The sequence below is a fragment of the Gossypium raimondii genome, chromosome 9 (assembly GCF_025698545.1).
Source record: "Gossypium raimondii isolate GPD5lz chromosome 9, ASM2569854v1, whole genome shotgun sequence".
Classification (NCBI taxonomy): Eukaryota; Viridiplantae; Streptophyta; class Magnoliopsida; order Malvales; family Malvaceae; genus Gossypium; species Gossypium raimondii.
This window is the reverse complement of record NC_068573.1, coordinates 41,326,698-41,398,786: the sequence shown is the minus strand read 5'-3', so window position 1 is coordinate 41,398,786 and position 72,089 is coordinate 41,326,698. Positions and strand designations below refer to the sequence as shown.

General features: G+C 30.7%; 6 protein-coding genes across 15 annotated transcripts; 5 read left to right on the top strand and 1 right to left on the bottom strand.

Annotated features, from left to right (window-relative positions):
• Window positions 1-11,597: 11,597 nt before the first annotated feature.
• LOC105799772 (serine/threonine-protein kinase PCRK1) lies at window positions 11,598-15,439 on the top strand. 2 transcript variants are annotated; one of them, XM_012630495.2, is made up of 6 exons: window positions 11,598-11,904; window positions 12,410-12,888; window positions 13,470-13,730; window positions 13,858-13,980; window positions 14,398-14,898; window positions 15,092-15,439. In XM_012630495.2, exons 2-5 carry the CDS (start codon window positions 12,508-12,510, stop codon window positions 14,890-14,892), a joined length of 1,260 nt encoding a protein of 419 aa, XP_012485949.1. In that variant the 5' UTR covers window positions 11,598-11,904; window positions 12,410-12,507; the 3' UTR covers window positions 14,893-14,898; window positions 15,092-15,439. The 2 variants fall into 2 exon arrangements, with proteins under 2 accessions (XP_012485949.1, XP_012485948.1); XM_012630494.2 differs by having other exon boundaries at window positions 11,599-11,904; window positions 14,398-15,439.
• Window positions 15,440-16,562: 1,123 nt separating this feature from the next.
• Window positions 16,563-20,827, top strand: LOC105799771 (OVARIAN TUMOR DOMAIN-containing deubiquitinating enzyme 12). Of its 6 annotated transcripts, none has more exons than XM_052621512.1 (11): window positions 16,564-16,740; window positions 17,831-17,914; window positions 18,022-18,398; window positions 18,488-18,654; window positions 18,825-18,898; window positions 19,084-19,138; window positions 19,217-19,291; window positions 19,408-19,481; window positions 19,560-19,608; window positions 19,858-19,942; window positions 20,185-20,827. In XM_052621512.1, the coding sequence occupies exons 3-11, from the start codon at window positions 18,068-18,070 to the stop codon at window positions 20,379-20,381; spliced, it is 1,107 nt and encodes a 368-aa protein (XP_052477472.1). In that variant the 5' UTR covers window positions 16,564-16,740; window positions 17,831-17,914; window positions 18,022-18,067; the 3' UTR covers window positions 20,382-20,827. The 6 variants fall into 6 exon arrangements, with proteins under 6 accessions (XP_052477474.1, XP_052477472.1, XP_052477473.1 ...); XM_052621515.1 differs by lacking the exon at window positions 17,831-17,914 and having other exon boundaries at window positions 16,566-16,740; window positions 20,185-20,241; window positions 20,420-20,827; XM_012630488.2 differs by lacking the exon at window positions 17,831-17,914 and having other exon boundaries at window positions 16,567-16,740; window positions 20,185-20,241; window positions 20,583-20,827.
• Window positions 20,828-22,367: 1,540 nt separating this feature from the next.
• Window positions 22,368-23,265, bottom strand: LOC105799770 (transcription factor TCP11). The gene has a single exon (XM_012630486.2). The coding sequence runs from the start codon at window positions 23,186-23,188 to the stop codon at window positions 22,571-22,573; it is 618 nt and encodes a 205-aa protein (XP_012485940.1). The 5' UTR covers window positions 23,189-23,265; the 3' UTR covers window positions 22,368-22,570.
• Window positions 23,266-34,004: 10,739 nt separating this feature from the next.
• LOC105799769 (RNA polymerase sigma factor sigF, chloroplastic) lies at window positions 34,005-37,306 on the top strand. Of its 4 annotated transcripts, none has more exons than XM_012630484.2 (8): window positions 34,005-34,250; window positions 34,641-34,801; window positions 34,934-35,034; window positions 35,152-35,349; window positions 35,435-35,708; window positions 35,811-36,182; window positions 36,415-36,615; window positions 36,817-37,306. In XM_012630484.2, exons 1-8 carry the CDS (start codon window positions 34,157-34,159, stop codon window positions 37,102-37,104), a joined length of 1,689 nt encoding a protein of 562 aa, XP_012485938.1. In that variant the 5' UTR covers window positions 34,005-34,156; the 3' UTR covers window positions 37,105-37,306. The 4 variants fall into 4 exon arrangements, with proteins under 4 accessions (XP_012485938.1, XP_012485937.1, XP_052477468.1 ...); XM_012630483.2 differs by having other exon boundaries at window positions 34,934-35,040; XM_052621508.1 differs by lacking the exon at window positions 34,641-34,801 and having other exon boundaries at window positions 34,010-34,250; window positions 34,934-35,040.
• A 5,155-nt stretch (window positions 37,307-42,461) lies between these two features.
• Window positions 42,462-45,477, top strand: LOC105799767 (pentatricopeptide repeat-containing protein At2g32630). Its single transcript, XM_012630481.2, has one exon. The coding sequence runs from the start codon at window positions 42,462-42,464 to the stop codon at window positions 44,301-44,303; it is 1,842 nt and encodes a 613-aa protein (XP_012485935.1). The 3' UTR covers window positions 44,304-45,477.
• Window positions 45,478-46,392: 915 nt separating this feature from the next.
• LOC105799768 (high affinity nitrate transporter 2.4) lies at window positions 46,393-48,532 on the top strand. The gene is made up of 3 exons (XM_012630482.2): window positions 46,393-47,436; window positions 47,529-47,644; window positions 47,729-48,532. The coding sequence occupies exons 1-3, from the start codon at window positions 46,627-46,629 to the stop codon at window positions 48,393-48,395; spliced, it is 1,593 nt and encodes a 530-aa protein (XP_012485936.1). The 5' UTR covers window positions 46,393-46,626; the 3' UTR covers window positions 48,396-48,532.
• Window positions 48,533-72,089: the final 23,557 nt, after the last annotated feature.

Genomic DNA, 72,089 nt, shown 5'->3' with positions numbered 1-72,089 from the left:
ATGCATGTAATGGGCTAATCTATTCCTGCAAGCTAAGGATGGAGTGAAACAACTTAGATTGCTGTCTTCGGCAATAGATAAAAAATTAGAAAGAAAGAACAAAGAGAATGAGAAAGTCGTTTTTATCGAATCTTACAAATCATCTATCCTTCCCAACGGTTGATAGTTAGGAACATTCCATATACTTATGTCTTCAGCTCCATATCTTACCCAGAAAACCGATAGTTTATTCCCTCTTTACATTAATGTATCCAAAGTTTTATTTTTAATACATCACATGAATCCCACAATTTTTAGCACGATAAAAGAATATAAAAAAAGGGAAATATGGGTCGTTAGATTGATAAAAGACAAAGTGAAGATAACTACAGTTTCCAGGCTCTTTTAATTTTAGGGTTTATTTGTTGAAGATATAGCTGATGACAGAGATGACTGAAAAGCCAGCACAGGGTTCATCCCCTAAAGACAACATGTGTTGTACTCAGTTATGAAAAAAGAGCCTCTCATTTTTACACATCATTGGACTAGAAGCTGCCAACAGTTTTGAAGACATGGTGAGAGAGAAGGCAAATGGAGTTAATTATGATACGAGCAGTTTCCATTTTCCTTTTTCTTTTTTTCTTTTTTTTTGATGGAATTGTGGAAGTGATATTTGGAAAACATTGCATTGACAGACAGCTAATTTGGGTTGTCAAAACATGCATCGCCAATTGACTTTATCCCAACAGGTTTTACATTTTAAATATTACCCATTATATTAATGAAGAAGATATTCCTTCAATGGAATTTCATTAAGAAAAAAATGGAACAAGTTCATGTTATAAATGCATTTGTGATGGTGATAGTACCAGGGATAAATGGCCTAATCACTCCTCGTGTTTTTTTTTTTTCTTGGCAGGCAATTCTAATATAACATAATTTTTGAACAACTTTGTAAGTTAGTAACTGTGTGATTGTTTTTGTACTGTGAGTTAACAGTAATTTGCTTGGAGACAAAATTGATAATAAAATAAATGAATTGATATGATTTCGAGTATTTTTTTGTAAATTAAAAATAATTGTCTATCATGCAATTGTTTTTAAACAACCCTCCCATTAATTTTATAAATATTACAAAAATAATAATTTTAGAGTTGGTGGTGCTCAAAAGGTTGAAGTTTGACCTATACATAAGTTATTTATTTTGGTTTAAATAAACAAAATATCCTCCTAGTATTTGTTATTTTTTTAGATTAAGTTGATTTTCAATAATTATATAAAATATAGATTTTTCTTTTACATATTGGGTGGGTGATCCTCAATCTATAATATCCAAATTTTCAACAAGAATTTTGTTAATTTCAGTAGATTAAGTTGTCTAGAATTATTGTTTGATAATGATTTTTAATTTATTTTGTAAAATGGTAAAATGAAATGCATAGTGAAAAAACTAGTTAAGGATCATTATAATGAATATTAGAAAAGTATAAAAATATGGATTTGTGAAATCTTAAGAATTTTAAATTCATTATTAAATAGATATCTAATACATCCATGTATTTAAGAAATTATTATGAATGTTATATTTATTAATAGTTTAGTACTCAATTTACCTAAATTATTTAATTTAAATAAAAATTAAAAAAATGACTAAGAACTATACTCCTCAATCCTTAAAGTGAAAAATATTAGATATTCAAGTGCATTCAATTAATATTCTTTAAGTTGCTCCAATAACGATAATACCAATTGAGTTAAAATATAATAAATATTTTTTACGTATTTAAATGTATATATATTAGTATTTTCTATATTCAATATATACTTTAAATATGTATTTTTCAAGAAATATATTCACTTTAGAAACATGTAAACTGTATATCAAATGCTCAATCCAAAGATCCTAACTAATATTGTACTTAATGGGTTTTTCTAAACAAGGGATAGAGAAGGGGTTGCCTAATTTTGGACTCGGGACTTCGAATCATTAACCAAGGGCGTAGCCTTTACCCCTTTGGTTGATAGTACAATTACAATCTTAGGCACTCTCAAAATATTAATACCTTTCAACTTCTTCGATAAATGAAAACTTCTCATTTTTGGCCCTCAAAAGTTTTCTAACTTTATTTCCATTTCATTAGAAAATTCCTAGCTTCTCTCCTAATAAGGACTTAATTAATAGTGAATGTATCTGAGAGGTCCCTTTATTATAGGAATCTAATCAAGTTAGTTCGTCTATTATTAACTAGACCAATTTAATCCATATACTATTAAAAGGAATCAAATAAGAACAAATTGGAATAAAGCTAAAATTTATTGTTTAACATGGTTAATATTTTTAAAATTTTTATGATTTTGTAAATAAAATTTTTAAAATTTTTATGGTTTTGTAAATACAATTTATTGTTTGAATTGAATTTTAGTTGAAATTTATTAATTTTCAAGATAATTTTTATGTAATAAATATCAACTCTATTACAATTTGAATTGCAAAATTCAAGTATTTTTTAAACATTAGGTTTGGATAATTTACAATTGAATGAGGGTTCAAAACAAAATTATATAACAAATATATTTAAAAAATAATATAAATATTAAACAAAAATTTGGTTGAATTTTTAATATTTTTATACAATCTTTAGAACTATCAATAACCTTATCCCAACAAGTGGCGGAACGAAGGGGCTGGCGTGACCTCGACCTCCCTTAAATAGAAAAATTTTCATTAGGCTATTTATAATTTATAAAATTTTAAATTAGTAATACCAAAATTTCACTTTGACCCCTAAAATAATAAAAATTTGATTTAATCTTTTAAAAATTATAAAAATATAAACTATTAAAATAATAAAATTTTACTTTTTTTACCATCATAAAACATACAATTTAATTTCAGTAAAAAAAAAATTCTAACTCCACCACTAATCTCAACCCTTAAATAAGATAATCAAGACGTTGAAGCATGCTTGAACCCACTTAATCTTATACTAATAATTTTTTTTACGTGAATATATTTTTTATATAAAAAATAAAATAATAAAAATACTCTCAAAATAATATAAATTTTTTTTATTTCATTGGTATCCTATTAACGAAGTAAATTAACAACTTTTATCAAGTATAGATATAGATGAGTTAAAAATCCCTGGGGAAAGGCGTGGGTGCACATGATGGTGGGGCCACTACCCACAAGTCAATAAAAAGGGGGCTCATTGGCACAGTGGCTCCGGTGAGCATAGTATTTGGAAGAGACACCCAAAAAGCAAAAACACAGGGTTGGGTTGGTGAATGGTGACACATGAAGCAACGCTTATCTATGCCTCGAGCTGGCTAAGGAGAGACCATGTCTCCCCAATTATTTTGATTGGACTTTCCCTTCCCTCTCACTTCCATTTTACTTCCCCAGCACGTGTATTCTTCTGTTTCTCTTAGCTGTACTGTCTCACGCCTTCCCCTTTTTCTTTTCTATTATTATTTATTCCCTAAAGCATCGTTTTAATAGTTAATTAATTAAGTTATTAGTTTTCTTTATCCATTATATAATTTATTAAAAATAAAAATATTATTTATCCAGTTCAATTAATTTTTTAATTCACACTAATTTGACTTAAAATTTCTTTCAGTCAAATTGAATTTTAAACTGATTCGATTCAATTTTAAAAATAATGGTTTGAAGTGATTTAACTACTTTCCCATTGCCCATTACCCATTTTCTTTTATAAGAAAAGAAACATGCAGTGTAGCTACACTATTGCAACTCGTTGCCAAGCTGCTACTTGCTCATCCTGCTCTAACAGATGCAATACCCCGGCAGGTGGCTCATAACCTTCTCAACGGTTGTTCAGTCGACAACGCAGCCATTTCATCAGCAACACGATTACCTTCACGGTACACGTGTACCACTCGTACCTCCCATGACCTGTCCAACAAATTCAGTATGATGGATATATGGGGTTCATCTCTATAGCAACTTAACCATTTATAACATTCCTTAATCTCATATTTAAAGCTTGATAAATAGGGATGAGTGAATTTTTTTGAATTAGTTGAGCTGAAAAGTTTTATTTTATTATCTTAGTTCGATTTTTTAAAAATTAAATTCGAAATAATTGAGTAAAATTGTTCAAATTAAAATTTTAAAAATAAAACATGTCAAATTAAAATTTTATTATAGTATAATTAATTACATGTTTAGTAATTATTTCAAAGGAAAATAAGAGAAAAAACAAGATACTTTTATATGATAACCTTGAATTGGTAATTTACTTGTTTAGGTTCTCAAAATAATTATTTTGAAAATTTTACACTTTTTACATATCCTTTATAATTTTTAGTTTTTTATAATTTTTAAATATAAAATTTGGGATTTTTATAAAATTTTATTTTTTTAATTTTTGTTAGAGAGATTAATTTGTTCGTTTACAAAATATACAAAAATCAAAAGAGTAGTTACACCAACTTATTATGAAAGTTATTCAATTGTAAAATTTAATTTACTCCAAATTTAGAAAAATTTACTTATTCAAATTAACTAAAAAAATTAAATAACTTAATTTGAAATTAAAAAAGTAATTTTTTACGAGTCGACAAATCCATCATAAACCCTTCATAAGTCTGCTTCGATGACCGAGCACCGTCCAAACTGTTTGGAAAATCCCACCACCCATTTGCCACGACCATCTCTACGACGCCCCGGGAAGAGGCCATTCCCTCCTCTTTACCTCTTAAACTCCCTATTTAAATATTAATTCCTTGATTTACTCCCCATAAACATTAAGTTAAGAGATAGTTTGTATATAAATATTTTCTCTTCGAGGGATATTATTAGGTTTGATTTAAAGAGATTACGTTGAGTCTATAATATTAATATAAGATATAATTTCAATTTTATTTTTAAAATTTTGATTATTTAAAAAATCATAATGAAAGAAGAATAGAAACTAATGAAACACCCAAGTATTTTACTCGGTTGGCATAAAATTTATTGCAAATTATTAAAGATTACAACTCCTCACGTGGGTATAATAGCCAGGGATTTGAGCATTTTGAGTAGACTATGAAATGTATATTAGAGTTACATCGAAAATTAAAATTATATATCAGAACAAAGTTAAATACAGAAACATACATAGATCTATTCTTGGAATTTGCTTACAAGATTTTGATCTCTCAAGAAAATAGTTTTTCTTTATATAACTCTTTGATGTGGATAAAAAGAAATACGAGATAATCTTATTTTTGGGACCACTACCTCTTTAAATAATTGATTATTAAATAAATTTTGGGTATTTATAATTTGATGACCCTCATCAAATTATAAATACAACTTCGATATCTACATATTATTTCCATGACACTTTAATACCTATGACACTTATAACATAATTAGTCATTTAATTTTGTATCATACTTTATAGTAATATTATACATTATACATATATATATATCCAAAATTGAAGATTTTAATCCAATAATGCATGCATATGAAATTTTTTTTGGTTTTTTTATATATTCTTATTTTATTTATTATTATAATTGGGTTTTGTTTATTATTATTAAAGTTTACGAAACTTAACATGCTATTGCTTTGCTTTAATTTTTACTTTATTTTTAGGGATAATGTTGAGTATGTAATATTATATATGAACTTTGGTTTTTTATAATTTCATATATGATATTTTGATTTGGTTTGGTTCGATTTTCATAAACAATTAATATCATTATTGATATAACATCATTTTATGTTTATACATTATATATACAAATTATTATACTTATCCAATATAAAAGTAATTTGATGTATTCATTTCTTTAATGTCTACATTTGAACCAAACTTAAAGTTTAATGTGTATAATTGCACAAAATCAAACCTCATGGATCAAATTGCACATTGGGTCAAAGTTCATGTATAAATTTGATATTTATCCCTTATTTTTATAATGACCGTATAATGCCAAATTTAGCATTCGATGTTTACATCTTTTATCAAATTGGCATTTCTTCTTCTTCTTCTTCTTTTGAGTTAAATTTCTCTCTTAACCTTTTGAAAAGAGTCAAATTTGACCATCAATCTTTCAAAATAGTTGAATTGTTACTTTTTAATGAAAATACTAATTAAAACGTTAAATTTTTAAACATGGCACTGCATGTTAATCCATGTGTACTTCATGTTATTTTTGTATGATTTTAGATTTTAAGTATTTTCATAATTTTTAAATTACTTATTGATGTAACATATAAGACAAATAGTACTATATTAGTATGAAGTACTCACGGACTACCACAAGAATTGTCGTGCCAACATCGTTTAAAAGTTGATGTTTTATTCAGATTTTCATTAAAAACGATTTAACTATTTTTGAAAGGTTAATAATCAATTTTAGCTCATTAAAAACTAATGGCCAAATTGAAAAAGATGTAAATATTTGATATTATGCCATATATAATACATTATCACAAGTCATATTGTATTTGTACACGTGTAACACAATAAATAATATTTAAATTATTTTGTTTTTTGAAAATATCATGTATACATTTATTCCATAAATTTTGAATATTAATATTAAATTTTATCTTATCTTAAAAGTAAAATTTATTCCAATTTATGTATTAAAACATTCTTAAATAATATTTTTATTTTGTTATAATAAAGGAATACAATTCAATAAATATTTACAACAGATGCACAGGATAAAACTAGTATGGACTACAAAAATGCAGCCCAAGCCTTCACTTCTTAAGCTCAAGCCTTAAAGAGAAGATGGGCTTTCTTAGGCTCAACTACAAGCTTATAGTAACCTTCAACTTCTTCAATAATTACTGACAAATTTGTTCACAGGAACAGATAAAGATTAAAAAAATGCTCACCATTTTCTCCCATTTTGATTGTGTGTTTGTAGGGAATTTAATGCATGGACTCTACAGATATGTATGCATGTGCACCAAGAAAAATATCTCACCCAAAACAATAAAGAGTACAACTTGGCTCGACCAACTATAAATGTTTTCCATCATTAAATTATTACAAAATAATTATTTATGGTTTTTTTTTCTTTGCTTTATTTTTAATAAATGACTAATATGACCGTCAATTTATATACAGAGTTTTTTTCCACATCAAAATAATGAGATTTATTTTGATCCCTTATATACTATTTTTTTATTTAAATGTTCTGTTAATATAATTTTAATTAATTAATTAAAATTGAATTAAGTGGTTTTGATTTACACGAAGCTTTAAGTGATTGGGTTCATTTCTGTCTGATCCATTTGATTTCCAAAGAACACTTGCGAGAAATTTCTAAGTTTGGGTTGAGTGAACTTTCAACTATTGTCACAAAATTTAACAATGGTGGATTCATTTATTTGTTACTATGGTAAACTTATTTGTTTGTTTGAAGGTTTTTGGAGATAATGGTTTTGCTAAAATTTTTGCAATAGTGGGTTTATTAAAATTTGTTTCGTTGTGATAGAAATTGTTATGTGTGCACTTCATTGGAGGTTTAATATGAGGCTTCTATATATTTAAAGGACAGTCAAGCATTTGCTATGTTTGTTTGATTGATTTTCGATTGATATTGGGTTCACTAAAATTTTAGCAATAATGGTTCACTGAAATTTTTTCATTGCCGTAGAATTTATCAAGTGTGCACTTCATTGATGGGGTTTACTATATGAAACATATAAAGCCTAGTAGAGGTGGCAAGTGAAGTGGAGATACATGATGTCAACAAGCTTGCGAGGTTTTGCCTGGAGAAATTTCACTACCAAATCTCAAGATATAAGCAATAATTTAAACTCAATCTCTCTTAACCCCTAAGCAATTGTTGTCTCATCTAGGTCTTAAGTACATGTAGTATTAACTCTCTCTAATAAAAACAACCCTTTATATTGAAAGTAAAAAATAAATCACTCAAAACACTCCTTAATGGACAAAAATTATACTATTACAATCTTGTGAAATAAACTGCCATGTATAGGCTCTGAACATTGGCTTCTCTTACTCAGTTTAATCTCCTTTTATCATGGGATAAGTTGATTAAATAAGATGTTAACATCATATATCAAAACTCTATCACCAAGATAGCTTAAAGCCAATCTTCAAGACTCCTTCTTGGACCAAAACTTTTCTAAGCCTGTCAAATTGCTTCTTTTAAGATAGTGAAGAATGATTTTCGATCTTTAACTCTTCAAAAACGTGCAACATCCTTAGCTGATATGCAGAAGCAACTTCATGTTTAACTCAAACATCAATCTCCTATTGACCTTCATAACTAACTTAAGGTTGTATTTTTCTCAACCATACTTTCTTATAAGATCTAGTTGTTGCTTGTCTTGTGGGAACTTTGCATGCAACAATTGTATTTTGTTGCCATCTTAAATGATTAAGGAGCTTGAAACTTTGAGCTACGATGTGACCAACTTTACCACAAAATAATTGTAACACCCTTTAACCGGATCAATGACCTATTCCCAATAAGTGATATTACATCTGATACACGAAGGAAATTGCTTCTCACCCTCGTGTGAATCGAGATTATAAAGGAGAAAATTATATTAATAGTATTTTATATAGTGGTGACTAGCATTGTATTGATGTAATAAGGATGAGACTAATTGCCTTTTTTAATTTGTGTGATATTCTTAGTAGGAATAATTTGTTTCAATAAACTAAATTGGTGAATATTAGGGAATGTAAGGTTTCGAGTGATTGGATCTAGATATTATAGATCAATTGAGACAATTCACCATTATTAGGGTTGTATTGAGAGCTATTTTGAAATTGTATAAACTAGTTATTAGATTACCTGATGAGTCAACTCCTAGTGAAATCAGAAACAATCCAAGGTTTTATCCTTATTTTAAAGATTGTATTGGAGAATTAGATGGAACTCATGTTCGTGCATACGTTCCACTTAGCATTCAAGGAAGATTTCATAGCCGTAAAAGGGGGACGACACAAAATGTATTGGCTGCCATTACATTTGATTTGAAATTTTCCTATGTTCTAGCTGGTTGAGAAGGTAGTGCACATGATTCTCGTATTTTAAGTGATGCACTTTTACGCCCAAGGGGATTAAGAATTCCGAAAGGTAAGAATGAACATTAAATACCAAATAGTTCAAGTAAGCTCATAATTTATTAGTAATAATTATGTTTTGTAAAATTGTAGGTAAATATTATCTTGCTGATGCTGGATATGACATCCGAAATGGATATATTACCTCATATCGTGGTGTCCGATATCATTTAAAAGAGTTTAGTGCTCAGGGGCCAAAAAATGCAAATGAACTCTTTAATCTTCGTCATTCATCATTGCGAATCATTATTGAACATGTTTTTGGGATTTTGAAGAAACATTTTTGTGTATTAGATGCTGAACCGTTTTGGAATTTTCAAACTCAAGTAGATATAGTTTTGACTTGTTGTATCATTCATAATCATATAATGGGAGCTGATCCTAGTGATTTACTTAATCAAGGATTATACGAGGAACCTGAGTATAATTTGATAATACCATCTCTTATGGGGCGAGAAGAAAGAGAATAAGCAAGAGAATGGTCTGTTAAGAGAGAGGAAATTGCATAAACTATGTGGATTGGTTATATGGCTAGAAATATTAGGTAGGTTTAGGGCTTAGGGTTATTGTTTTTATATTATGTATGTTTTAGTATTAAAATTATTATTTTTTAATGTTGGTTGGATAATGATATTGAAAAATTAGTTTGTTGGTTTTGAAATTATTATGTCTTAAATTTGTTAGATATTGAATTTATTATGTTTTAAGCTTGTTGGATATTGAAATGATTGACAATGACAATTATTAATGTAGAATGGGTAAGGACAACAAAGAAGAGACATTTTTTTATTGAAATTCTAGCAGAGGAGGCCCAGAAAGGAAATAAGCCTTCTAACACTTTTAAAGCAGTTTCTATTAATCGAGTTGCCTTAGCTATTTCTAAAAGATTTCAAGTCCAATGCGATGCAAAGCATGTGGAAAATCATTTGAGGACTATAAAAAACCAGTGGCAGATTATATACACAATTGGGGTTGAAAATGGTTTTGGATGAGATGATAACATGAAAATGATCACATGTGATAGAGTGACATATGATGCAGCAGTGATGGTAATGTATATATATATATGTTAAGTATATTTCAATTGTTTTTTACTTGTTATTCTAATTGTGTATAATATCCAACAGGCACACAAGAAGTATGAGCCATTTTTGAATAAAAGCATTGATCATTATGATGAAATGACTTTGGTTGTTGGCAAAGATATGGCAACTGGGAGTTTTGCCAAAACATTTGTTGACAGATTTGGATGATGATAACCAAGATTCAGTGCCTATAGGCTGCGACAATAAAGAGATTGGGGAGGTAAGAACAAAAGTATCTCCATCTAGCACATCTAAACGTAAAAGAAAAAATGTTTAAGAAAGTGTTGTTGATGAACAAATTAAATTTGTGGGTGAACAACTTGACAAAATTGTTAATGCTTTGGAAAAATTTACTGCGGATAAGACACCACATCTTTATGAAGAAGTGATGTTGATGGAGGTAGAAGGATTTGATGATAACTTCCTTTGTAATGTGTTTGATTATCTTGTGGGTCATGAATCCGAGGCCAAAACTTTTTTAGTTAAAAGTAAGAAGCATAGAAAAATTTAGCTTCAAAAATTTTCTCAAGGTTGAAGATATTGATACTTTAATGTGGTGTAATAATAGTTATGCACTTGGACAATGTTGTTGTTATTATGTGGTGTACTAATTATGCATTTGGATAATATTATTAATTTCTAGTATTAATTGTGGTTTGGAAGCTAATTTATAATTATTCAATTTTTGTTTTTTATTTTTTATAACACAATTAAAAATAATTTATTTACTTTGATTGTTTTCAATTTATGACGGTTAATATTCTAGCTTAATAATTGAGTATTATTATATATTTAATTTGATTTATTTATTCATAAATAAATTATTGTAATATATATATAAATAATTTTAAATATAAATTTATTAATATAAAAATAAACTCAATTAAATAATAAAAAGATAATAAATTCTCAAATATATATTTATTTAATTTAAAACAGCTTTTATAAAATATTTTCAATAAATCTGATATAGAAAAAATATTTTAGCGGCAAGGTAACGAAATGTCGGTAGAGAGAGAGAATATGTAAAATTCAGATTGATTAGCATTTTTGTTCACTTCTTCCCCTACACTCGGTAGTCAATACAAGAGACGACTATTAAAGTATGTTTTTTGAAGAGTTGACGTATAATATAATTGGTTAAAAATAGAAACAAATGATAAAAGAGATGCTGGAAATTTGATTTTAGGATATGTTTTTGAGATTTAAATCAAGGGTGGGAAAAATATTTTAAAGGTTTACCTCACGTCAATGGCAGTGGAATTCGACGGGATATAGGTATGTATCATGTATGCATGTATTCAATGAAATGATTACAAAAGTTGGTAATTTAAAGACCACGTTGACTTGGATGACCATCGTAAGCATCACGGTTCACGGAAGCAAGAATTTTCTTGGCTCCTTCCTTTTTAAACGCTAAAATAAAACCAGCCCTCTTATTTTTAGGCCCCTCATTTTCAAGCTACTCGTTCACACTTTACTACTTGTTTCTCTTCAAATAATTGGGTTATTTTCTCTTTTTTTCGTGATTTTCTTTTTAATAAATTTTGGTTGGTCATATGACTTGTTACCTGAGCTGCCGTGTTCGGACTTCTTTTATAGAATTCGACACCGTTCTTTCATAAATTTCAAGCATTTTCCAGGTCTTTTTGGGGGCGTTGGAATAAAATAATGGGTTTTCCTTCAAATCCTTAAATTTCGATGCTTGTTCAAGTTCAATAGCCAATTTTCTGTCTTTCCAAACAAGATAATTGAAGGTGAGATTACAGTTTAATTTCATCCATTTTTGTCTTATTAATTATGTAGTCTTAATAAAGATCTGTTCCGAAATTAAGAAGCATAATTTCCGATTTTTTTTTTCTTTTGGCTTTTATTTTTCTTGACTGTTGATTATGATCCATAAAGGTAGTTTTGGTAGCTTATGTGATGATATCTCTAAGGCTTAGGAGGTGGGATTCCTTGGAATCATTACAATTTATACCTTGTCTTTTCGTTTATAAAATTTAGAAACTTTCGTGCTTTTACTTGCCTTCTCAATATGTATTATGTGAATATGCTTAATCTAGTTAGCTATAAGCTCGTGCGTTTTTTAGCAGTTTGCCATGGATCTTTGACTGAAAATGTGAATTTGAGTTTTCCTTGGAATTTGTTATTCATGGTGTGTTCTTCATTTTATTGGCATGCCAAGCCATTAACTTTGGGTCTAGTTTTTCGTCTGTAGACAAAAAACTTTCTTCTTATGATTAGCTCTTGACTTTGCAGGTTGTGTTGGTAATCTTTGATTTGCTTGATCATATCTATCTCTTATCTGCATCCGGGTTCCCACTGTGGAATTTGTTGTGTTTAATCATTTGAGAGCTATGAAGTGTTTTACATTCCCCAATTGGTATAAAAAAGATGAACCAAAGACCCCCAGATCACTTTCAAACCGGTCTCTGAACTCCTTGTGCACTGATCGCGAAATAGCAAGGTCTGGATCTGAATTGAACTCTCAGAATGTCTCAGGCGTCAGCAGTGAGTCAATGGGGCGGTCCTATTTTCCTAGCATGTCTCAAAGACCTAGCAATCTCAGAGTGTTCACAGTTTCTGAGCTTAAATCTGCAACCAAGAACTTTAGCCGCTCTTTCATGCTCGGAGAGGGTGGATTTGGCTGTGTTTACAAGGGTTCTCTCAAGAGTCCTGAAGATCCGTCTGAAAAGATCGAAGTAGCAGTGAAACAGCTTGGTAAAAGGGGTTTGCAGGCAAGGCTTCTTGACTTACAACATATTGAAAGTTTCTCTTCTGGATTAATTTGCCTTCTAGTATTTATCTTTTGAAATTCCATAGGTACAATTGTTGATATTTTGAGTCGTTATAGTGGAGAGTTTTGATGTCATATGCATATTCATGTATCTCAGTTCTATCGAAAACAGGTTCCATCCTGGTTTTTCTTTGTATTCTGAGTGACCTTCCTTGTTGAAAAGAGTCTGCCTGGTTTGTCTAGACCCCTTTGAACTCAATTTGATGGCTTGGAACATAATTATGTGACCAGTAATAACTTAGCCAAAATAAATTCTATAATAAATAAAAGGTAGAGCTGGATTTTTCAACCACTGAATGAATTTGACTATCTACTAGTCAAAATTGATGCCTTAGTACGGTGCCTCACAAATTGTACTCAGAGATGAGGAAAAGTGTACATTTTTCCAGAAAATATCGATGCATTGGTGCTACTGCATGATGCATGCAAGATACTGACTGTAAAAATAAATTGCCTCTTGTGATTTTGAGCTGAGAGTTAATAACTTTTATAAACTTAACAATCCCATGTTTTAATTGGCAGGGCCACAAGGAGTGGGTGACCGAAGTAAATGTCCTTGGTGTGGTTGAGCATCCGAATCTTGTGAAGCTAGTTGGTTACTGTGCTGAAGACGATGAAAGAGGAATCCAACGGCTTTTGATATATGAATATATGCCTAATAGAAGTGTGGAAAACCATTTATCTGTGCGGTCAGAAACAACTCTTTCCTGGGCAATGAGATTGAAAATAGCCCAAGATGCTGCTCGTGGGTTAGCATACCTACATGAAGGAATGGACTTCCAGGTATAATGTTTTTAAGTTTCCAGTATAGATATTACTGGTATTGCGTTGTACCTATTGCATTGAAAATAGTCTCTGGACTATATCTTATGATACTAATATAGGTTTTCTTTATCAAATTTCACTACAGATCATCTTCAGGGATTTTAAATCATCTAATATCCTTCTAGATGAGCAATGGAATGCAAAGCTCTCTGACTTTGGATTAGCCAGGTTGGGCCCTTCTGAAGGATTAACTCATATCTCAACGGCGGTATGTTCAAGCAAATTGACCTACTTGAAGTGTATCCCTTCAGTCTCTGTTCATTTTGAGTACTCAAATTTTCTTATCATCTCTAGTAGGTGTCTTAATGGTGTAAACCTCCAAAAGTTTCTAATTTTCATGAAGAAAATTTTCTTTAATAAGTTTAGATGATGTTGTATTTGCCTTAAGAGCATATCTGAAACAAATGGATGGTTTCATTCTTTTTAAGATAAAAGAAAGGTGCCCTTCGATAATGAAAACACAACCAGGTTAATCTCTAATTACATGAGGAAAAAATTGGTTTCTGTTTTTGGTTAGGTGTTAAATGTTCAGTTTATGCAGTCAAAATTGCTTGGTAGAATGATGGTAATATTTCAATATCTATTCATTAATCCTTCCACGAATCAAACTGATGATCTTTGGCAGGTTGTTGGAACAATGGGATATGCGGCTCCTGAATACATCCAAACAGGACGTTTAACATCCAAGATTGATGTGTGGAGCTATGGGGTCTTCCTCTATGAACTCATTACTGGCAGGCGCCCCTTAGACAAAAACCGTCCCAAGAATGAGCAAAGGCTATTGGAATGGGTGAAGCCGTACCTATCTGATAGGAAATTCCAGTTGATATTGGACCCTAGACTGAAAGGGAAATACCAACTCAAGTCTGCTCAAAGGCTTGCGGTTGTGGCCAACCGATGCTTAGTCAGAAACCCAAAGTCACGCCCTAAGATGAGTGAGGTCTTAGAAATGGTGAATCGGATTGTGGAAGCATCATCAGCAGGACCCAGAACTCCTGAACCACCATTGAATGATGTCTCTCTGGAAACTGCTAGGGAACGTAAAAGAAGGATTATAGATTTTAGAAGCGGTGAAAAGTTTGTTTGGTCATGGACTCCAAAGCTCATAAGAACATGCTAACAACAGGTAATTTCAAGGTTTTAAGCAAACCAGGCCTAGAGCATTTTCAGTTGGTTAGATATAGGACTTTACTGCGCAATGCAATCAAACTTCATGTACAAATATACATATGCATAAGCAATATTCTCTTCTTTTTTCATATGTATGGAAGTGCTCTCAGAATATAGATGTGAAAAAGCTTCTTTGCAACTTCTTATAGGAACCCATTGAACATTCTCGTTTTGGTTTAAGTGGCTGGTAATGGTGCTTAAAGAAGTAGAATTTGAACCCAGAATTTAGCTTTGTTAGTTCTAATCTCAACATCTGCAATCCATTCTCCGATTCTCGCACTGAGGTCTGTTTTGTACCAAAAAGAAAGATCAGAATTTGGGTGTTGGGTCTGAATTCATATGAGCACTTGAGAGAAAACCTTTTATTTTTTTGCTTGGAAACCTTAATAGCGTGTAACAAGAAGCCTTGTAATTTGTTCACATCACTACCAGTCTTGTATTTGCTAACAGCATTATATCTTTTTCAAGAAATGGGTGCTTCATATTTTATCTTGTAATATGCTCACTTCTTTTATTATTATTTTCAAAAGTTGATCACCATCCAATGCAAGCTTACTAAAAATTAACATATGCTTCATAGTTTATATATATGATAAAAAAGAATTGGATTTTTGGTTTTTTTTCCTACTTTGTTGACACTTGACAGGATTCAGTTGTGCCCTTTCATAACATGTTGAAGGCTCTCATATCATCCTTTAAAAAACTAGATTAATCTTTTTGTCCTTTAATTCATGTTAAAAATGATAATGAGACAGACGACATCATCGTCAGACCACAAATAATGAAACATAATTTGATATTAATTAAAAGTAATATAGAAGTTTTGAAAAATAACAAAAATTTGGAGTGTCAATAAATATCAACTGCCACTTGCTGTCCTGCCCTAGGACAACCATCAACTTCAACACCAAATTAAATATTTTAGTAGAAATTTAAATTATTAATTATATTATGGCGGCAATATTTAATTTTATTCTTTTAATTTAAAATATAAATATGTTTAACTTTTTCCTCCTTTGCATATTTGACTCTATTTTCTAAAACTTATTTTTTTATCTTTCAATTTTAAAATTCAAATTCAATAGCTTTTTTTTAAATTTTGTAATAGTTTTAAATAACAAAATATTTATTTAATAGTCATGTAATAAAATAGAAAAATTGTTCAATGAATTTGAATTTAGCAAGAATAATTTTAATGGTGTTATTAATTAAACTTATATTTTAAAATATGAAAATAAATAAATTCCAGAGGAAATTCTAAATATATATAAAAATGCAACTGTTAAAATAATTAAACTAAATTATCCATTAATCAAATGGTAAGGCGGTTGTGGGATTTTTTTTTGGACCATTTTGGACGTTAAATTGAATTCAAATAAAAGGTCAGAAGTGTCATTTTTGGAGCACCTTAATCAGGACTAAAATCACACAATCGCAGCCGTGGATCAGGTAACATCTCCCATCTCAAACACTAGATTTTGCATACTTAAATTTTTTAAAATAAAAATTACTAATGGGTAAAAAAGGCCGTCCGTATGCAATCGGGTCGGATTGACGCGTGCTTGTCGTTTTAATTAACATCCGCGGGAAACAGTTTATTTATAAGTACGTGAAATAAGATTGCCATATTTGGTTTAATTCTTCTTTTTTTCCTGAGGTTTTCAATAAAATTTCAAACGTTTTGATCGTTATCTTTTTTGTCACTTGTGTACTCCATTAATACAACAACAGTTCATTGTTTTCTTTTTCTTCCTTGTTTTTTTCTCTTTAAACCAAGGTTTCAAGCTTTCTGGGTTTGGTGAGTGCTTATAGATTCCATTTCTGTGGCTCTTCTTTTGATTGAATTGGGACTTGGGAATGATCATATGTTTCTGGGTTTTCATTGGTACTGTTTTTTAGTGTTTCTGAATTCTGGGTGTTCTTTTTTCTTTTTTCATTTCTGAGATTGCTTAACGTTAAAGCTTGGATTTTGATGGAATCTTCGTATGCGTTTCTATGGTTGATTCGACATATAAGTTTTTTTTTTTGAATTGATGTGTTGTATTTTTTTTTCCTGATTTCTGATTCCATGGTTATGTATTTTTTTTTAATTGCTACGAAAATAATGTTGGAGAAATGCAAGTTATGTCTAGGCATGGACAAGAGAGATTTTTTAGAATTAGTAAAACTTTTAGCCATTAGATTTTCATTATTTTATTGGGAATGAAATTTCTATGTGGAAAAGTATATTACAATAGAATGAGAATCTAGATCAAAAGGGTAAATAAAGAACTCGATTTTATCTAATTTGACTGTTTCCAATTAAGGGTTTTTTGTTCTTTTTGAACTTTTAGGATATATTAAAATTGATTCCTGAAGTAAATTTAGACGGCTAACGCGATCTTATTGTATGGTATGATGGAAATCCATTAAAACAAACCCTTTTTTTAATCTAATATTGGTTTTGGCTTTTGATAAAGTTGATTCCAATTTAGGGTTTAGCCTGAAAAGATAGTACTATCTTTTTTATTTTTCTTTTTGGGCTTCTTTTTAGACAAGATTACCTGGATTCTTAAGTCATAAGGAATGGTGCTAACTTTTGTAATGGTATATACAGGAACAAGTATCCTTAGATTGAAGAAAACAAACTGATAAACTCATTATTTAGAGATTTTAATTTCTTTGCCTACTAAATTTAATCAGTTGTTACTATATTTATTTTTCTAAGGTTTTATTTTGATAAACTTCCACAAAGTAGCACTAATAACAATAGTTCTGTGAAGAACTTGGTGCTGTATAAATTACTGATTTTGAAATAGTTATAATAACCTCAAACAATATATATATATCAACTTGATCATTTGCTCGATTTCAGTGAAGAATAAGTTGCTTTTGTCATTGTTTCCTAGGATTGTAATCTAACCTGCCATAATGAGTATATTTCTGGAGCATCTTATTTTGATTCTTGAAGCAGAGCCTTCGATTTTTTCAGGGTAATTCCATTTTTATCAGTTGTTTCTTCATGCATGGAGTATGTAAGATGGATATCCAATTGGTTTTTCATTGTGAACAAAAGTCTAACTGAGAATTGTTTGTTCAGGTGGTGATCAAGTAATCTTTTTAGGTGGAAAATTCACTTGAAGTTGATGACTATGTATCAGCAAGATTCAGATTTTGTGCATTGGGTTCTGGGTGGTGACCCTTTTTACAATTATGTATATAATAATGACATGGTGCAGCAAGATGCTGGTGACATCTATCATCATACACACTATTTTAGAGGTCATAGTCATACTGATACACAAAGCAGCCTGATAGAGAATGATGAGGTCATTGCTCGTACCCTTCAGGAAGAATTCTCGCATCTTGCTGTGGCAGAAGCTTCCGAATTTTCTCATGCTGGGGAAGAGCAGTCGCAAGCATCCTGTGAACCTCATGATTGGCTTACTCCTTCAACAACAGACTACTGTTATTCAGGTGGCTGGAAAGTTTTCCTGCATATTTATTTCTTATATGGTATTTATCTGCTTATCATTGTTCAGAACGTATTTTGCCACAATGTGCAGGCTATGAATATGGCCAGGATGAATCCGATGATTTGGTGCCACATAGTTCATGCTCTAGTTCTAGCCCCAGTGATTCAGAGGATTTTTCTGGCTCTTTGGAGCTGACTGAGGGTTATTTACTTGATGATGAAGTAGGCAAGAGGTTGAATCAAATGGTTCCTATTCCTGTAAGTTTACCTTAAAAGTGTCATAATTCTCTTATTTTTTTACTTTCATGTCCATACATGTAATGTTCTGATTTTGAGTTAAAATTGTTAAAAGAATTTAATTTCTATTGATGCATATGATCCTGCATCTCTGCCATTTTCTTCATAGTGTTTAAATTTGTTTGTTGCAGCATGTCCCTCGAATCAATGGCGAAATACCATCAATTGATGAAGCAATGTCTGATCATGAGAGGTTGTTAAGCAGGTATTATTTATACTGTTCTCTTTTTCATTTTTCATATCTTAGCATGTTGAGTTTGATGCTTTGAGCAACGTGAATAAGAAATGCATCATTTTTTCTGTTCATGAAAGGTGTTGTTGGCTGACTTGGTAATTTGGTTTTATCAGCTACTTAAGGTTAATGCTAGATATATTTCTTTGTCCATCCAGATTGCAGGTATATGGTTTCATGGAGCTCAAGGTTCAGGGAGATGGCAACTGTCAGGTGTGTTCTCTTGTTATGTTTTAGTTTGAACTGTGCATTCAGCTATAAAATTTATGGTCAATTATTTTGCTTTTCCAGTTCCGTGCACTGTCACATCAGTTATTTCATACACCTGATAATCACAAAATTGTGAGACGACAAATTGTGAATCAGGTTCGTTGTCCCAGAATAAATTACTGGCTAACACTCAACAATAAATTTGTTTATTAAGGTATATAGTACATATCGGTCCTGCTGTAGCTAACTAATAGTTTCATGTTTTGCCACAGCTTAAATCTAACCCTGAAGCATATGAAGGATATGTCCCCATGGATTATACAGACTATTTGAAGAAGATGTCTAAGTAATCTTTCTTGTTATTGATGTTTCAAGCTTTTGGGCAGAGAATAGCTATATTAATACTAATTATGAATGATTCCAGGAGTGGCGAGTGGGGTGATCATGTTACATTGCAGGCTGCTGCGGACAGGGTATGCGTTATAAAAGTAGCAAACAGATTCCTTTGAAAGAAGATTGTGTTGCGACTACCAATTAACCATATATTTATTTACAAATAACTGTTGCAATGGATATTCTCCTCTGTTCCCCCCCCCCCCTCCCAATTCCTTGATCTGGAGCAACCCTTAATAATTCTTTTTCTTTCTATTTGCTTTCCTTCAAGTATCCATGCATTTTTCAATGTCTAATACCATCAAACTTTTTTTACCTTTTTTTTGCAGTATGGCGTTAGAATTTTTGTCATTACATCTTTTAAGGACACTTGTTACATTGAGATTCTTCCTAACTTCCAAAAGATGAAAAGCGGTAAGATTTTCAGCCCTTACTTCTCTTGCAAGCCTACCTCTTAGTTTTTTCCTTTTTCTCTTGTTGAATTTTAGAATCGTCTAATTCTAATTCACTTTTGTCATCCAATTGGAGGTATTATTACTTTTGCATATATGTTAAACAAAAAGTCACTTGTAGAAATAACGACATCGATGATGAAGACCCCGTTTTTTATGCTGGTATATTCTAACACTTGCGATTTCTTATGTGTACTGATTCAGTTATTTTCTTGAGTTTTTGGGCCGAAGTTCACTACAACTCAATCTACTGCCAAGGAGGTGATTTATATTACATTTTCCTCTTTGCTTTAGCATCCACACAAAGTTCTTTTTTATTCAAATACATGTTGCCCCGATCCTTCATTACTAGTGTGTTAACATTCCAACAATGTGGCCTGCATGAAAAAACTGACATATGAGTGTATGACTCTTTATATGCATACTGTTTCAAATACAGGGGAATGCTTAGCTTAGTTTCTTATGGAATGCCTATAACAAGAATCTTGATAGGACAATTTGGGAATCTTATGCTGTATTGAACTTAAAAAGGGGTTTGCATGTTCCTAGTTTTAGTATCATTCTTCAAATATTGCTAAATCTTGGGTTGGGCGTGGTTCTAGATCCTCCTTCATCCGAGGTTCCAAGGAAGAAAAGATGGTGGAATTTTGGGAACTAACACAGCAAAGATGAGCCAGGCTTCCATTAATTTCCTCCCTCTGACTTGCCATAAAATGTAATCATACTTGATAGTTGTATTGTAAGGAGAAACAGTATGATATATTTTTTAATTCCCTTTGAATTTTATGAAATATTCACAGCTTAATTCTTTCATGCATGAAATAAATTGAAAGAAATTTGTTATTCATACTTTGTTCTTTATTGATTCATTAAGAGTGGGTTTGTTTTACCGACAGTTCACTTTTTGGTATTTGTTTTGTAAAAATAGTTTATCAATGAAAAGAAAAATACCAGCAAATTTCAAATTTTTTTATAAAAACTCTGAATCAAGTAGTTTTGGAATATTTTATTTATAAAATTTATTTAATTATAATATTTAAAATAATTGAAGTTAAAGTCCAAACAGTTTAACTTCCACTAGAGAATATAAAATAAAGGGTAATGCTTCAATAATATTTTTTGGCAAATTTAAATATATAATTCATAATGCGTTTCAAAAAAATTTAGAAAAAATTAACAAATACCAAAAGAATATGTTTTCCAAAATAAAAATAGATACAAACACAACCTAATACAGTCAGCCCTCTCTCGTTATACCATCCCCGTAATGATTCATATCATATTTAATTTTTTAAATTTTCAAATTAAAAGTTATAATATATTAATAATATTAATTAATGAAATTTAGATCATATATTTAATAAAATTAAAATATAATTCATTTTATTAAAATTATTTTCATTGAATAAAATATAGTTAATACACTTTATATATAAAATATAAACATTTTATTGAAATAAAATTTGATATAAGAGGTTGTAATAGAGAATTAATCTGTAAAGAGCATAACTCCAATCTATTATTGTCTATTCTTGTACATGTAATTTAAAATTTAAGTTTTAATTTGATAATTAAATCTTAGTTTAGTTGGCATTGGAGGTTGAGTGTATTTTTTTTTTATGGATTAGGAAGAGATTGTGAGTACATCAGAAACTAAAAATTAAAAGTCGTGATGCAAGATTATAAGAAATCGTGAATTCGTTAGTTTGGTTTATGGATATTCATGACAGAAGGAAGTAGAAGTTTTCTTTAAGGCTTTTACTGAGTTTTTAATTCTTTCTAAATCGTTTTCGTTCCCAAGACAAGGAGATCGGTGAAATATGCCCAATAGTGTTTTGATGCTTTCTACTCTCAATAAAGTGGTAGTCAGTTAACTTTTATTCGAAATTTTATTATGAAAATCAAACTTTTTACTTGTACCTCAAAATTAATAAATTTAATTAAATAGATTATAACAATAAGATGGCATTTTATATGAAAGACCGTTACTAATGTCACAGTGTTACGTCAATAAAAATTTTAAAAATAATTTCTTTTAAAAATATAATTTTTGATCGAAATGTTTGTTTCAAAGTTTTTAAAAATAAAATAACTAAATTAGTAAAAAGTTGATAACATAAAAGATGATATAATGATGGCTAAAAGATCGGCTTTTAATATTGTAAAAATGAATAAGAAAAACTGATTTAAATGTAAAGAAATCAAGTTTAAGAAAATAAAAAGGAAAAATCCCTCGGCTTCTAAGTTCAATAAAAATAATTGTTCTTGTTTGAATCTTCATGAATTTAATCAATGGTGGGGCTCATTTTCTCCATTTTCATCACTTTTTTTTCAATTCACAGTCGCACTTTCTGGCAAACCAAACAGAATAAGAATAACAGTAAACCTTAAAAAAACCTGGCAATACTTCATTTCCAATGCACTCCTCAGTAATTTACAACGACGAAACAAAGAAAGCATTTCCAATTTCTCAAAGGTCTAGCATCTATCATCTCATCAAATTCTAAAAATCTAAACTAAATATGCAAATACTACTCGACAATAAATATATTATTTTATATATGTGGCTGATGGCTGTACTTTGAGATCTCTACTCTTGATGCCTTTTCTCTTCCTCCTCTTCCTTTCCGGCCTGCTGCTCTTCCTCCTCCGCTGCCGCCGTCGGCTGCAAAAGCAACGCTGTAAACGGCATATGTTGATACCCATTTCTCCCTACAGTTGAATACTGAAGCCCCATTGGCTGGCACAAGTCCAGCCGGCAACTCGGTGGCGGCGTTGTCATGGTATACATCCCCGCCACGACGCCGCTACCAATCCCTACTGAGTGCAGCTGACACGATTCCGTAGGCGAAGAAGTTGTAGTGAGCCCAGAGGCACAAGAGATTTCATGGGCGGCGGGGGTGGTGCCGGACCCAGTGGCAGCAATGATCGAAGGCTCAGCTTGACGGAGCAGCCATTCAATGGTCTCACCATCGGAGCGATGACCGAGTTCTCGAGTGAGTTGAAAGATCCGAGCTGCACAAAGAGCCGGCATCCGAACACGACGGCCACGGCCATTCACTTTGGTGTGACGATCTTTAGAAGTCAAAGGAATGGGTTTCCGGAGTTGGGTCTTGGGAGTAGACTCGCCGGCGAGTGAAGAGTTAAGGTTGGAGTTAGTGCGGTTGGAGGTGGCGGAAAATTTGTGGAACGCCATTTCAGAGCTCATAGCAAAGCTTAAAAAAAGGTTTAGGTTTTTTATTAAAAAAGCATATAAAAAAGAGAGGGTGGAGGAGCGGCGTGGGATTGAGGCGACCCCACAAGGGGTAAAGGAGAGTCTCTTTTTAAAGGTGAGATGTGAGATTGATTAAAAGAGGGGAGGGGTGGGATTTGTCTTCACGTTACGACTCTAGCTGACGTGTCGTTCTAGGGTTTCGTTGATCTTCCTGAAGTGGTACTTGGGTCGGGTCCTATTGTGGGGCCCACTTATTAGATGTTGTGGTGGATCCCCCTTTCGGCACTTCTATTTGGGTTGATAGTATCTTTGCCCAAATTTTTGCCTCGGTTACAACTCTACAATAATCGGTATTTTAAATAAAATGATAATCTTGCACATTCAACAATAATTATTTAATAAAATAATATTTTTTAATAACAACTGAATTAAAATCTAATTCTTCAATAAGCAATTTGAGATATTTTACCTGGCGAAATATGTCTTTTTCGTAGCATTTCCTGTCACTTTTTTAAGAAAAACAAGGAAAGTGTCATGTGAAAACATAAAGGTCATAATTCGCTTCGGTTATAGGAAATTTTTATCGAAATAATATCTGATTTTATTTGATCCTTACAGAATTTTTTCATGTGATACTCAAACGTGATTTCACACAAACTTCAATTAAAAAGGAAATAGAACAATGACTTTTGTGACAATGATATTAAAGCCAATTAGCAAACAAGGATGATTTGATTGTTCAAAATTGTGCAAGAAAGAGAAGTTAGAAGAAAATAAAAATAGATTTTGTTTTTTACAACAATAAAAATAAAATAGTGAAAATAACATTATTGAGTTTTAATATAGGTACACTATGTTTCTCATTAGAAAATATGTTATTTTGCAGTTACATTTTTTCATAATATTAAAATAAAATTGTTTGTACCATTAAATTATCTTTTTATCTTATACATGTGTACATAAAACTCAATTCAATTACTTAAATTATAAAAATTATCTATTTAAATTGTTTATGCTTTATATATGTTAGCAGTGTGAAATTATTGACAAGTATATTGTATGTTCATTTGTAGAAGTGAATGAATCCTATTCCCTTTATTTGCAATGACATAAGGGAAAGATAATTAGTCTAAAATGTTGCCAATTATATTCATTCCTGAAAGTGATCGATGAATGATTTGTTTTAATTAATCATTGTTTGGAATAGATGAGATTCATATGAATTTATTTTAAAAATCTTAGACACATATAAAAAAATGTAATAAATTGGCTTAAGGATGTAAAAAGTCTTTAATTTAAAAAAAAAAACAATTAAATTCTTCTTCTTCTTCTTCACCCAATTGAGCACTTAAACTTTCAAAATGCATCAAAAAGGCCCTCAAACTTCTTCAAAAAAAGTAATTAAGTCCCTGCTTTTTTTTACAAAATTGGGTACTTGAACTTTCAAAATGCATCAAAAACACCCTCAAAACTTTTTCATAAAAGCAATTAAGCCCTGCTATTATTAAAAATTAGAAAAAAAATTATAAATTATAAATTATTAAATTTTAATAACAATATAAAAAATTAAAATTTATTAAAATTAGAATTTTTTTTATAAAAATCATAAAAATAAAAAATTTAATGACCCCTAGTTTTTTCAATTAAAGTCATCACGTGTCGCAACACAGCGTGACATGTGGCGAAAATGATAAAAATAAAATAAAAATCAATAAAAGTTATAGAAAAATTATAAAATGCTTCTTTTGGTACGATAATTTTTATAAAAAAATTTACGAAATTTATATTTCTTTACATTTTGTATAATTTTCTTACAACTTTTTAAAATTTTGTAATTTTTATATTTCTATATATTTTATAATTTTTTATGATTTTATAAAATTTTACATTTTTTATAATTTTATAATTTTAATATTTGAAATTTTTTATTAAAATTTAATAATATTTATAGCTTTTATTGATTTTTATTTTTATAATTTTAATAAAAGCAGGGGCTTAATTGCTTTTTCTGAAAAAGTTTGAGGGCCTTTTGATGCATTTTGAAAGTTTAAGTACCCAATTGAGTGCAAAAAAAAGTAGGAGCTTAATTGCTTTTTTTAAAAGGTTTAAGAGCCTTTTTGATACATTTTAAAGTTCAAGTACTCAAATGAATGAAAAAATTAAGTAGGGGTTTAATCGCCTTTTAAAAAAAGATTGAAAGGTTGTTGCACCATTAAGCCTAATAAATTATATAAGTTTTTGTATATTTCCTAAATATTTATTATGATATTTCTAATTTATTTTACTTATCTTTATGATAAAAGATTATATGACTGTGGCTAAGTATAAAGAAATAAAATACCAATTAAATATTGGTAGACAAATTCCCAAAAATAAAAAATAATTTTTGTTTTGACATGCCAGTTATTCATATTTATTTATTTGAAATAAATTTCACATAATTTATCTATTAGTTTTTATTACTGTTTTATTTATTATGATATTTTCAATTCATTAATATTTTACTTATAATTAGTGCTTTGTATTTATAATTATCTGTATATTTCATAAAATGAATATTTTCTGAAATTATTTTTTTGAGTAAATGGCCTTATGGACCTGAGTTAAACATATTTTAAAAATAAATATCATAATAGCACTTATAACTATATACAAAATGAAAATGATGATAATAGAATGAGCAATTGTCATAATTTAATATTAACATCGTAATTCTACCAAAATGGAAGATTAATGAAAATGATAAGAGTATTTGAATATTTTTTTAATATATATATATATTTTATATTTTTCTAATGTTATATGTTTTAATATAGTAACATCTTTTATGGTGTATTTTATTTAGTTGAAGATTATAAATTACTTTGGTTTTTGGTTGGATCCAAAATCAATAGTAAAGATGTATATCTTGTAAATTGTGATATAACATATATTATACTTAAAGAGAAAAATATTTTTCTCATTTACTAACAAACAAAGTAAATACTAATAACATATCAGGCAGTGCAAAATTAATCGAAGGGATAAATTATTGTAAGTGATGCATTACTTTCATTAAAATCTCGAAAAATTTTATTAAGCTTCAAAGATATTTACTCAAAAAATGAGTAAATTATTGAATATCTTCAAATCATATTAGTTATATATGACAAGAATTATGTCTTGGAGAAATTATTTGTCTTGTCCCTAGGCTTATACAATACAATTATTAGTGCAATTGAAACACGTATTATAGTAAACTAGAAGTTTATCGATTGAAATACATTTACTATTAGACATAGTTGATTGGGTCGTCCTGAATCATCTATGATGCGGAAAATAATTGAGAATTCACACGATCATCTATTGAAAAACTTCAAGGGATTCTCATTTGCTTATTGTTCTCAAGGAAAATGGATTATTAGAACGTTATTAGTTAAGATTGGGTTAGAGTCTCTTACATTTTTAGACTTATTCACCTATAATATGGACCATTTAAAATTTTTTTTTATAAATGCATATACAAGATGGACATATATGTAAATATTGTCAACTCGTGACCTGACATTTGTGAGATTACTTGCACAAGAGGTAGAATTTCCAAATCATACATTTTTTATGAAAAAATATATTATTTTTATAATATATAACATGGATACATAAATAAATTGTGTTCATATTTGATTATAAATTTTTTAAAATAAATATATCATCGCACTGTGGGTTAGGATCCTTAGGAATAATACAATATCAATGGTTTTATCCCTAAGGTTTTGCATCGTAGTTATTGTTCCTATGTTTGGAAATATGTTGCGGATGTTTGGAATGAGGTGAAGAAGGGACTTGCTTGGAGCATTTGAGATGACAATTGGTTAATTTCTGGAATGACGTTTGGGTGAGCGAGTTGGGTGCCTTAAAATTTCATTTTAATGGTAATGGTTGTCTTGATGAATCTATTTGTGTATGTGATGTGGTTAATGCGAATGGAAGTTGGAACTTTGATTGGCTTTTAACGATTCTCCCTAGAGGCTTGGTTGATCGTATACGGGCTTGCAACCCTCCTCTAAGGGAATTGGGGGCAGATCAATTATCGTGGAAATGGATGGTTGCTGGGAAGTTTTCTATGCGGGAGTCTTATAAACACTTTGTAAATACAACTCCTTCTCAACTCAATGGTGATAAAGTCATTTGGAAGTTGAAAGCCACCCAGCGAGTCTGGACTTTCTTGTGGATGTTGGTTCGTAATAAGATTTTGACTAATGCGGAACGAGCACGAAGAGGTATGTTACCCTTTCCCTGTAACAGCTCAATTTTGATTCTAATCGGACATAGTGATATCGGGATCACGAATTTGAGTCAGAAAAATATTTTAATATTATTTTTAGTGTCTATTATATGTTAAGTTATAAGTGTGAAAATTTTGTGTGGAAATTTAATCGTTTGAAGGTTCAATTCGATGAAAAGGGTTTAATCGCGTAAAATAAAATTTAGAGGTTATATATTAAAAGCACCTATTTGTTGTTGTCTTTTTAAGTGGGAGGTCTAAAGATGTAATTAGACCAAGATTTAGTTAGTAGGTGGTTTATGACAACATTGTCCTTAATATATATGTTATAAATATTTATTATAATAAGGTTAATTTAGTAAATTATTAAATTATATCTTATAATTAAAATAAGTAAAGAAAACATAAAACATTTCATCTCTTTGGCCGAATAAGGAACTTAGAGAATTCATTCATGGCTTTCTAGGATTCGGCATTTCTATTGTTGATTAAGGTTAGTTCTTTGTTCGGTTTTTGATAATTTTAACGTTTTTGAGATCGTTGCTTCGAATACTATCCGACCCATGTTTGAATTTTTAATTTCGATGAATATTTTGAGTTGTGCAACATTTGTGTTATGTGATGTTTGATGATGAATAATGAAAGATATATTTTAGATTAATATGTTTTGTATTGGAAATTTTGGTGAAATTGAGTAATTAGAGTTAAATTGTGAAATTAAATTTTTGAGGGACTAAAATGTGAAATAAATGAAATGTGAGCACTTGTATGAACAATAGGTACATTCGGCCCTTGTATGGTGTGAACAAATTTTGTGTATTTTGTGTTTTATCCAATAGGGACTAAATTGTAAAAAGTATAAATATTAGGGGCAAAATGGTAATTTACCCATTTATTTGTTTTTGGATTAAATTGAATGTAATATATTTAAACTAGCTTATTTTGAATATAATTAGATCAAAACAGAAGAAATAGGAGTTGGATCGGGGAAAAACTAAAGTTGTCGATTAATCGTCTGGTTTCGACTTTTCACCATCCGAGGTAAGTCTATTAGCTATTTAATGTCATAAAATCAGTATATAGGTATGTATATGTGCTGTATTTTGATGAATTATAATTTAAAATATGTTGGTTGAAATAATTAAAAGTATCGATGAATTATATGCATTATTGTTACATGTTCGAATCATAGGTATATACTTATATCGTCATTTGAATTTAGTTAAAGTATGAAGGTATATAAGGATATACAATTATAAATGTTATCAAATTTAGTTGGAGTATAAAAGTTTTATATTTTTATATGTATAAGTTTTGAATTTATACATGTATATACAAGTATAAAGTATTGGCTTAATAAAAGGTACATATACATATATGTGTGTGTGTACTTAAGATTCGAAATAAACATAGGTTTATATTGGTATAAAACTTTGTATTGGATCTATAATATGCAATTATACATGTATATGTCCTTGTATTGAATTTAGGTATGCCATTTATACTAGTTTATATGAGGTTCAATTATGCAAATATGCATATATATATTCTGTAATGAGTTTAAGTATGAAATTTATATATGTATAAGGGAGGTTCGATTATGTATGTATATTCATGTAAAAATTCTTGAATGGAATTGAAGATAAGAAATTATTAGTTTGGAATATCATAAGGTGTTGAATGCATGATATTAGGTAGTAGGCTTTAATGTATTAAGTTATATATATATATATATATATATATATATATATATATATATATATATCGGATGTATAATTAAGTTATTGAGCTGAATTTGATGTCGAACTTTATATACCTATGTGGATTAAATATATAGTTTATAAATTATTGAGTTGAATTTTTATGTGGATAATATATACAAATATGAGATATAACTTCTGTGAATTGAGATTTTAGGCTCAGTGCCTATCAGGTTCATTGCCAGTGAAACATTTCAGACTTTAAGTCTAGCAGGCTTGATGCCGGTGAAACATTTCAGACTTTAAGTCTAGCAGGCTTGACGCCGGTGAAACATTTCAGACTTTATGTCTAGCAGGCTAAGTGCCAGTGTATTGAATCAGGCTTTAAGCCTAGCAGGTTTTGTGCTGGTGAATCTGTTCACATTATGTGTTTACATGTATCGGATATGTCTATGATTTAGTCATATGGATTTAAAGAATATGTATATACATTTGGTCATTGTGTTTGATGAGCATATAAACATTCGTTTATATGTATTTGATGAGTATGAATTTATATATATATATATATATATATATATATATATATTCAATTTTATGAAATTGTTAGGTATATTCGCATTCGAGATAGATGTATGTGAGAAATCTATATATGCATTTTGGTAAGTATAAATGTATTTAGTTATATTCATTTGATGTGTATATATATATATATATATTCGGTTATAAAATTTGTTAAGTATATAAATATGCGTTGGTTACACACATATGAAGTGTATATGCATTCGGTTTTAGGTATTTGATAATGATGTATGCATTTGTTTATATGTAAATGATATATAAAAGTATTCGGTTGTAAGTTTTGATGAGTATTTAAATATATACAATATGTGGTATTTATGATTTCAATAAGTTTAATTATGAATTTATATGATTCTTCTTTTATATATATTTTAGTTATGCTATAGACTTACTAAGCTATGTAAGCTTACTTTGTTTGTTTACGTCTATCTGTTTTATAGATAAAAAAAAAACCAAGCTTCAAGCTCAGGGATCGTCAGCAAGTTCATCACCCTATCTATTATCTTGGTATTTAAAATATTTAAATTCTAACTATGGCATGTACAGACTAGATAAATATTTTAAAGGTCGTACTTTGTTGTATTGTATATGAATATAATAGTCATACTAAAATGGTTTATTTCCTTATGGATTTGCTAGTTTGTAATGTTTTTACTAGTTGGATTATAATGTCTTTGTTTATTAAAAATGGTTAGAAGAGAAGTTTATCATTTTGCATATTTAATATTAGACTAAGTTTATTATATTTAAATAATATATATAATGTATATGTATTGATTTTGAGATGGTTGTGTTTTGTTCAGTAATGCCTCGTAACCTTAATTCGGCGACGGATACGGGTTAGGGGTGTTACATTCCCTTTTGTGAACAATGTGGTAAATCGGTTGAATCAACTATACATGCTGTGAGGGACTGTGAGTTTGCTCATTCTGTTTGGAATACTTTTCTACCTAGACATTGTTGGAATGTATTTTTTAACTCTAATTTGGGGGATTGAGTTCACTGGAATGTCATGAACGAAGGGATGCTAAGTGTTGATGGTGGCGACTTTTATCTCAATCGTTACTTGGTTTCTTTGGAAAAATCGTTATGCTTTCATTTTTCAAAATGTTAGCAGTAGCAGACGTGAGCTCATTGCCTTGGTCGTGCTTGGACAAATGCATGGAAATTTAGGGATAAATTGAATCATTGGGCTTGTTATAGTCAAACTACAAAAGATTGGCAGCGACCCGGTCTAGGATGGGTAAAGCTTAATGTAGATAGATTGGTCTCAACAGTTATCTCCGAGGCAGCAATTGGAGGAATTGTGCGTGATTCAAATGGAAAATGGTTGACTGGTTTTGCCATGGTAACAAGGATGACCGAGGCTTTCCAAGTAGAAGCAAGAGCCGTAGTGGAAGGGTTGAAACTGGGGTCTTTTACAAAAATAATACAAAAAAATAAAAAAATACCAAAATAATATAATTTTTTTATTTACCAAAATGATTCAAAAAAATAGTAAAAAAAAACAAATCTGAAAGAAGGGCCTGCCACAGGCAGCACCTTTGGTGCCTGTGGCAAAGGCGGCATCAATTGTTCGTATTTTGGCCCTTTATTCGTATTTTTTTTCCAAATTTTATTACTTTAAAAAAAATACTATTTTCTAATTTTTTTATTTTACATTATTTTAGTACATTATGTTTGAAATGTATTAATTTAGTGTTTTTTTAAATAAATTAAAAACCATTATTTTGGCCCTTTGTTCGTATTTTTCCCTAATTTTATTACTCTCAATAAAAATATATTATTTTCGTATTTTATTATTTTACATTATTTTAGTACATTATGTTCAAATGTATTAATTTACTGTATTTTTAAATAAATTAAAAAACCTTATTTCGCCCTTTGTTCGTATTTTTTCCCCGAGTTTATTACTTTAAAAACTATACTATTTTCTAATTTTATTATTTTACATTATTTTAGTACATTATATTTGAAATGTATTCATTTAGTGTGTTTTTAAATAAATTTAAAAAACCATTATTTCGCCCTTTGTTCGTATTTTTCCTGGATTTTATTACTTTTAAAAATATACTATTTTCTAATTTTTTATTTTACATTATTTTAGTACATTATGTTTGAAATGTATTAATTTAGTGTGTTTTTAAATAAATTAAAAACCCTTATTTCGCCCTTTGTTCGTATTTTTCCCGGATTTTATTACTCTCAATAAAAATATATTATTTTGTATTTTATTATTTTACATTATTTTAGTACATTATGTTTGAAATGTATTAATTTACTGTTTTTTAAATAAATTAAAAAACCTTATTTCGCCCTTTGTTCGTATTTTTCCCGAGTTTATTACTTTTAAAAATATACTATTTTCTAATTTTCTAATTTTACATTATTTTAGTACATTATGTTTGAAATGTGTTCATTTAGTGTGTTTTTAAATAAATTAAAAAATCCTTATTTCGCCATTTGTTCGTATTTTTTCTCGGATTTTATTACTTTCAATAAAAATATATTATTTTCGTATTTTATTATTTTACATTATTTTAGTACATTATGTTTGAAATGTATTAATTAATTGTGTTTTTAAATAAATTTAGTAAAAACCTTTATTTCGCCCTTTGTTCGTATTTTTTCCCAGATTTTGTTACTTTTAAAAATATATTATTTTATAATTTTATTATTTTACATTATTTTAGTACATTATGTTTGAAATGTATTCATTTAGTGTTTTTAAATAAATTAAAAAAATCTTATTTCGGCCCTTTGTTCGTATTTTTTTCCCGGATTTTATTACTTTCAATAAAAAACACATTAAATTAATACGTTTCAAACATAATGTACTAAAATAATGTAAAATAAAAAAATTAGAAAATAATATATTTTTTAAAAGTAATAAAATCGGGAAAAAATACGAATAAAGGGCCGAAATACAAACAATTGGTGCTGCCTCTGTCACAGGCACCAAAGGTGCCGCCTGTGGCAGACCCTTCTTTCAGCTTTGTTTTATTTTTGTATTATTTTGGTAAATAAAAAAATTATATTATTTTGGTTTTTTTTGTATTATTTTTGTAAAAGACCCATTGAAACTGGCTTGGATGAAATGTTACAAACATGTTGAAATTAATTGTGATTATGCTCTGCTTATTGATACTACCTGTAATGGTTTTGGATCAATTAGCAATATTAGATAAGTCCGGTTAATCCATGAATGGTGCCACAAGGATTGGAAGATAAAATTTAGACACATCTTGCATAAAACCAACACGATAGCTGATTGTTTGGCAAAGGTGACAATAGGAAGGTTAAATCAGTTAACTCTCTTTGAAGATCCACCAAGATATGTTATACGATTACTTGAGGATGATGCTCATATTTCTCGACAGGAAGAGTCCATTGGTTTTGCCCATTCCTAGTTTCTAGGAGTGTTTTTATTCATTATAAAAAAATTATTTTTTTATAATAATTTATAAATATATTTTTGTTATAACTTTATAAAATACACAAATTATTTTTATAATATAAGATTTTTTTGCTATAACCATCCTAAGTACTTATATGTGTTTATACTTATAATATAACTTTTATAACTTGTATAAAAATAATTTTTAAAATTAAATTTAAGTGTAATTATACACATAATTACTCTAATAATTATTTAAAATTATTATTTTTATGTACTTTTAAAAAATTACATTCCAAACACTACCTACGTTATTTGGAGGGGTGACTTAACATTGAGAACTATTGAGTAGTTAATATTTTTATATTATTTAAATAAGATCCCCACAAGTAAATGGCAGAGTTAAATGGGAAAAGTAAGGAAGAGAAAGGTTAGAGAAGTGGGCAATGTGACCCCATCCCATATTGGGTTGTTTGTAGTTTTGAATAAAACCGGAGGTGTGTGAGTCGTCTGACAGACTGCCACACAAATTTGACCAATCTCGGTATTTGCAGCACTCATTTCCGCCATAATGCATGCCTTTGCCTCTCTCTGTCTTGTCGCTTCATCCATTCGTAATCATACTAAGCACGATAGAGTTGGATATTGGGTTTGAGCAAAGCTATTATAACAAATGACTTAAAATTGGGCTTCTGAACAAAATGGAGCAGGGCCTAAACTTAGGTTGGAGGCCAACAAAAATAAAAAAAGTATCCCAGGGCCAGGGGTCTCGCTTTCAAGCAAAAGGTGGCCCAACCATATCCCTTTCTTTTGAGGGGGTGGAAATGTAAATAAATAGAGTATATATCTTTTCGCTGGCTCACTGTTCTGCTTCTTGTTCTTTATCTACAAAAAGAACACTCGGAAGGCATTCGAACATACAGAAACACAAGTACCCCAGCCAGAACAAGAAAACAAGTCGTGTATTAATTAACAGAAGCTGCATATTGTAGAGATAACACAATATTTACTTGCCATCAATGGAAGCTGCAAGGAATTTTCTCTCTCTTCCTCCATCTTTTTCTACGAGAACCCAACTTAAGAACTCTGTCTCTTCACTACCATCTTCTTCAGGTAACATCCATATCTATTGTTTCTGAGTTCTAGTAAATTACCCACTTTTCTCTTTTTTTCTATTTGTTTTGCGCCTCTGGTACTTGATATATATATATATATATAACTTCCTTGGGCTTTTCTTGTTGAAGCAATTTTGTTTGTGTTGTAGTTGGTCTTGGAAATGGGTTATATAGTCACGTCGTAGAACTGGGAAATTACTGTTACTTCCAGGTTCCTGAGAAAGTTGTGCATCTATATGGAGATATTGATGGATGGATAGATAGATAGATAGATAGATAGGAGAAGTGCCTATATCTGTTTATGTATGACCCTGTGTTTTGCTCTCAATTTCCTGAGTTAATAATACTAAGTACTGAATGACAATGTATGCACAATACAACTATGCAGTTTCAATGTTTCACGAGCAAGCGGCTGCTGCTGCTGCAACATCTATTCCGATTCATTCGGTAGCTAGGCATTTTCCTACATCAGTTCTCTCACAAGAGCAGCGCGATGACTGCAGACCTCTGCCTATCTTGCAATACTTTAAGGAAGATAAAGCATATCCAGTGAGACTCTTGTTTATCTATGCACAACATATATGTATTATGTAATTTGCACACTTGCCTTTTTAGTGTTTGTTTTTGGTCATTTTGTTGATATGCTTCCTCAAATATTTGCAAATCCTTGTTCAATCTTAGGGGCCAACAGACAAACAGCAGGTTGAGAATGGGACAACACTTCATGAAGGGAAGGCCTCCAACAACTTTGAACAGCAGATGCTCCAGTGGCCTGATTTAAGGCAATTGTAAATGAACTAAGCCTCATTGACTGCTTCCTGCATTAAATAGTTGCGATGGCAATCCTTTCGCTTGAATTGCATCATCATGTACTGCCTTATTTTTTTTCTTTCATTCAGATTGTCAGTCTTGGAATTAGGAGAAAATCCATCATCTTCCTTGAATATGCAGTCTGTTGCAGCTGATACTGAGGAGACTATGAATGTTGAACCAAGTACTATATTGGCCCTTGCTAAGAATGCTTTGTCGGCTTCTAAACAAGCTTTAGCATTAGCTGAGGACCTCAAATTAGACCTTGATGATTCACTTTCTAATAGGTTAGCTTCGATCTTGTCTTCCTGGTTGCACTAGTGTTCTAGACTAATTATACTCTTCAAAGACTGATAACTAATGCTATTGCAGTTTGGGGTCGGCTAATTCATCTACATTGCCAGTTGAGGAGGAGGAAGCACCTACAGTTAGGTCAACAAGACGTTTAGAGAGACAGTCTAAACGAAGGAGGATGCCATCTAAATTTATGATTTCTGATACCTATAGTTTACGAAAGACAAATGTAAGAAAAAAGGTTAGTGGAAGTTACGATCCCAATGATCCCCTTCGATTGTTCTTAAGGGGTCCTGAGACAACACAACTCTTGACTGCTAAAGAAGAGTCCGAATTAATAGTTGAAGTTCAGGTGCCTTTCTCAATCCTGCCCTTTTTTTTCACTTAAGTCATGGAAAATAGAGAATATTTGGTTAATGAAAGGTCTTATTCACGATGCATGTAACATGTACAGGATTTGATGAGATTAGAGAAGCTGAAGAGTAATCTTCAATCTCAGTTTGGGCGTGAACCGACCTTGGTTGAATGGGCTGAAGCCATTGGTCTTAGTTGTTCAGCCTTGCAGGCAGAGCTCCACAATGGAAACAGAAGCCGGGAAAAATTGGTGTATGCAAACTTCCGTATGGTGTTTCATGTTGCTAAACAATATCAGGGCCGTGGTATGAACCTTCAGGATTTACTGCAGGAGGGAAGTATGGGGCTTATTAAAAGCGTCGAGAAGTTCAAACCACAAGTTGGATGCCGATTTGCCACCTATTCTTACTGGTGGATACGGCAAACCATTACAAAGTCTATTGTGCAACATTCCAGAACCATTCGTTTGCCGGTAATTACAATTTCTTGTGTTTATGCTTGATATCATGTATGCTACCTTAACATGGTACTGTAGGTATATTGAAAGTATATGGTTTTTTGCTAACATAATAATAATGGATGAGACAATATCTCTTCAAGTTGTTGGAGATGTTATAAGTTTATTACATGTTTAAGTCAGGCATATAACTTTTTATATATTTGAGAAGCATCATACCAGCAAAGAACCTACTTAATGTTTTCAGGAGAATGCATACAGCCTCTTGGGCAAAGTGGTGAAGGCAAAGAGATCATACATTCAAGAAGGAAATCATTGTCCTTCCAAAGAAGAACTAGCAACACGTGCTGGAATTACAGTTCAAAAGTTGGATAAGTTGCTTTTCACAACAAGGACGCCGCTTTCTATGCAACAACCTGTATGGACAGACCAGGATACCACCTTTCAGGTAATGCCTCGGTTTAAGCTTGGTCCCTGTGTGGATAGCATCTAGTTTCTTGATGATATGGATGGCAAAAGATAGGCCAATTTTCATGCAAATGGTTGCAGAAATAAGTGTTTTTGAGGGAACAACACCAACTCATGTAGAAATTCTTAAAATTTCCCTAAAAATATGAAGCTAATTCTTTGTTCTTATCTTGAACTGCAGGAGGTAACACCAGACACCGGTATTGAGATCCCTGATGTTAGTGTGGCAAAGCAACTAATGCGGCAGCACGTGCGCAACCTTCTACGTGTTCTCAGCCCAAAAGAAAGGAAGATAATCAAACTACGGTTCGGTATTGAAGAAAGTAAAGAGAATTCTCTGTCTGAGATAGGAAACATATTTGGATTATCTAAGGAACGGGTGAGGCAGCTAGAGAGCCGGGCATTGTACAAGCTAAAGCAATGCCTAGTCAAACAAGGACTTGGTGCATATGCCGATTTGCTTGTTTAGGCATAGGGACACAGACATATTCGTTAGATTTTACATGTAAATTCGAGGGCAAGAGTGAAAAATCTGTTGTTAGCTAAAGAACAAGGCCTAAGCCTATGACCCTGATTGAATTGCTCCAACACTGTAATCTAACAATGCTTTTGTTTTGCTTTTTGTTTTTGTATAATCGGGATAGATACTTTTATCAAATGTTATTGGTGAATTTTGACTTCTTTTACTCAATTATATAAAATTTTGATTTTAAATTAATTATATATATATTTAAAATAAATTCAATTATTTTGTGTTTGGTATGTATAAAGAGTAAACACAAAATAATATTAAATAAAATGAGATCAAATTAAAATTTTCATATTAGCATTTGATAAATTGATAATTTTTTTTTAATTCCACACAATGTATCCCTTATTCAATATTAATTTTTAATATTTTATTATACTTTTACAGGACAATTGTCAATGGCAAACCTTGCTTGTGAAGTCTAAAAATTTCAAAGACACTGCCGAATATTTTTCCTGTAACAACCTGAATTTTCAGTGGTAACGGAAATGGTAATTTGAAGTCATTAATTTCGACTAGTAAGCTCACAAATTTTATTATTTAGTATTTACGAGTTAAATGTGATTTTAGAAACATTTGTGAAATAGTGATTTGAATTTAGAAGGAATTATTAGGTTAATTGGTTTTAAAAATGGGGTATCGAGACCTCAATTTTATAAATCGAGCCGTAAATATTTTTATAAATATTTACGGAGTGTCATTAAGGTAGTATTAAAGTTTTGTTAGAAAATTTTATCGTTTCGATAGTTAATTAATTAAAAGAACTAAATTGAAAAAGGTGCAAAACTTGCTAAAGTGATTAAATAATGGTAAATAAAGGAGGACTTAAGGAGAAATTATGTCTAAAATAAAGGCATGAGGCGGCATAAGCAGAAAAGAAGACAAACAAATCATGTGATTAAAGGACAAAATTGTAACTTTTGTGAAATTAACTTAAATAAATTGAATTCTAAACTTTTCTAGGCTATTCTTCTTCTAATTTACAATTAGGTCCAACTATCTAATTCATTAGTTTTTGATTCTATGGGTAATTTTGAAAGTTACCATTGATGAGTGCTGGATTTTTATGATGAATTAACATGGATTTGAAGTTTTAATTTTATTATATGAAGATTTTATCAAGTAATTTCAATAGAAATTGATTTTAGGATCAAATTGTGAAAAGATTAAATCCTAGGTTTTGGTATTAAATTATGTTTATTAAGGGCTGTGTAATAACTTATAATATTTAGATAAAGTGTTAATTGAGAAAAATTATCTTATTTGATGAGTTAATTGGTGAGGAGCTAAATTACAAAAACTGTAAAAGTTAGGGTAATTGTGTAATTTTAAAATTTGAGTGGTATTAATTGTGAAGTGGAATGGAATTGAAATATATGCTAATGAATGAAAAATGTTACATATTAGATCAAGAGCTCGTAGATCAACGAGAAAAAGGGAAATTAGCCGAGTAGCTCTGAACTATTACCAATTTTACAATCCAACCCAGGTAAGTTCATATGGTTAAACTTTTATGATTATTTGTTAATTTATAAATGATATAATATATTTATTCATATTTTTTTGTTGAAATTAAGATTATTGTAAAAGTATGAAAATTGAATTGAATGTTTAACACGAGCATAAAGCAGGATTGAGTAGGATCGTTCCGTGGCAATGAATGAATTGACGGATAAGATCATGGTTGGACCATGGCAATGTTTAAATGTAAGACCATAGTTTGGTTATGGAATTTTAATGAAAAGACCATAACTGGGTTATGACACCTTGAATGTAAGACCGTGGTTAGACTATGGCAGTATAGATACATGTGTAAGACCATAGCTGGGCTATGACATTCTGATGATAAGACCATAACTGGGTTATGACACTACAAATGTAAGACCATGGCAGGGCTATGGCAATGCATGTGTAAGACCATAGTTGGACTATGGCACAAAAAGAACGAAGTACTCATATCCGTAAGCCGTTCTTCGATTCAGTAAGAAATAGTAAGAGACTTATGTGATTGAATTGAAAGATTTATAAATTATTATTGATATTGATATGAAGGAAGCTTGTTTATTGAATACGTTGTATTTGACAGGGAAAAATATATGATTTATTTACAATTTAATTTATTATATTATATTAAGTTCGGTAAAATCAATGTTTAATCTATTGAACTTACTAAGCTTTATTAAGCTTACTCGTGTTGTTTAATGTTCTTGTAGATTAACGTGTAGTCGAAAGATCGGATCAACACATTAAGCTACACTATCCAGTTTATTCTGGTAGTTTTTGCAATGTAAATTTTGGTTTATATGGCATGTATAGGGTTGGTTTGGCAATGAAATAGTTTGAATTGTAGTTGTGAATATTAAATGTTTATATGCATGTAGTTAGTAGTAGAATTTGATAAATCAATGAAATGAGTTAAATAGGTAGGTATAAGTAAATGAAAGATTTGTGATGTTATGTCATGTTGAGAACATGTTTTAGCTTGTATTGATTGCTTGGTTGGGATATATTCATGTATGTGAATGTTGAGTGCAGGTTAATGTCAAAATGGGTTAGAAAAGTGGCCTTAAAATGACCTATTTTCGTCTACATGGGCAGAGACACGGGCATGTGTCCCCTGCTTCTAAGAAAATTTTTGAAATTTTGGGAAAAATTTCCTGAGTACCCAGTTTAGTCCCGATTCACTTCTAAAGTGAATATTGGGTATCGAAGGTCCATCTAAGAGACAATATAAGTGTTATATGATTGATTCTTAATATGTGTAACAAAAGTTGGGAAATGTCCGTATTTAATTCGTAAAGTTTGGTAATACTCTATAACCTTATTCCGGTAACAGAGAAGGATTAAGGGTGTTACATTTCCTTTCATATATATATATTAAAATATTAAAATTAACTTATTACATTGCAAGTTTGAAACTATTAGGATGAAAGACACACTAAATAGAAATTAAAATTTACTCTCTTTTTTTAAGCTAAACCATTTACTTTAAAAAAATACCAACGAAAAGTTGACTTAAATGTGGTATTTGGATGATTTTTTTTCATATTACAAATCGAATTAAATCAAATAAAATTTTACTTTATATTTATTTAATTTTACAACTTAAAATTTTATGACATAAAAATAATTATTTAATATTTAAAATAGTAAAAATAAATTAAAATATTGTATACAAATTATTTTTCAAAATATATTATTTAAGAGTTATTAATTGTTTTTATTTACTTGAAAAATTATTAATTTTAGAAATAATTATATAAATGATTTTAAAACATCATTAAATAATATTTAAAATCTACTAATTTTGTAAAAATAAAATAAAAAATAAACCTTGTATGAAAAACTGAGAATCAAATCGAAAAATTGAGAATCAAACATGGGTTCTTTTGGATCTTCGTTTAGCTCCAAGACAATGAGACCTATATTGAAAATCCTATATTGAAAATTATGCAATCGCAGCACAATATTACCTTTGAATGACAAGCCTACGGTGCGGTGAAAGAGATGTAATCACACCACACCCTAAAAATCTCACCGGTCTATTTTACCCGGTTAAAATTTTAAAACTACGCTTGTAGCATATTTAACCTTTTTGTCCTTCCTGATGAATCCAATAAAACGCTTAAAGAAAATAAAGAAATCATAATAAAATTTATAATATAAAATTAAATAATTATAAGTAAGTTAAATATAAACCTAAAATAAAATATATAACTATATAAATAAAGTAATACTAAATTGAACAATTATAATTGAATATATAATTAGCTCTGAAATATTAAATAAAATAATAAATGCTTGATTTCTTTCTTAAATTTTAATTACTTTTTAATTAAATTATTATCAAAGATAAATTTACTTGTAATAATTTTAGTTATTTATTATTTGTAAATGTTAAATAATTTATATTTTTATTATATATCATGTTTAATTTAATGTCATTTTTTATTATCACTTTAAGGTTACAGTTGCATTTGAATTTAAACACATTCTACTCTCTCAGCTATTTTTAATCTCAGTGATATAGCATTCAATCTCATTACTTTTAATCTCACTGCTATAGCATCCAATCTCATCACTACATTAATTAATTTCACCGCCACTACTATTTTAGCTGCACTGAGCCCGACGGTCCGCCCAAAATATGGGAGGGTTCGGGTAAAAGTATAGGCCCAAAATATGGGCTTGGGCAAAAATTGAGACCTGTTTAGAAAACGGGCCGGGCCTCGGGCAAAATTTTTTTGGCCCGAGCCCGGCCCGAAAATATATTAAATATATATGTTTTAAATATAATAGTTTTTTTTAAGTTTCATTTACTTTCATTTCCTTATTGGCCAACTAATTTATCCAACTAATAGTTTTTTATTTTAAGTTTCATTTACTTTCATTTCCTTATTTTTAAATTATAATAGTTTTTTATTTTAAGTTTTTTTATTTGTCCAACTAATTTATGTATAAATAAGAAATAGAACAGATTTGCTTATTGGCCAGGAAATATCAAAATAGAAATAGAAATGGAATAAATAAATTTATGTATTGTATGAGTTTAATAATACATAACTCCGGTTAAAAGAAAGAGACCCACTCAACTTACTAACAATTAATACAATCAATTTTGTTACAAGTTACAAAATAATAATAATAAAATAATAATAATAAAACATCAAGTTTATTTTACTAATCAAATGTTAGATTTTGTTACAACAATTAATACAAAATAATAATAAAACATCAAGTTTATTTTACTAATCAAATGTTTGATTTTGTTACAACAATTAATACAATTAATTCAATTAACAATTAATACAATTAATAATTTGATAATTTTACTAATCAAATGTTAGATTTTGTTACAACAATTAATACAATTAACAATTAATAATTTGATAATTTTATTAAAAAAATAATTTTAATTTTAATTAAAAACGGGCCGAGCTCGGGCCCCATATTTTTTCCCGGGCTGGGCCTGGACAAAATCTCAAGCCCATATTTTAGGCCAGGCTGGGCCCGGGCCTAGGAGGCGGGCCAAAATTTTTTGGTCCTGACCCAATCCCGGCCCGGCCCGGCCCATGTACACCTCTAAATCTAAACTAATGTATTTTACAGTTGGAAAAATCTAAAAAAAAAAAAATCAACCCAATTCAACGAAACAGAATCAGCATTAATTAAAAAAAAAAAGGGAATAAAGAAACAGGACAATGCAGAGAAAACGATGTCGCTTTGAGGACTAAAAACCACCCAGGAATGAGGCTTAAAAGCAAGCTTGCTGTTAAATCGTAGTAACTATAGCAGCAATGTCAACTAAAAACCTCGTAAAAATATTCGAAAAATCCCTTCCCAGATACCCCAGTTCACCAGCAAATAAAAAAACTGCAGAAGAAATTGCTGAAATCCTCATAAAATCAGGCCTTAAACCCTTCAAAACCAATCCGTCTTTGATCTCTGATCTCGACTCAAACACAACCGACCTCGTTCTTTCAAACCCAAATCTCCCTATTCGTTCCTGTATCCTCTTCTTCAACTTTTTAAGAACGAATCTTTCTCTTACTCCCCAAAAACCCAATCTTGAAACCCATTTATCTTTCATTCGCAGATTGCACAAAGCTGGAAATTTTGAAGAAATTAAACAAGTATTGAAGTTTATTCTCTCCGACGATAATCTTAGATACCCAGTTGAGGAAATTCTTTCTCTCTTTGATTTTGAGTTTGATAACTCATATTTCCTTAACAAGTTGTCCGACTTGCTTTTTAGAGTTTGTGTAGATAACAAAAGGTTTGAAGAGGCAAATCTGGTTTTTGATTATATGAAGAAAATGGGTTTTAATATTGATGAAAGGTCTTGTATTTTGTATTTGGTTGCATTGAAGAAGAGTGATAAAGGAGATTCATTTTTTGTGTTTTTTAGAAGAATGGTTAAGTCTGGCGTAGAAATTGGTGCTTATTCTATGACAATTGTGATTGATGGGTTATGTAGAAGAGGGGAAGTTGAGAAAGGTAGAGAATTGATGAATGAAATGGCTAGTAAAGGGGTTAAAGCTAATGTTGTTACTTATAATACAATTTTAAACGCTTACGTTAAAAGGAAGGATTTTGGGGTTGTTTCTGAGGTTTTGATGTTGATGGAGAGGGAGGAAGTGGAGTATAATGCTGCTACTTATACTGTTTTGATTGAGCATTTTGGAAATATTGGCAAGCATGACGAAGTTGAGAAGCTGTTTGATGAAATGCGTGAGAGAAAGGTGGAAATGGATGTTCATCTTTATACTTCGATGATACACTGGCACTGTAGAAGAGGGAGTATTAAGAAAGCTGTTTCTTTGTTTGATGAGTTGACTGAGAAAGGCCTTGTTCCGAATGCACGTGTTTATGGGGCCTTAATTGACGGTCTCTGCAAGACTGGGCAGATGGAGGCAGCTCAGCTATTGCTAAAAGATATGCAAAGTCAAAAAATTGTGGTAAATCAGGTGATAATTAATACACTCCTGCATGGGTATTGCAGGAAGGGGATGATGGATGATGCTTTGAGGTTAGTGGCTGTTATGGAGAAGAAAGGCTTTAAGCCTGATGTATTTACTTACAACATTATGGCTAGCGGGATGTGTAGATTGAAACGATATGAGGAAGCGAAGAGATGGTTGTTCATGATGGTAGAAAACCAATTGACGCCTAATGCTATCAACTTCACTACTTTGATTGATATTCACTGCAAAGAAGGAAACATTGTTGAGGCAAAGCGGCTGTTTCGACAATTGCAGGGAAAGGGGGAGAGTCCTAATACTGTTACATATAATGCTCTCATCGATGGATATAGCAAGAAAGGGGAAATGAAAGACGCATATAAGCTAAGGGATGAGATGGAAGCCAAAGGAAGAATTCCTGATGTATACACATACACATCACTTGTGCATGGTGAATGTAGTTTTGGGAATATAGATGAAGCAATGAAACTATTTAATGAAATGCGTCAAAAGGGTCTAGTTCCAAATGTAGTCACCTATACGGCTATAATTTCTGGGTTGTCTAAGAAAGGGAGATCAGATGAAGCTTTTAGACTTTACAAGGAAATGATCGGTTTGGGCCATGTGCCTGATCAAAGAGTTTATAGCTCACTTGTCGGTAGCCTTCATACAACCTAGGGCCAATAGTTGGATGGTCCTTTACCTTGCTTTCCCTTTTTTGTGGTATTTAGTTTAGACTTCGTGATATGCAGCTAGATGCTAACAAAACCTCAACCTATCTTCAGGATGATGCAAATATCATCACTTTATGCTATAGGACTTTAACCAAAGAACATCACTTTATGCTATAGAACTTTAACCAAAGAACATTCTTGTTGGTGAAATGCCTGTGAAAGAAAACGTGGCTGAACTTGGGCTCCTTCAAAACAATGCAATGTCTGATTTTGATGTTAAATGCTTGTTCAGAGGGTGGCTTGTGTTGTGAGTGTTCGTTTTTGCTGCAGGCTTCATTGAGATGTTTGTTTATTGCATCAATCTACGGTTGGTACTGCATCTGGGAAGGTTAGACATGTTGACGGTGGGCAATCGAATTATATGGATTCTAAATCCATGCAGGCATGTTTCTATCTGTGAAATCTGCTCCAGAAGAGTATTTGCATACTGAAAGAAGTTAGTTCAGAGGACGTGGAGGATCCGAGGGAAACAGGAACTACAAATTTTATTATGGATCTCTCAAGGTCGTAATATGCCTACCCCTAAACATGATTCACCCTCTTATTGGTTACTAATTATGGTGTAGACGGTTCAATAGTCAAAACTGTTGATGAATTTATTCCTATTTGTGGTTGCACCTTTTATAGCCTCTTCAATTCAACCCTCTCATTACAGCCAGTGAAGCTTAAGATTCTTATATCCGATCCAGGGTTGAAGATCCTGCTATCTTCCTCAAAAACTGCAGTGGAGGCCTTGTTTATGATATGTTTGTACTGCCACCTGTTATGATGGCCAAGCTCTGCTGACTGCAGATCCATTATAGAAGAAGCTGCTAAGCTTGTTGAGGCTGGTATGCAGACTTTGGTGAATAGGTTCTATATATCAGTTTCAGCCTTCAGGAAATGTTTAAGCTTTCAAAAGGCATGCTTATGAACTTGCTATAATTTGCTTTGTTGCTAAAAATGACATTGTTAAACTCTCTCCATAGGTCTTTTGAAAAATTGCCCTGGAAATTTTAGTGTACATACATGCATTTCAACCAAAAGTCCTTTTCTATGCTTCCAGCCACTTACATGTTCTCAGGTCAGTCTTCAGAATGGCTAATGTTCAATTGAAGGAAAGCTTTACTCCAGGACTATACTGTGGCCCAATGAAAGGTTTTTTTTTTCTTGGCCCAAATTGATTTATATTGTTTTAGTTGGACCAAAGAAGTCTAGCAACGCATGCAGTTCTAACATTGGATGTGTGTGTATCTTAGAGGTATCATCAAATATTATTATAGTTATCTGGTTCGGATAAATCAGATGATGTTATGTCATTAAAAAAGTTTCAAGTTTTATTTGAAGCATTTATGGTGTCTAATTTAATACAACAAGCTATATGTTCTTAAATAAGATTCAATATTTAATTCACGGTACAAATAGTGTATAAAATACAAATAATTTAGAGGAAAATGATATTAACACTGGATGTAAGTAATGATAAAAAGAGGGCGAAGGAGTTTTGAAGGGATTGGTTTTTAACTTTTAATTAATAAAGGTGCTTATCATTTGAATGGACATACGGATATAAAACGAACAGATGGAAGGAGAGTTCGAGTCACTCATCTGTCTCATCATCTCTTTCTAATTGTCCCATTTGGAGTTTGGGATGCAATAATGGCCGATCGAATAAGGTGTTGGGGAAGGGGCGACACGTTGTTTATCCCAAAGAGAAAAAACAAAAAAGGATAAAAGAGTACAAACATCAGGCTTACGCAACACAGGGAAACAATATACTGCTCTCTCTCGATATTTCCTTCCAAGTTGCTAGGAATTGTAAACAAACCCTTTTGAAGAAACCTCTTCAATCATGCGAAAGGGCATGTTTAATTCCTTATAAAATGAGTTCTTGTCTGTGTCAGCCAGGCATGCAAAGACATATATTGAGAGAGAGATCTTATATATATATATATGCATGTCTTGACTAGGTAGCAGCAGCGATCAGTAAATAGGACAGAAAAGGGCGTGGTGTGAAAAGTACCCTCGAGTCTGTAATTGGTTTAAGCCAGATTATTTTTTTTGTTCCTATGTAATGGTTGATACTTCATCATATTCTTGTAATAAAAAAAAGCTAAACTAATGCCTTTGTCACACTAGCTTTATTTGGTATATGCATAGAGACCCACAAACATCACCCATTGAAACCTCCAACAATTCCTATATAAACACCAATGCTAGCCAAAAACACTACGAGTTAATCCTGCATAATCATCAAATCATTACCGTAAGGAATATTGAAGTTAATTATGGGTGAAACTGAGAACGAACCAGGAAGCTCCATGCATGGAGTTTCAGCAAAAGAACGAGCCTTTGCTTTCTCAGTCGCTTCCCCAAAAATCCCAACAGACCCCACTGCAAAATTCGCCCTACCCGTAGATTCTGAGCACAAAGCCAAAGTCTTCAACCTTTTGTCATTTGCCAAACCCCACATGGTCACCTTTCATCTCTCTTGGCTCTCTTTTTTCACTTGCTTCGTTTCCACTTTTGCAGCAGCTCCTCTTGTCCCCATCATCCGAGACAACTTGAACCTCAAAAAAGGCGATATCGGCAATGCCGGCATAGCTTCCGTTTCCGGTAGCATTTTCTCTAGGCTTGTAATGGGAGCAGTATGTGACCTACTAGGACCCCGTTACGGTTGCGCTTTTCTTATTATGTTGTCAGCCCCAACAGTGTTTTGCATGTCATTCGTTTCATCTGCAGGAGGATATATAGCTGTGAGATTCATGATTGGTTTCTCCCTTGCAACATTTGTGTCATGCCAATATTGGATGAGTACTATGTTCAATGGAAACATCATTGGGCTCGTCAATGGGACGGCAGCCGGTTGGGGAAACATGGGGGGTGGAGCCACTCAGCTTATTATGCCGCTCATTTTTGAGTTAATCAAGCAAGCTGGTGCAACTCCATTTACTGCTTGGAGGATTGCATTTTTCATACCAGGATGGTTACATGTGATTATGGGGATTTTGGTGTTGACATTAGGCCAAGATTTGCCTGATGGGAACCTTAGTACTTTGCAGAAGAAAGGAGATGTCCCAAAGGATAGGTTCTCTAAGGCAAGCATATGCCATGATTTTCATTTACATGCTTTTGTTTTTCTTTGCAATTTAGGGAATTAATTAACCTATGCCATCCACTGTTTGATTAGGTCCTCTGGTATGCCATCACAAACTACAGGACATGGATCTTCGTTCTTCTCTATGGAATGTCTTTAGGTGTTGAACTAACCACTGATAATGTCATTGCAGAGTATTTCTTTGACAGGTTCAATCTTCTCATTATAACTTTACAAAATTAAAAACTGCAAGTGACAATTAACATCGGTCTTTGTGACCTATATATATATAGGTTTAACCTCAAGCTCCGTACAGCCGGCACCATAGCTGCCACTTTTGGCATGGCAAACATTTTCGCACGCCCCATGGGAGGGTTCTTGTCCGATCTAGCTGCACGTCGGTTCGGCATGCGCGGCCGGCTCTGGAACTTGTACATCCTTCAAACTCTAGGAGGCATCTTTTGCATTTGTCTTGGAAGAGCAAACTCTCTCGACCTTTCCATCACCTCTATGATCCTCTTCTCCATCGGCGCACAAGCCGCTTGCGGAGCTACCTTCGGGATCATCCCCTTTATTTCTCGTAGATCGCTGGGTGTCATCTCGGGCCTAACTGGAGCCGGTGGGAATTTCGGGTCTGGTTTAACTCAACTGCTGTTCTTTACAAGCTCGAACTACTCAACTGAGACAGGAATTTTCTACATGGGGATCATGATTGTGGCATGCACATTGCCTGTAACGCTAGTTCATTTTCCACAATGGGGGAGCATGTTGCTCCCTGCTTCAAAGCATGGGGAAAAATGCAGTGAAGAGTACTACTATGGAGCTGAGTGGAATGCGGAGGAAAAAGAGAAAGGGTTGCACCATGGAAGTCTCAAGTTTGCTGAGAATAGCAAGTCTGAGAGAGGTCAAAGGGTTGGTTCTGCAGCAACACCTCAAACTTCAACTACAGAAGATGTATAGATATTCATTTTGTTGATACCTACAAGGTTTAAACTTGAACTTTGTCTATAATATTATCCATTTCCAGCTTATGAGTTTCATGGTGCAAAGTGTTTTATATTAATGGAAGCTTGTTATATAAGTCTATAAAAACAAATAAATGCAGCAGGACTTCTTCTTTGTTATTGGGCCTGTATCCATCCTGTTAATAAGAAAATTGTTGTTGTCCTCTCACCTGACTGAGATTGAGCAATAATTAAAAGGATAAAAAATGTCATTTTTTGTCATAATCCACTTGTATTTGTTGATTTGGTGTTGTGATCTAAATCTAAGTGTATATGCCAAAAATCATATTTAGTAAATTGGTTAATTATATATAAACATTAATGATTAAATTTATTAGTATATCAATCAAAATTATGTACAATTCAAGAAAAATATTAATATTATTAGTTAAATTGCTCTAATTTTTTTAAAAAATGATTAATTTACTCAATATCAAAATTAAGAAAAAGTTAGAAAATGTATTTTTATCATAAATTTTGGATTGATACAAAATGCAATGTATAAAGACTAAATGGGAAAAGAAAAGAAAAAAAGAAAGTGCAGGGACTTACTTCGAGACCAAAGAAAGAGTTGTGGGAAATGGAAACTGTACCCCTCATTTTACAAGCTGAATGGTCTTGTAGTAGAAAAGGTGAAGAGAATACAAAGAAAACACAGCTATGATGATGATAACATTTCAGTGGGAAATCTATTAGAATTTTTTTTTTCTCTGAAGATCCAAAAAGATGAAATGGAACTGGGTTAGCACATGGGTGGGAGGCCCCATACACACAGGATCTTTTACTCTTTGACTTTCTTTTTGTTTCCGTTTGTACAAAACACCCAGCACTATCCGTACCCCTTTTCTGCTCATTGTCATTTTTTAAGGTTAAATTTTGCTGTTAGTCCCTGTATTTAGAAAATGTTATGGATTTAATCCTTATACTTTTATTTGGTATTTTTAATCCCTGTATTTGCAAATTTTAAATTTTCAATCTCCACCGAACAATAATTGTTAAATCCATTCAGTAAAGTTGTGTTATTTCAAAAGTCCGATGCACCAAACATATTTTCATATGTGTAATATATGTAATGTCATGCCAATTGATTATTTTCACATATTACTTATTAAAAATCTAGTTAATGGATTAATGGCTATCATTTGCATTACGACTAAAATTTTAAAATTCAAAAAGTATAGGGACTTAGAATGACCCAATCGGAGAAAATAGACTAAATCTACAACTGTCTGAATAGTATAAGAACTAAAACGAACCAACTTGAAAAATACAAAGACTAAAATTGATCAAATAAAAGTGTAAAGACTAAATTTATAATTTTTGTAGAATACATGGATTAATACCAGAAACCCTTTTTTACCGTATGACTAAGTTAAATTAAGCTGACAAGTTAATAAATGGGGTTTCAGATATATTTCAGACATTGAAGGACAACCACTAATTACAAGAAGAAGACATCTTCTCTACTGTTATATATTGAAGCATGTTTGGTTATCATCGCATTATACCACAAAAAGAAAAGACCACTTTGTTGTGCCACTTTCCCCCGGTTCTTAGGGAGAATGATGCCCCATTGCTCAGCTGAAATAGAATCTGAAGGCACCTCGCCCACGCCACTACTGTTTATACTGTTTAGCTTTCTATTATTGTTCATGAATCATGATCATGTGGATTCATCTTTCAGCATTCAAATAACCCTAAACTCACTCAAGAGTTAGCACATAAAATTTCAGAATATTCATAAGTTTCCACCATAGCATTAGAATCAGAGGACATCAACCCAGAAAGGGTCACTAACAAGTCTTAATATCAATCTATACCAATAATATAGTCCGCCATATACTATAACCTGTTTTTTTCTTCTCTTTTGTATGCTGCTCTGTCGTATCCTCCTTGCGGAGCTATGTTGATAGTTGGGGGTTGGTTTGGCCCTCTAATTTTGTTGTCCTCTTAAAATTTTGGGAAAAAGTACAAAAATAGTCACCTAATTACCTAATTTTTTATATTTTGGTTACAAAATTATTATTATTTTTGGTTTAGTTATTAACGTATTGAAATTAAATATTTTAGTTGCTATTGCAATTAATTTAGTAATGGAAGTCTAACTATGCTTACTAATTTTATCAATTTGATCTTAATTCTAAAAAGTTCAACAAATTTTTTATTTTAGTTCTAATTCTAAAAATTCTAAAATATATTTAAAAAATCTTAAAAAATATATTTTAGTCCTACTTTTAGTTCAAGTACCTTGACGTGGTCCAAAAGAAAACAAAATGTACTAAGCAGATACAAATAAACAAAGTGAGGGAACAAAATATATATAAATCCTATTTTATTTTGGTTCCGTGCGGGGGAGCCCAACCCAGAACCAAATTAAAACATATATGATTCAAAAAAATCTCTCCTTTTTCTATATAAATAACACCAACTGCTCATTCAACCCTTCATCCTTTCATATTTACTGCTATTTTGTACTAGCAGTGCCGATCAACAACAACGCTACATCATCTCAAGCAAGAAACAAAGTAAAAAAGAGCTTAGTTGTTCACATGGCAGGCAAAGAAAACGAGACAAGGTCTCCTAGAAACAAGGACGCTAGCTGCGAACCATGCAGATCTTTTGGTCAAAAATGCAGTCACTTGGTTAAGAAGCAGCGAGCCAAATTCTACATCCTCCGACGTTGCATAGCAATGCTCGTGTGCTGGCGTGACCGAGGCGAGCCCTAAAAAGAAAACCGGCCACCTTGGTTTCAGTTTCAGTTTCATTTCATAGTCTGGAGCTACTTGTACAGGAGTACTAGTGTAATTAAAAGAAACATGTACTTTTAGATTAATTTTTAGTGCAGCTGTAGCTCATATCAGTTTTCATGGATAAGGAAATTTATATAGTGTTACATTAGGTTTTTTTATCCAGAGCTCTGCATAATAAATGTGTGGATCTGTTTCGAGTTTTGGGTATTCATTCTTTTGATTTTCCTGTAATCTGTGCTACAAACTTGCTTTAGCTGCCAAAAATATTCAACCGAAAATCTGGGTTTTCACCAGAATTCTCTGGACATGACATATATGGGGGCAGTTCAGTTTCGCAATATCATATTCATTTCTCATTGGTGGAAGAATGAAGTTTTTTTCTTTACTTTTCTGCTTAATTAGCAGTTTCCTACTGATATTTTCGGTTATATAATTTCTTCATGCTTTCCATTTTTTCTTTTCTTAGAAGGAAATTTGTGAATTAGAGCAGGATTTCTTTGATTTATATATTGGCTCTGCATTCAAAATGCTGATTAGCTAGCTGTAACTTGCGTCGGGGATTTGGGTCAGAAATATTTCGCGTTCAAATCTCGTAAAGAAATTTTTAATAAAAAAGATTCTATCTTCTATTTAAGCTCGATTAATCATATTTTTCAAAAAAGAAAACTTGTTCATGGACTTTTGCTGATCTGATGTTTTCATTCATTTCGTAAAAACTTGGTGTTAGATATATATATATACATATATACATATAGAAATGCAGAGTCTTCGTTCTGTTTTTGCTTGTAATTTTTCTCTCCACTTCCTCACTTGAAATCATCATTGGTTAGAGAGAAAAGTATAAAGAGGACAGTTAAATTCTACTTTCCCGGATTTCGAATCTTGCTCTCTTTTTTTTCACTGTCAATCGTATCGATCATTAAACTAAACTAACCCATTTCCCTTTCCCTTTTCCTTTGTTAGTGTTACTTGTAATTATCAAAAAATCATGTTTAGGGAAAATATTTTAACCCAAAATTTAAAAATATTCATTTATCGTCTGATGAAATACATTAATTAAAATGCTTACTTTTATTAACTACTTCTTATCTATTTATTTTATTATCTCTAATCTTTATATTCAACCATTTTTAATTAAATATAATAAAATTTTATAAAAACAGAATGTATTTTTCACTAAGATTTTTTTAGTTAAATTCACCATGCATCTCTAAATGATGACTTTTATTCTAAATTGACCTTTAAACTTCAAAATATTCTAATTACATCTTTAAACTATTGAGTTTACATCATTTAGGCCTTTTGTTACTAAAATCATTAATTTAACCATTAAATGAAACATCGATCTTATGTGATATAATTTAAAATAAAAACTTTAAGAAAAATAATATTGTAAAAGTGGATATTTTAAGAATTTCAGTTTCAAGGTTTTCAAAACTTTTACTAAAGTTTTAACAAAATTATGTGACAATGTTTCTATTGTTTTTAATTTTTATTTTAAATTTAGCTACATAAGATTTGGCGTATCATTCAAAAATTTCAATAACAAAAGGGCCTAATTGATATAATATCGATAGTTTAGAGATGTAATTAAAAATATTTTAAAGTTTGAGGACTAACTTAAAATAATGTCATAATTTGGGGATGTTTGATATAATTGACTCTTTTGAAGTTAAAAATATAATGTAATTGCAATTAAAGCATTTAAGTAACGATAATCAAAATTAGTCATTATATAACATAATAAGACTAATCACCGTAATACCTAAACCGAATAAATTTATGCAAAATGATTATGAACCGAAACTTATACACTATGTACATAAATTACAACTCAAAGTTAAGACATCAAGTTTCTAAAGCCTTAATTTTGTCATTAAGCTAAGACCTCACGGCTATAAATTTACTTTTAAAACCCATTATCATCATAAATATATTTTGTCCTTGTCTTCTCTTATACTTTTGTTCTTTTAAATTTTTTTTTACAAATGCAGGTTAAATATTTAAATTATGTATATAAACTTTTTCTCTTTATTTATTTTTATATTTTAATTAATTTCTTTTTATTAAATGCTTATAAATATTAGTAACTAAATAGTTTTACATCAATTTAATGAATTCATGTGAAGTCCAATGCTTAAATTACCTATAAATATATTGAATTTCAATTTTCAAGCAAAGTCAAATACTCTTCTTTTTTTTTTTGTGAAAGATGTAGAATATATTTAATTTTATAGTGCTTTAATGTGCAACTAATTTTTATTATATTGTAATTAAAATGGAGAAATAAATAAAATAAATAAAAATAGATAATTGATAAACAATAATGATGTCATTTTTATTTTCTTAATAAATAGATCTCAAAGAAATTATGAGATTTTTTTCAAATATGAAGGGACACGAGGAGTGTGATATATTGATTTATTTTTCATGTAATTATCAAAAATAATATTTTTATTCAACTTATATTTCAAGTTGCAAGGTGGCCTTCAATATGCCAAAATATATGCACTATATTATACAGTGTTTTTTGTTTCTAGTTTTGGAATTTTTGGAAAACATAATAAAGGAGATTTAAGTATTTGCAATATATATGGGTAATCATCACCCACTCATTCTCATGTAGACGCTGAAGGAAGGTGACAAATAGAACAGGCAAAGCCTATTCAGAAAAGGTTTTCTATTTCACGGAAATAGCTAAGTTGACTAATAAATGAATTCTTGACCACCTTATACATTTTAATTAATATAGGGTTAAATCTCATTTTCAGACTTTAACTTGATAATTTTTCACATATTGGGGTTTATATTACTTTTTGGTCCAAATTAGGTCTTAAACTTAATAATTGTTTTTACATTAAGCCTTAAACCTTTTTTTGGGTCCAAGTTAAGCCTTAAATTTGGCAAATATTTCTATGTTGGGACTTCAACTTTTTTTTTATCAAAGCTAGTCCTTGAAAACCCTAAAACTCAGGCCTTAATATGGGAACAATTGTCAAGTTTAGGCACTAATTTGGACAAAAAAAAGTTTAGGCCCCGATGTGAGAAAGTTGTCAAGTTCAGGTTCATATGGGAACAATTGCTAAGTTTAGGACTTAACTTGGATTAAAAAAAGTTCAGACCCCAATATAAAAAAGTTACTAAGTTTAAGCCCCAAATAATGATTTAACCCATTAATTTATGACTTTTTTCTCTCTTATTTTTCTTTTAGATTTATCCATTTATTTTTTAATATTAATATCATTATAGGTTTTTATCATATCTACTTTATTTGATACAATATTTAGAACTATTCATATCCCTTTTTAACTCTTAAATAGGAGGATAATGCGCTTCGACGCACTCAAACCCACGTCCTCCTACACTTGTAATAATATCAATATCAATTGAGCTAATACTCAATTGAAAATTATTTTTATCTAATAAAAGTAGTTTTTCCTATTAATATTAATGTCGGAATCATTTAACGTAACTACATGGTTAAAAGAAAAAAAATTGATACGGATAAAGGGTTTGAAATATTTTTGAATATAAATTAAATAATCATAATAAATTGAATTGAATTAAAATTTAATTTAATATGATTTAATTTATAATTATACGATGCAAAAAAATATTTTATCTTTAAAATAATTAAAATAACTAAAGTTTCTATATACAATTTATTTTTCAACGAAATACCATATAAGTCACTGGTGATATTTTTATTTACTTGAGAATAATTTAAAAAACATTTATAAAAATAGATTTTGAAAATTTATTAAATAATATTTAAAATCATAAAAAACTCGTTTATTAAAATAAATTTAAAACTCAAAATCCAAAATTAATATAAAAATTGAAAAATAAATTAAATCGAATTATTATATACAATTTAGAAAATAACGAAAATGAAACAATAAAACCAAAAAACTTCTGCATCATCTTCACCGAACTCAATCAAAATCACACATAAAGCTTTGAATCCGTAGCGTGCATGTAAAATTTTAACTATATCCAGCATAAAATCTTTATTCTTAATTCTATTCGGAAATTAATCGAGAGAAAATCCAAATTATCAATTGCGGTGATTATACTGATAAATAAATATTTATTATTATTATTTAAAATGATGGTATTTATTATTATTATTATAATTTACATATTTTATCATTAAAATAATTTTAAAATGTAATTCAACTTTTATAAATCAAAATCTTAAATTCTACTCCTGAAATTTTAAATCTTAAAACCCTAAGTATTTATACAAAAGAATATTTGAAAATGAAGGGTGAAGATTTGTCTGCGAGTAAAAAAGAAATTCACCGACTCTGAGTTAACCTTTTCCCAAATGAAATGTATTTAGACTAAATCAAAATAAATTTATAGAATATGATTTATATAGAATACTGACCGGCAAGCAAATATCACATGGGGACACCAATATCCAATATCAATACATGTAGGTTTGGTATACTGCTTCCAGAGAAAGAACAGGGTCCTGTATTACAGATAAATCATGCTTTTCTCTAATTGGCTTGTTCATGCAGTCTTGTCAAGTGGATTGTTCCTTTAATTCAAACACACAGTATATCCTAATCAGGTTTATTTGATACCAGTGAAGTGATTTCAGTATGATTTTAATTATTAGCAAGCTAGTTAATTTTATTTATTTATTTTCATTGGTTTTATAGTTGTCATGCTTAAAGAAAAACGTTGGGTTAGTAGAATATACCTTGTCTTGGAAGTAAGCAGGTAGAACAATTTCGGTACAATTTGATTATTCTTGCTGGGTACGACTATTGCTTACTAAGAGCTATTAGGTTGCATCCAGAGCTTCGTCTTAGCAACTAAGTATAATTAAAGGCGAAACATCAAAAGAGGGGGGCGGGTGGGTCAATAGATTTTGTCAGCCGACAGCAAGGAAATAAATAAATTCAAGTGATAATTGGATTTAAGATATTAATAATTGTATCTCGTGCGGTCCTCATTAACTATTGTTTTCCTTTCTTCAAGAATATATATATTGCTTTGCTTTACGTGGCTTTGGTCCCACTTACCCTGCCGCTTATAGTCCTCCATTGCATTTGTTTTCTTTTATTTACCAAACTCTTTGTCAAAGCAGTGAGAAACACACCTAACCATTGAGGAGTAGCATCTCAATTTCATGGACACAAATCATATGAACGTTTTCATCTCCTTCCCCAAAAGGTTTTCAAATACACTCATTGTTGCTTCTTTGGTATTATAGATGAATGAAAGCAATGTGTTGTTTATGTTACTGAATATTAGTGGCAGTGTTGATTCAATCAATGCCCGCCACATTAATGTGAAACAAAGAAGAAAAATCCAGATGGAAAGGGAAATATCATGAAGTAACAATTGATGCATTCAAAAGTTGTGCATAGAGATATAGCTAACTGCAGCAAAAAAGGACCATAGTTTTTAAAGATGGGATTTGGATGGGGCACCAAAATGTGGAAAAGAAACAACGACTATTGGTGTATGACCATTCGGCAATTCAATGGAGGGAGGGGAGGGGACCCATTAATGAGCAGAGCCAACACGTGCATTCTGACAACGTTGAAATATAGGGGGAGGATGGTTTCGTTGAATTTTGTCTTTATTTTTGTGTGTATGTGTGAGTTCATTACTTGCCCATTGGGGTTGGGAGGGTTTACCATTATTTACAACAACTTTAGAGCGAATTCAATGGAATCAATATATCTCTGGCAGTGGCAGTGGCAGTGGCAGTGGTAAGAGGCAAAGCCTGCCTGGCTCACCATAACAGCGGCATTCAACCATGTTGTTTATGAGTTGTTCCTTTCATGACTTTTCACGTGGAGATGCACGTGTGGGTATCACTCAATGAAAAAGTAAAAAGAAAAGAAAAGAAGGGAATCAATCACAAACAACAAAGGCACTACTGTTTTGAAAGGAAAAAAGAGGAATGCAAAGACGTTTAACAAATGAATAAATGGGTGGTGACAGGTTTTATCTTTTCCAACCACACTGATTGTTAGTTGTCCCAAATATAATTTTAGCTTGTTGGGGCGGGGGGTTACCTAGTAGGATCTGACGAGGACTCTACTCTTTTACCTCTGAAAAACTGATCCTTTTCTTCCACGGAAATTGCAGACGCAAGTCTAACAATGAATTTACAACATTTTCAATTTTTATGTTATAACTTATAACTATACAAGTACACGGTAAAATCTCAAAATATCCAACTTCTCATTAGCCATAAATTTTAAAATTATACATGAATTTTGTTCTAATATATAAATTTATATATTAAAATTTGATTTGATTCAATTATCACAAATTATTAATAAAACTATTAATATAATATTATTTTATATATTATATATAAATAATTATATTTATATTTTATTTATTTTTTAAAATATATATGATTGGATCAAAATTTAAATCGTACTAAATAAAAATTTATATATTGAATTTACAAATTTATAAGTACGTGGGGTTATTAAAGGTACGCCTTTTACGCATGATCTACATTTATATGGATATGATTTGCTCTCTTTGCCATTATTATTTACATTTGAAATTTGAGAGTGGGTTTGGATGCGCGATTGGGTATAGTGCGTTTAGCTTACTTTTTATTTCACGCTATAGTATCGCTACAGTATCTAATCTTACCGGCATCGCTGTTTTTACACTAACTGCAGGTAAACGCTCCACCCATCCAAACTCACCCTGATATGATTTGATATACGTGTTTGTTACAGTTATTTCTCTATTCCATTTTATTAGTGTCTTTTCTGAAATTTAAGATTATTAATATTTAAATTGGAATGTTGAAATTAATTAATATTTTTTCTTTACACATTATATTTTTAATAACTTCCTCATTTATATTCTAAACAACCTTTGCCATTCTCATTAAAAATTTCACATACCCGTGAACCTGCTTCCTTTCGCATCAATCATCATCTGAACTTTTATTAATCATTTTTGCAGTCGTAAAAATTTGAATTTACAAAAATAAAAGAAAATCAAATAAAGCTGAAAATAATTAGATTTGATTAGAGAAGGAAAAAGGAGTTCAATCTTTCTTGCGCATTAAAAGAAAATCATATCAACGTACAAACAAATTCTTCTTCACTTTTGCAATCCCATCACTGCATCTTCACCTAATATTTAGTAAGTTGATAATGTGTTTTTTATCTCATAAATAATTTTAAAAATTATCACGTGTCTTTTTAAAATATTTTATTATATTTTTATAACATATTTATCAGTTTTTAATTTTATTTGTGAATTTTAAAAACTTCATTAATAATAATATTTTCCTATAAAACTAATCTCAAAATTAATAGTAAGCAGAAATAAATTATTTTTATTTTTGAAATAAGTTCAAACCAGTAAGTTATTATAATTAATACAACTAGATGTTAAAATTTCATTCAATTGAAAAGAAGAATGCTCTACTCATATCTTCTCCCTACTTGGTTTCAAATCCATTTTGTCTAGTTTATGTGGTGTATGATTCCTATTCGTGTGTTCTATTTTGTATATCTTGAATTGTGTAATCAAGACTCTTTAGTCCAATAAGATTAACCCGAGTATTGTGTCGTTCCAGCATTTTGATTAAACCCTCTAATCTAAATCAGAATCAAAAGAAGCGGAGGAAGGAGAGGAATGGTGGCAAAAGAGGCGCATGTTTTGACAAGCAGATCGCTTTTCCGGAAGGGATAATGTGAAAAAAAAAAAAAAAGCTTGTGTGGCACGATATTATTGGAAGGGATCATATTTTATGTGGTAAGAAGGGTCTATGTAATAACTTCTCTATTACATGTCATGTTGAAACTTCTCCAAGAACAAGAAGTTAGGAGAGTTAAAAGTACAGTGAGTTTTATTGACATTTCTGATTTGTTTATCATTGGTTTGTTTTCTATCAGCAAATAATCTCTACATCAAACTAAAATTAATGGTTTTTTTTTTTGCTGAAGGATTTGTTTTCAAATGGCAGAAGGAAAAGAAGTGGTTGACTGAAAACAAACTCTATCCTTACACCTAAGCCTTTGACTTGGTCCTACTTGGTGTTGAATCTGTTTTGAATTTACGTGGAAACAGGTACGGGTTCAGGATTTTACTCTAAATGGGGCGAAACTTCTAAATCCGAACGATTTTTTTTTAACGTAAAAAAGAGTCAATTCTTCTTGGATATTTTTTTTCTTCTTCTTATCAAGCAAATCAATTTAATGTTTTTTTTAGAAAGCATGAACGATTTAATTGTAAAAAAATTAAAAGAAAAAAAATCACACTATATAAAATTAAATATTTCTTTCCCATATGCAAAAAAAAAAAAAACTAATACTATACTAAAATTTCATAAATATCATTATAATTCCAAAAATTAAATTTAAAAATCTTGGTCTTGTCCTATTTCTCAATCCTAGGCATTTTAAATTGCACCATCTGTTTTTTCATAAGATCGAACTCATCAATGATAGCATATGTTGAAAATTCTCAAGCTCTCTCTTTTTCGATGTATACCACTAAATAAGTTGAAAGAAAATCAACCTCCATTCTATTGCGAAGCCTTATCTTCACAAAATCATGGCTGAAAATGCTCATTCGGTTATTGTAGTAGACAGGAAAAGAGATAGCACAAGACGAACAATTTTATTAAGAAAATGATAAATACTTGACTTAATTGTCTTAGCTAGCACTTGACACAATTTGGCAATTGTAGAAGCTTTCTGCAACTCTATGTTTTGATGAGCATCAATTTGAAAATGATCCAATTGAATCATCATGTGTAGCTTTTCTTGCTCCGTAAAATCATCTGTGTAACAGCCCGATTTCTGGGTCTAGTCGGAACAGTGGTTTCGGGACCACAAATCCGACGAGAAAAAATTTATTTTAAAATTATGACATGGGTTGCATTATGATAGGAAGGTTGCATGAAAATACTGATATGAAAATTTTATCGATTTAGTGATTAATTAAGGAAAGGACGTATTTGTATAAAATGTAGAAATTGAATTCTAGAAGCTAGAAGGGTTAAATAGTTATGAAATTCAAAACTAGAGGTCCCTATATGGTAAATAGACTATCAATCAAAAGATGGTAGATTTTTATGGATGAATCATCCATGGAATTTGAGAAAAAGAAAAGGACTAAATTGGAATTTGGGGAAATTAAAAGATGGTAATTAATTACATGGACATATCATCTTTTTCTATCATCTTCTTCCCCAAAATTTACATGGAAACCCTAGGAGAGAGAGAAGAGACTTTCTTGGCATAAATTGGTAAGTAATCATGTCTCGTTTTTAATAACTTTTATATTTTTGAGATCGAGATAACATGTTCTCTTTATTTTGAGGATTTATTTGAAAAGTTATCAAGGTATGGAAATTGTGTCATGGATGAACATGATGAAAATTGAAAATTTATGGTAGAAAAAGAAAGGTTGTTAGTAAATAAACAACTTTTACACAGTGATTTTAGGTGAAATTGAGATTTAGAGACTAAATGGTAAACTTGTGAAATTCAAAGGAAAAATTCTGATTTTTGTGAAATCTATGAACTTTTATAAATGCATATGAATTTCGTTTAGGCTTGAAAAGGGGATTGAATTCCATGAATTTCATTTTTCGAGCCTAGGGACGAAATAGGAATTAATGAAAAGTTTAGGGGCAAAAATATAATTTTTCCAAATAGTGATTTTTGAACTCAATTGAATAATGTGAGTGTTAAATAAGTTAAATGTATTGTTATAAATCAAGAAAGACGAGAAATTGACCTTGATCGATAAAAAGAAAAGTGAGAAAAAGTGAAATTATGAAAGAGTACATTTAGCAACAAAACAGTTTAGACAGTAAAAGCTGTGTGACTTTGAAAATTCACCAAAAATTGTGGAAATTGAATTAGAGGTTGAATAATATATGAAATTGAATCCAAATGAGTCTATTTTCACATAAGAGAAATAGAGCGAGTAAAAGAGTTATATATTTTGAGATATTTGAAGTTTAGTTAGACAGAGTCAGAATGAGTTCGAAATCCTCTATTCTGACTTTGGAAAATTTTCAAAAATTGTAAAAAAATAATTATGGGCTAAAATTTATATGTTTAGAATCTTCAATGAATCGATTTTCAAGAGAAACAAACGGAAACAATATCCAAAATCTGTACAATGAGATAATTAATTTTTAGTGAAGAGAGGTCAGAACTATCGAGCAGTGAAACAGTGAAAATTTTAAAGAATAAACTATACTATTTGGCTAAACCAAAAATTTTGAAAATTTTATGGCAAAAATATATGTGAATTTAATTTCAGAAAAATTTAACGGATCTTAATTTGGAGCTCTGTAGCTCGAGATATAAATAAATTAGTGACTTTGACTCAGATAGACAGCTTGAATTTACATACAGGAAAATAGTGATAGTATGGAAAATGTTGTTTAAATGTGTTATACACATTAAGGATGTGAAATGGAGAGGAGGAGGAGGAAAATTGAGAAAATATATGAATAATTTGTGTATAATTGGTCATATGCTTGATTATAATTGATAAACGATGAAATAGAAATGATGCTTATAATTGTGCATTATTGGTCATGGTTTAAGCTCATGTGTGAAAATAAAGTTTCATAGTATGTATGTATGGTATATTCGATATATGATTTGACATAAAGTAATGTCATGAATGGTTTATGAATTAACACATGTTGATAAGCGTGATACATGAACAAATGTTGTGCTCATCCATGCTTATAATGCTTATACTATATGTGTATTTGGCCAACATATTTGGTGTACATGCTTAGGCTTTGGCCAAATAGTGTTTGGATTATGCCACGTTAAATTTATAAGTTATGCATTGAAATGGTAAGTGCTTAATTGGAAATATACTTGTGATCATAAAAAAAGGGTGGTAAGGTTTAAATTATGTAATCTCTAGTGAAATGGTTTATCATGTGGTTAGTTCCAAAAAGAGTTATGTTTAAATACACTAGCTTGCGACTATGGTCGAATGATATGTTTATATCTTGTGTGATATGCATAGGAAACGAGTGTAGAAAGGTAATAAAATATTAAGTTTATATGGTTGAAATTTAATGATTACATGTTAATTTCATGAATTATATATTGTATGATGAGATATATTTGTTAATGAATTGAGAATAAAATAACAATGCGAATAAATGATCAAATTGAGCGGAATGTCGGATTTGAGTACTTCTGATCAGTGACAAGTGATAAGTGGTAGTTTAGCTACACTTATCTGATCAGTGATAAGTGACAAGTGATAAGTGGTAGCTTTAGCTGCACTTATCTGATCAGTGATAAGTGGTAGCTTAGTTACACTTATCTGATCGGTGACAAGTGACAAGTGATAAGTGGTAGCTTTAGCTACACTTATCTAATCAGTGACAAGTGACAAGTGATAAATGTGATCCGTGTAAGACCATAGCAGGGCTATGGCTTCGAAAAGTGCTAAGTGATCATACGCAAGACCATAGTTATACTATGGCAAAGTGGAAGTGAAGTACTCAATTTTCCGTAACCGTTCCCTACTTTGATTTAGGATGGTAAGTGACGAATGGGCCCAAAAGAATTATAGTAAATGGATAAGTGGTTGTGAATTTATACTAGGATGATGGGTTGATTGATGTTGTTATTTAAGCTAAATTGATATTTTCATTGCAAAATTGAGAATTTCATAAATGTGTAAATGAATGGTATAATCGATAAAGGTTGAGTTAAATGGTAAATACGTATTAAAATTGAACTTAATGATTTGAATTGTGAACATGAGAAATTTGTGAATTGAATGAAATAGAAATGAAACATTGAATTATTAAGACTTGTAAACTGCATGAATATATATCGGGTCTTGTAGGTCCTATTTATTATGAATATAATATTTTGAGGATATATTATGAAGAATTTTAAAAGCATGTTAATAATTTGAAAGTTTTAATTTAGATGAAGTTTTATAACTCGGTTAAATACATTTACAAGTGTATGTGTTCTAGTAATGCCTCGTACCCTATTCTGGTGTTGAATACAGGTAAGGGGTGTTACAATCTGAATAAAAATATTTCATAAACTTGCAAATATCTTTCACCAGAAAGGCTTTGTAATTATCGCGTGGATCCAAAGCAGAGCTAAGAACAAGTAACTCCACTACTTCATCATTAAAGCAAGAATTCATTTATGTTATTAATGAATCAATACAATCAATGAATATATCAAATTCATAGTGATGCTCAATTGTGAGGTTATCTTTCTCGATGCGAGACCGACCTCGACCAACTTTGTGTGGAGCACTTAATCAGGGACTTCTACCTCATGATCTTTGCAAAATAACTTCACTTTCTCAAATAAAGGATCCCACCCATGTTCTCTGAATTTCTGGAGAAACATTTTAGTTGATGACGCCAGCTGTATCATGTTTAGTATATCCTGCGATTTATACTGCAATTCTTGATAAAGATCATAAGTGATTCCAAACATCTCATTCATGAAAAGCAAGATGAAAACAAATTCAACATGTCATTGCATCATATATTCCATCAGCTTCACTCCTTTGAGTAAGGTTGTCGGACTCGATGATATCTTGTAATACAATACAAACGGGGTCGAACATCCTTATCAAGCTATTGAGAGAAGCTAAATGAGACCCTCATCAGGTATTGCCTGGACTTTGGAGGGTACCGACTTGTTTTTTCCTTTACCAGTTTCAAGCTCACCACTGTCAATCAACTCCGCAATATGAGAAGCCTCAAAGTCTCTTAATTGATCATATCGCTTGCCTGAAGAAACAACCAAATTGATTATACCAGTCAAGTATGAAAAAATTGACGAATAGGAATAACCTTATTGCTGCAGCTACTAGAGTTAATTGGAGACGATGAGCGAGGTAGTAAACATAGTGTGTAAATTGGCACTTTTTAGAAAATAACGCTTGCAAGTTGTTCCATTCGCCACGCATATTTACTTGCACCATCATATCCTTAACCACGAATATCATCCACATTAAAGGAATGGTGTAAAAGAACTTCGCAATTTGCCTTCTCCAAAGCTAACAGTATGGTGTCCTTTACATGAACCAAATCAAAGAATCGTTCATGTATAAAACCTTCTTTATCAACAAATCGCAATACAATTGCCATTTGTTCTTTCTTTGACTCATCACGTGCTTCATCCATTATAATGCAAAACTTTGAACCTCCAATCTCTTCCCGAATGAATCCTTAGATTTTGCTCGCCAAAATAGAAAAAAGTATCCTTTTGAACAGTCGGAATGACATACTATGCATTTTGAAGGGCATTTTCTAAGACAATTGCCCCCACATCCTTATTTTAAGAAGCTAGGAGTTTTATTAGTTCAAGAATATTACCTTGATTTATTGAATCTTGTGCTTCATTGCATCCACTAAAGGCACAACCTTGAAATATAAGTCACTTGATAAAATCTATTGACATCTTGAGCTGTAACTGATTTCTTGCAGCTTGTTTAAAATTTTGTTTCTTAACAATCCTCTCAATATTTTACAAGGAATACTGAAGACAAGTTAAATTTTCATTGCATTCTTATGTAAAGAATTTGCATCCTTATCCACATAAGTAACAAAAGGACATTTAAATTATTCATTTACCTTCTTCCTTAATTGAAATCATTGGCTTGTAAAAGTATTTTCATGATGCCCAAATGGCTTATTGAAGAGAACACAATGAAGGCAATAGGCAACATTCTTACTTGGTGAAAACTAGAGAGAAATCGAGAATAACATGTACCAAGATGTGAGTAATCAGTGTACATTCTTATCAATTTACAGAGGAGATGTTGGAGCCTCACTTAAAGGAATCGGTTGATATGGCCCAAACTTAATGTAAGCTGACAGACTTCGTGTTATTGATTTGGAGGGTAATCCCAAATAGATTTTCAAAGTCTTGGATCACGCTCTAAAGAAGAAGCATCAAACTCCTTTATTTCGACGTTTGGCACATTATGAGGATTTTCAAGAACTTGAGAAGACACGATATCTCGTTCAGGAGCTTGGAAAGACTCGATATCTCGTTCAGGAGCTTAGGAAGATTCGATATTTGATTTTTATCCACTGTTAATAGAAGGTTGAGGAGCTGATTGATTATTATTGCTTTTTGACACTGTTTTCTTGAAAAAGATCAATCTTTTTGTTGACCATAATTTAATCGAAAAATCTGAAGACTGTAATAATATATTAAACAATAACATATTAGGAAAAAGAAAAAAATAATTCAAATAAATAAAGAACATAATTTATGCAAAAATATTTACTGAGAGGTCTTTTGTGTAAGGAGCCAAAGGGAAGATAATTTGTATTTTTTACTTTGTGCTCTTAATCCCAGCATCACTCTTTTCTATTTCTCTCGGCTGTGTTAGCACCTTACTAGAGAAAGGTAATTCCTTAGCAAGACATACAAATCATAATACAAGAAATTCACTAACCTAATATGTATGAGTATAGACCAAATCAATTAATTCTAAAATTTGGTTACAAAGTCCATATTGGGCCTCTAAGTTTAGTCTTTCAAAACCCATCATACATAAATATTTGATAATTATTATTTGGCTAAGGGGGGCGAATGTTATACTATGTGGACACCAAATCTAAAATACATGATAATTTATATATATAATTCAAAAATCTAAAAATTTCAAGAATGTGCGGAGGGATCCTTCCTATTTGGAAATGAAGGCTTTGTTCTCATATTTCAATAAGAAGATTTTGTGGATATAATTTTTCAATTTAAAATATTAATTTTTTTCATCAAGATTACTTGGAGAAGCTATCGATCTTAGCCTATAAATAGGTTGTCTTTGTAACAGCTCGTTTTTGGTAAAATCAAAACAGTGGTTTCGGGACCACAAATTCGATTTCGAAACAAAAAAATATTTTTATATTATTTTATGGTCTATAGTATGATAGTAATGTATTATAAAAATTTCGTAAAAAAATTTTACTGATTACATGTTTAATTTGATAAAGGACCAAATTGCACAAAGTGCAAAAGTTAAGTTCTAATAGTTAAAAGGATTAAATAGCCATGAAATTCAAAATTTGAGGTCCCTATATGACAAATAGACCATTAAAATTTCTTAGTGGTTAAGGATGATGATTCATCCATGGAAAATAAAATAAAGAAAATGATGAAATTGGAAAGTGAAATAATAAAAGATGATAAAGGATAAAAAAAATAAAAATATCATCATTTATATCATCTTTCCCAAATTAAAAGCATGGAAATCCTAGCCATGGAGACCTAAGCTCAAGCCAACTTATTTTGCTTGATTAGGTAAGTTTTCTTGCCCGTTTTTAATGATTTTTATATTTCTGAGATTGTAATATCTTAATCTAGCTATCTCGGGGATTAATTTGCAAAGTTATCAAGGTACTAGGGTTTTTTCATGGATGAACATAGATGAATTATGAAGTTTTATGGTAGAAAATGAAAGGTTGTTAATAGATAAACAACTTTTGTAAAGAGAATTTTGATGAAATTATGATTTAGGGACTAAATTGAAAAGATGTAAAATTCATAAAAAATTCTAAATTTTATGAAATAAATGGGCTGTAAATTTTACATGCAAAAATCGACTAGGCTTGAAACAAGGATTAAATTGCATGAATTTCATTTTTCGAGCCTAGGGATGAAATCGTCATTAATTAAAAGTTTAGGGGAAAAATGGTAATTTTTCCTACGATGTGAATTGAATTGAAATGAACTTGAATTAATGTTAAATTCAATCATATAGATTCGGATAGACCAAATTCAGAATTAGAACAAGAAAAAGAGAAAATGTTGGATTAGTAGATTTTACGTACACGAACATTTATCGAAGTAAGTTCATGTAACTAAATTGTGTATATTTATATTCTTGAATTAAATTTTGTGTATGCGAATTGTATAAATGTCAAATATATGAAATTGGTTATATATCCAACAAAGCCTGATAAATATTAAATCTCGTCTGAATAATGGAATTCGATGGGTATAGGATTTCCCGATTGGTTGTGGTTCTGCATGTGTTGCGGACACACCACAGCTCCTACAAGCATTCCGTTATAAGCCCTCTCGAGCTTCTTGTTATATGGTTCCTGCGAGCATCCTAATCGGTAATTATCTTGCATTTGTTGCGAACTACCACAACTCTTTCAGAGCGCCCTATCATATGATCGGTTGTGATCCTGCATATATTGCGGACACAAATGCAGTTCTTTGTGAGCATCCTGATATGGCTCGCTTGAACTTCCCAATATATGGCTATCCGGAGCTCCTAATTAAAGGCTCTTCGTGAGCTTTCTGATTAAAAGTTTTTTGTGAACTTCCTGATTATGCCTCTTATGAGTTTCATGTTATATAGCCAGAATAAGCTTCCTGATAGGCTCTTTGTTAGCTTCCCGATTAATGGCTCTTTGTGAGCTTCCTGTTATATGACTTGAGAGAGGAATTCCCAATTATGTGCTTTAAAGAGCACTCCTGAGTGTGAATTGACGGATTTATGATTTGTACACTTCGAATGTACTACATGTGTATCCATCGATGTTTTCAATGATTCAACAGTAAAAATCCTGACATGAGAAAATATGAACATGAAATGAATTAATATACGTATCTGCTTGAAATACATGAAAATGATGATACATGATATATGGAAATACGATATGATAATATATGAACATGGAATTTGTTTGATGAATATGTTCATCCATGATTATAGATTTGTACACCTTGAGTGTATTACCCGTGTGACACTGACATTTCAAATGATTTAATGGGAAAAGTTTCGACATGAAATAATCTGAACTTGAGACGAATTATTATGAAATTGTACTTGAAATACAATGATATGATTTGTATATGTTATATGAATACATGATGTGGACAATATATGTACATGGAAATCTAATTATTGTTGAGCCCATACATGTTTCTTGATATTTATATGAAATATATTACTAACAATAGTGATGAGGATATGTGTTAGGGTTCGTGATCAAGTTGATTGAATGTGCCTAGTATGTTTATATTGAATTTAAATGAGTGGTAAGTTAATTACCATGTTATACGAACTTACTAAGCATTTCATGATTACTCTGTTTTATTTTCCCATGTTCTATAGTAATTCAGAGGCTCGTTGGATTGGAAGCTTGGCGGAGATCACTCACACTATCCATCAACCCATTTTGGTATATATATGGTAATTCAATTATGGTTATAATGGCATGTATAGGTTAATTGGCCAATATCGGCATATAAATGTTTTAATTGTAACTAGCCATTGGAATGGCTTGTGATGGATATGTTTGGTATGTGTTTGAAATGGTTGATTGATAGAAATTATATTGGCATATTGATGATTGAATTAAATTAGCATATTTGATAAGATATGCATATATGTGAACTTGGTAATTTAAGTAAACTGTGTATACTTGATTATATGAGGTATTATATCATGTATATGACTTGATTTTGAGTTGGGTTAAATGACTTATAATAGCTTGTGAATGCATTAAAGTGTTGGTGTAGGAGGATGACAAAATGGGGTGAGAAATATGGCTTGGAAAATAACCTATTTTCGTCCACACGGGCAGAGACACTGGTGTGTGTCTCAGTCGTGTGTGACACAGGGCCCAGCATACGGGCGTGTGATCTGGCCGTGTGTCCCTGCATCTTTAAAATTTCAAAACAAAATGTTCAGGTATTTACACACGGCCTAGCACACGGGCGTGTAGCTTGGCCGTGTGACCCAAGTCAGAGAGTTACACAGGCGTGTCCCTTGGCCGTGTAAACTACACGGCCTAACCACACGGGCGTGTGACTCTTGCACCTAGGAAAAATTTTAAGATTTTGCAAAAAATTCTCTGAGTACCTAGTTTAGTCTCGACTTGTTTCTAATGCATGTTTTGGACCTCGAGGGTTCATATAAGGGACATTATGTTTGAGTTTTGACATGAATACTGTGTAAAATGAAATATTTATTTACTTGATTTGTATATTTCGGTAATACTTCGTAACCTTGTTCCAGCGACAGATACGGGTTAGGGGTATTACAGTCTTGATACTCCTTGGGTGCATCTTTGGAGTGCTTTTGGTTGAAGTTATCATTCTTGCTTTCATTGGGTTTTAGCTTTGTTTTTGTTGTACTTTTTATCTAAGCTTTTCTTGGGGAGTAAAACGTTGTTGTAAGTGAAGTTTTTATAGTGAGTGATTGTAAAAATTAGGGTTCTTTGTTAGTGTTCCAATTATCCCCTATTGTAAGGGTAGATTGGACTTTAGACAATAGGGTTTTGGATCCATTGTGGAATAAAATCATTGACTAAGCAAAGCTTTACAAAATAAGATTGTTATCCGAACTGCATTAACAACTCATGTGTGTCATTTATTTATTTGCTTTTCTCTCTTATAATCTGTTTGTTATACTACCTAGTTTCAATCAGTGTTGGAACATTACTAAATCATTTAGTGATTAAACATTTCAAAAATTTATAAAGTAGTCAAAATATTTTAAAAATTAAAAATATAAATCATTATTAAAAATATAAAATTTATAAAAAATTATGAAATTATTAAAATTATCTAAGTCCATGTGTTGTTATCTATCCCATTTTGCCTTGTTATAGAATTTTTGAAACTTGTTAAAATAAACACAAATTTCATGTTATTTGATCAAATTCAGTAATTCAAGCAATTGTGGTCATCAAAATATCTCAAAAAGAAAAATAGTTATATGCTCATGTTGGTTTTTCATATGAATTATGAGTAGAAACATTAATTTTTCACTTACTAAAAGCTTAACAAATTCGATTGATGAAATTTTTGGCACATTTTGCCAATTTTGAGATGATGAATAAGGCAAGTGTAGTGGGATAAAGAGTCGTAGAGATGATAAATATTAGTCCTCAATAAGGCATGGTATTTTTTATTGTATTATATGTGTAATCAAACATTTTGACCATTTATTTTACAATTTGCAATAGTTTTATATAATCTTAAATTTTTAAAATTATTTTTTTATAATTTTAATAATTACTAATGAATTTTATATTTTGAAATATTTTTCTTATTATTTACAAATTTTTTTATAATTTTATAGTATTCTGAACTACATTAGATTATAATTTGGATGATCATTTGTTTATAATTATTAAAACTTGTTTAATATTCATTGTTTAGCCTCATTTCCATTTAATTAAAAGTTTTAATAATATTAGATTATATCGTACTAATGAAGTGAGCGAAAGAAATTATATAAAAATATGTTTAAAATTAAATTAAACAAAAATTCATTTATAATTAAATTATAGGAGAGTGGTGAAAGATTTATTTTTAGTTGTTTTATTTAATAATTTTATATAAAACTATAAAGGTAAAAAGTTTTCTATCGTCTTTTTAATTTTGATATTAAGTAAATTAGTTTCTCACAAAAAATTAAAGTACTTTAATCCTTATCAATTTTGAAATTGTACAATTAAGGACAATTAATAACAATGCTAATGTTTTTGTCCATTGTATTTTTCTTATATAATAAAAAATTTAGTGCTCAAAATTTATACATTCTATCAATTTGTTTTGATTTAACAAATTTAGCTCACAACATTTATACATTTTATTAACATTTATGTAAAATATGCACAATTAACAAAAATATTATCGTAATTAATTATCATTAGTTTGTCACTTTCGAAATTGATAGGGATTAAGTTGTTTTAATTTTTAAAAATGGGCCAATTTAATAAATATGGACTTGAAAGGGAATGGGCGGTGTTTTTACCATTTTTTGGAAAAGTGATTTTGAATTTTAAAAATTAAATTAGTGTTGAATTAACTTGTGATAATAGGAACTTAATTAATAATTTTATAATAGAATAGATTTAAATCATAAAATACAATTAAAACACAATACAATTACATAAAATTATGAACATTTTTTAATCACACACTAACCGAAACTACAAAAAGATTTCAAATTGCGGAGACCCAAATGAAAAATTAAATTAAAGGTAAAAAGTGGGAAGGACGGTGAAATGATGTGATATGAAATCATGAAATTGTACTAGATTAACAATTTCTCACGTGGGGTTTGTCTCCCATAAAGTGGTTAAGTCTAATCAATAATTCACATATCCAGATCTCATCATGGCTTCCTTTATTTCCACCCATATCAACAATTTCTGACTGCTAATTAGCATGCAAAATGGTTATAAAAACTACACCATGGACTCTTTTAAATCAAGAGTATAGTAAGGTGTGAACGGAGGGCGGAAGAAAGTCCAATTTAACTGCGAACCATGTCCTAAAGATGATAGGCAAAGGCAGTACTGCTTGTCAGTTAAGGTATTATATAAAGCAAAGAAATGTTATGAGTATGTCAAATACTCGAGCATTGTTTACTGAAATATCAGAATGACATGACAGCATTGGGTTTTTGCTAAGGCGAGGAGCATTTCGCGCTTTCCCTCCTGCATCGGAACCCTCTTAGATATGTGTGGTTAAATTAATTTTTATTTTTTTAGTAAATTAATTTTATATGTTGAATTAATTCTTCTGTAAAAAAATTCATCCAGTTCTACTATTAAAAATTGATCATTGTACGTGTTACTTTCTAGTTATTTCGTCAATCACGTTAATTTTTAATAGTATAAATGAATAGAATTTTTAACAGAAATAACTAATTTGCTCTTTGATTTTATATACAGTGATTAATATATTCATTTTTAAGTAAATGTGACAAAATGCAATCTAACTTCCAACATAAATATCTCCATTATACTTTTACCTCTTGAAACGATTCACATCCCTCAAACCACCCCAACTGTGAGCTCTTAGCAGTGGATTTTGTCTTGCCAATTTTATGAATATTTCTAAATGAAAATTGAAGTTGATGCCAGAAGC

Excerpts from the sequence above, each read along its gene's own strand:
- LOC105799772 (XM_012630495.2), top strand. The coding sequence starts at position 12,508 with ATGAAGTGTTTTACATTCCCCAATTGGTATAAAAAAGATGAACCAAAG. Across the intron at positions 13,731-13,857 it reads ATGAAGGAATGGACTTCCAG|ATCATCTTCAGGGATTTTAA; the intron begins GTATAATGTTTT and ends ATTTCACTACAG. Across the intron at positions 13,981-14,397 it reads TAACTCATATCTCAACGGCG|GTTGTTGGAACAATGGGATA; the intron begins GTATGTTCAAGC and ends GATCTTTGGCAG.
- LOC105799771 (XM_052621512.1), top strand. The coding sequence starts at position 18,068 with ATGACTATGTATCAGCAAGATTCAGATTTTGTGCATTGGGTTCTGGGT. Across the intron at positions 18,399-18,487 it reads AACAGACTACTGTTATTCAG|GCTATGAATATGGCCAGGAT; the intron begins GTGGCTGGAAAG and ends CACAATGTGCAG. Across the intron at positions 19,139-19,216 it reads AGGGAGATGGCAACTGTCAG|TTCCGTGCACTGTCACATCA; the intron begins GTGTGTTCTCTT and ends TTGCTTTTCCAG.
- LOC105799770 (XM_012630486.2), bottom strand. The coding sequence starts at position 23,188 with ATGAGCTCTGAAATGGCGTTCCACAAATTTTCCGCCACCTCCAACCGC.
- LOC105799769 (XM_012630483.2), top strand. The coding sequence starts at position 34,157 with ATGGAAGCTGCAAGGAATTTTCTCTCTCTTCCTCCATCTTTTTCTACG. Across the intron at positions 34,802-34,933 it reads AGGAAGATAAAGCATATCCA|GGGCCAACAGACAAACAGCA; the intron begins GTGAGACTCTTG and ends GTTCAATCTTAG. Across the intron at positions 35,041-35,151 it reads TGGCCTGATTTAAGGCAATT|ATTGTCAGTCTTGGAATTAG; the intron begins GTAAATGAACTA and ends TCTTTCATTCAG.
- LOC105799767 (XM_012630481.2), top strand. The coding sequence starts at position 42,462 with ATGTCAACTAAAAACCTCGTAAAAATATTCGAAAAATCCCTTCCCAGA.
- LOC105799768 (XM_012630482.2), top strand. The coding sequence starts at position 46,627 with ATGGGTGAAACTGAGAACGAACCAGGAAGCTCCATGCATGGAGTTTCA. Across the intron at positions 47,437-47,528 it reads CAAAGGATAGGTTCTCTAAG|GTCCTCTGGTATGCCATCAC; the intron begins GCAAGCATATGC and ends CTGTTTGATTAG. Across the intron at positions 47,645-47,728 it reads GCAGAGTATTTCTTTGACAG|GTTTAACCTCAAGCTCCGTA; the intron begins GTTCAATCTTCT and ends ATATATATATAG.